The sequence below is a fragment of the Humulus lupulus genome, chromosome 1 (genome assembly GCF_963169125.1).
Source record: "Humulus lupulus chromosome 1, drHumLupu1.1, whole genome shotgun sequence".
NCBI lineage: Eukaryota > Viridiplantae > Streptophyta > Magnoliopsida > Rosales > Cannabaceae > Humulus > Humulus lupulus.
The window spans coordinates 308,411,613-308,481,697 of NC_084793.1; the positions used below are offsets into that span (position 1 = coordinate 308,411,613).

At 34.1% G+C, this 70,085-nt stretch overlaps 9 protein-coding genes and 1 non-coding gene across 12 annotated transcripts in view; 3 read left to right on the forward strand and 7 right to left on the reverse strand.

Annotated features, from left to right (window-relative positions):
* Positions 1-56, reverse strand: part of LOC133781782 (uncharacterized) — a 1,207-nt gene extending 1,151 nt beyond the window's left edge. Inside the window, exon 1 of the mRNA XM_062220865.1 lies at positions 1-56. This exon is cut by the window's left edge and continues 317 nt beyond it. Within this exon, the coding sequence (XP_062076849.1) occupies positions 1-56 (56 nt within the window).
* Positions 57-72: 16 nt separating this feature from the next.
* On the forward strand, positions 73-179 carry LOC133813187 (small nucleolar RNA R71). Its single transcript, XR_009884225.1, has one exon. It is a non-coding gene; the product is annotated as a small nucleolar RNA R71 (small nucleolar RNA).
* A 6,693-nt stretch (positions 180-6,872) lies between these two features.
* LOC133812781 (thaumatin-like protein 1) lies at positions 6,873-8,943 on the forward strand. Its single transcript, XM_062246600.1, has 3 exons — positions 6,873-7,211; positions 7,322-7,991; positions 8,443-8,943. The coding sequence occupies exons 1-3, from the start codon at positions 7,160-7,162 to the stop codon at positions 8,672-8,674; spliced, it is 954 nt and encodes a 317-aa protein (XP_062102584.1). The 5' UTR covers positions 6,873-7,159; the 3' UTR covers positions 8,675-8,943.
* An 8,694-nt stretch (positions 8,944-17,637) lies between these two features.
* LOC133812782 (calmodulin-lysine N-methyltransferase) lies at positions 17,638-20,972 on the reverse strand. Of its 3 annotated transcripts, none has more exons than XM_062246602.1 (8): positions 20,744-20,972; positions 20,468-20,648; positions 19,972-20,051; positions 19,440-19,500; positions 19,228-19,343; positions 18,882-19,014; positions 17,990-18,254; positions 17,638-17,810 (listed from the first exon to the last, which is right to left on the reverse strand). In XM_062246602.1, exons 1-8 carry the CDS (start codon positions 20,916-20,918, stop codon positions 17,709-17,711), a joined length of 1,113 nt encoding a protein of 370 aa, XP_062102586.1. In that variant the 5' UTR covers positions 20,919-20,972; the 3' UTR covers positions 17,638-17,708. The 3 variants fall into 3 exon arrangements, with proteins under 3 accessions (XP_062102586.1, XP_062102585.1, XP_062102587.1); XM_062246601.1 differs by having other exon boundaries at positions 19,440-19,524; XM_062246603.1 differs by having other exon boundaries at positions 17,638-18,254; positions 20,744-20,971.
* Positions 20,973-28,313: 7,341 nt separating this feature from the next.
* LOC133812788 (protein NUCLEAR FUSION DEFECTIVE 4-like) lies at positions 28,314-32,063 on the reverse strand. The gene is made up of 3 exons (XM_062246611.1): positions 31,471-32,063; positions 30,334-31,145; positions 28,314-28,851 (listed from the first exon to the last, which is right to left on the reverse strand). The coding sequence occupies exons 1-3, from the start codon at positions 31,798-31,800 to the stop codon at positions 28,362-28,364; spliced, it is 1,632 nt and encodes a 543-aa protein (XP_062102595.1). The 5' UTR covers positions 31,801-32,063; the 3' UTR covers positions 28,314-28,361.
* A 1,396-nt stretch (positions 32,064-33,459) lies between these two features.
* Positions 33,460-36,190, reverse strand: LOC133812794 (serine/arginine-rich splicing factor SR45a). Its single transcript, XM_062246615.1, has 8 exons — positions 36,056-36,190; positions 35,932-35,951; positions 35,320-35,460; positions 35,148-35,171; positions 34,929-35,028; positions 34,680-34,829; positions 34,057-34,126; positions 33,460-33,940 (listed from the first exon to the last, which is right to left on the reverse strand). Exons 1-8 carry the CDS (start codon positions 36,056-36,058, stop codon positions 33,687-33,689), a joined length of 762 nt encoding a protein of 253 aa, XP_062102599.1. The 5' UTR covers positions 36,059-36,190; the 3' UTR covers positions 33,460-33,686.
* A 67-nt stretch (positions 36,191-36,257) lies between these two features.
* On the forward strand, positions 36,258-38,429 carry LOC133812790 (pentatricopeptide repeat-containing protein CRR2, chloroplastic-like). The gene has a single exon (XM_062246612.1). It carries the CDS (start codon positions 36,824-36,826, stop codon positions 38,267-38,269), a length of 1,446 nt encoding a protein of 481 aa, XP_062102596.1. The 5' UTR covers positions 36,258-36,823; the 3' UTR covers positions 38,270-38,429.
* A 17-nt stretch (positions 38,430-38,446) lies between these two features.
* LOC133812785 (phospholipase D delta-like) lies at positions 38,447-43,694 on the reverse strand. Its single transcript, XM_062246605.1, has 10 exons — positions 42,590-43,694; positions 42,320-42,436; positions 41,928-42,122; positions 41,294-41,626; positions 41,068-41,136; positions 40,796-40,943; positions 40,307-40,455; positions 39,962-40,114; positions 39,371-39,571; positions 38,447-39,016 (listed from the first exon to the last, which is right to left on the reverse strand). Exons 1-10 carry the CDS (start codon positions 43,511-43,513, stop codon positions 38,720-38,722), a joined length of 2,586 nt encoding a protein of 861 aa, XP_062102589.1. The 5' UTR covers positions 43,514-43,694; the 3' UTR covers positions 38,447-38,719.
* Positions 43,695-48,346: 4,652 nt separating this feature from the next.
* Positions 48,347-49,196, reverse strand: LOC133812791 (uncharacterized protein At1g76070-like). The gene has a single exon (XM_062246613.1). It carries the CDS (start codon positions 49,128-49,130, stop codon positions 48,567-48,569), a length of 564 nt encoding a protein of 187 aa, XP_062102597.1. The 5' UTR covers positions 49,131-49,196; the 3' UTR covers positions 48,347-48,566.
* A 1,462-nt stretch (positions 49,197-50,658) lies between these two features.
* On the reverse strand, positions 50,659-58,625 carry LOC133812784 (DNA-directed RNA polymerase II subunit RPB1). The gene is made up of 15 exons (XM_062246604.1): positions 58,316-58,625; positions 57,896-58,159; positions 57,412-57,711; positions 57,173-57,331; positions 56,916-57,077; positions 56,582-56,802; positions 56,350-56,491; positions 55,933-56,268; positions 55,549-55,835; positions 54,937-55,195; positions 51,748-54,851; positions 51,468-51,539; positions 51,325-51,378; positions 51,066-51,224; positions 50,659-50,974 (listed from the first exon to the last, which is right to left on the reverse strand). Exons 1-14 carry the CDS (start codon positions 58,397-58,399, stop codon positions 51,113-51,115), a joined length of 5,556 nt encoding a protein of 1,851 aa, XP_062102588.1. The 5' UTR covers positions 58,400-58,625; the 3' UTR covers positions 50,659-50,974; positions 51,066-51,112.
* Between the last annotated feature and the right edge of the window lie 11,460 nt (positions 58,626-70,085).

Consider the following 70,085-nt stretch of genomic DNA (forward strand, 5'->3'; position numbering starts at 1 on the left):
GAGGCATCTAACACCATTCTAGAAGCTGCATTGAGGCCATTATAGAAGGTCTCCATCTGTATACAGTGCGGGATGCCGTGGTGTGGACACTTCCGCAAAAGCTCTTTAAATCTCTCCCACGCGTCACTGGTAGATTCATCTTCAAGCTACTGGAAAGACATAATTTCACTTCTGAATTTTGCATTTCTGGTGGGAGGGAAATATTTTCGTAGAAATTTCTCAGCTAGATCATTCAATTTGTGACGGAATCAGGAGGCAAAGTGTTGAGCCATGATCTAGCTCGGTCTCTTAACGAGAATGGAAATAGCTTCAACCTTAATGCTTCTTCACTCACTCCTTGAAGCTTAAAGGAATCGCTCACCTCCAAGAATGAACGGAGGTGGAGATGAGGATCCTCCGTTGGCATCCCGCTGAACTGCCCCACGGTTTGGAGCATTTGAAACATCACTGGCTTAAGCTCGAATTGAGGTGCTTGTATTTCTGGCCTCACAATGCCTGGATTTAGCTCATTAAACATGGGGGCAGCGTATTCCCGTATTGCTCTGGCTCTGTCACTTGCCAAAACAATGGGATTAATAACATGCTGGCCACCCCCCTCATCATCAACACGTTCAGCCATAGTGCCTCGACTTTTAGCCTTTTGAGCCTTTCTCCTTTTTCTGAAAGTACGTTCGATCTCGGGGTCAATAGGAGCAAGTTCAAAGTCGTCTTGTTTGTTCATGCACTAGATAGACCTGAAAGTATATAGCCAGAACAAACAGATTTAAAAACAACAGAAATAAATTGCAAATTAGTTGATAAAACAGAATTTAATTTTAAATCCCCTGCAACGGCGCCAAAAACTTGTTGTGAAAATTAATCTACGCAAGTATACGCAGTCACACAAGTGATATAATGATAAGTAAGATCGTCTCCACAGGGATTTTAAACTAAATAATTGCAAAATCAACTAAAGAACAATTTAAAAATAAGATAACAAAATTAAGAAAATGATTGGAATATGACTCTGAAATTTAAGGAGTATACGTAATTTCAATTAAAATAAAATAAAGAACTCAGAAAAAATTAATTCAGAGAAGATCTATGTGAACAATTAGATCTGGATGGCTATTTCCCCTATATAAATTGCCCAGCAATGGTTCAGCAATCAAGCACAGAGTTAACCGATTTCATAAGAGGCCAGTAAGATTTTTCCAAAACCCACTGATATACTTTCACAACTCAATTCAACATATTCCTATATTAAATTAGGTTGCAAAACAATCATTAAATCACCAAATCTCAGGTTATACAAGATAGCAAAACATTCCTATTTTACTACTAAGATTTACCTAAAATGGTATTTCTCTTGCATCATTTAAGTAGATTCAGCTAGATAAATTCTTTCCAAAATCATATCTAGCTAGTTAATTGTTAGTTATGGCCAGTAAACAACAATCATTGAGCATTAATTACACTTAAATGAACAATGGCAAAATTACTAAACTCGTGCATTGAATCAATACTTCATCATATAGGGTTCATAGCCACCCAAATCTTAAGGAAATTAGTTCATGTCTGAAATCAAGATTACAAAACCAGCTGAAATGAAATCATCCATAATACTCAGTTCACAAATTAGATAATAAGAAGATACACTACAGAATGAGGAGGGTAGAAGAAATAGTTAGAAGGATTTTTTGTTGTGCTAAATCCTCCTATTCGTGAGCCTTGTTGACCTTCCTCTTCTGTGTATTCTCTCTGTTTTTCCTCTTTTTTTTTTCTCTGTACTTTTTCTTTCTCTGATGGTAATGGTAATAAAAAATGGTTAGAATCCTCCAAAATGGTACTCCCCCCTCTATTTCGGCTGGGTCCTCCTCTTTAGGGTACTTTCTTTACCCTAATTAGAAAGCTCATTTCCTTCTTTGGTCCCTCTCTTGCCACCTCAGCCAGCTGACTTATTTCATTAAAACGAACGCCACATAGGCGCTGAGGTAATTACTTAAGTGCACCTGGCTTTTGTCCACGGCATCTGCCTTCTCCCCAGGATTGCTATGCGTTTGGCCTACAGCATCGAAACAACAATGCTCCCCTTTCAGTCCCCGTTTTCCTTCTGCTCCCTTTAATTCCCTTTGGCATTTTTAAGTTTCTGTTCCTAAACAACACAGAGCAGATATTTACATAAAATATTTACAAATAATACATCAAATTACCGACTCTTAATATGGACTCGCTACCTAGAACATAAGGGTAAAAATTAAACAAATTCACAGTAAACACACTTTCATTACTCTTTTCAACTTAAAAACAAGTTCAAAGATCATAAAAATAACTCTAAATCCTAGAGTTATCAGATGCGGAGTCTAAAAAACGACAGAAAAATAATAAAGAGCTTGAGAAAAAAATCTAATGGGAAATAAAGAACACAAAGAATTATAGTGGTTCGGCCCCAGTGATTGGTAATAACCTATATCCACTTGATATTATTATTAGTATTGAACTCCAAAGGTGTGATCAAAGAACTAGGGTTCCTGAGTTTCACAGACCTTAAAAGAAGAAAAACAATACAAACAATGAATAATAGTAATATTGTTCGGAAAAAGAGAAAAAGATTCCCTTCGTTGAGCATTTCTTGCATATTTATAGGCTCACGAAGGGTTACATGAGTCAAGTAATAATGTCTTAACTTAATAAACGGATCTTCAGGTCATAATGAAGAAATATTCTCAGATATCATTACAACTGTACAGATCTTTACATAAATGAACAGAGTATACGACCTGTCTGGCCGTATATAAAACTTGATCTCCGCATGTAGAAATGCTTCTGGTCGATAGGCGAGCAGTATCTCTGCCACGTGTCGAAAATTATTGCCACGTCATCAACAGCAGTTTTTTGGGTAAACAGTGTTTTTTTGGGTTTGTTAGAAAGATTTCGCAATCTGCGTTTTTCTGGGTTTTTTGCAATATTTTTGCTTGATAACAGCTCGATAGGGGCTCGATACTATGTAGAAGACGGTTAAGTTGTGAGCTCGATGTTGCTCGATAGTGGGTCGATGATAGCTTGACAGGTATAGCATTTATTTCTCGATGTTGCTCGCTAGTAACTCGATAGGGGTTTGATTAGACCCTTGACTATTTGATTTAGTTGTTTCTCGATACGTGCTCGATGGGAGCTCGATAGTGGCTCGATAATAGGCAGATGGTGTGGGTTTTGTTAAGATCTCGATTGTCGCTTGATTGTGGATCGATATGGGTTCTAAATGGAGCTCGTTTAGTGCTTGATAGTGGCTCGATGAAATGTTTGTAAAGGGTCATTTTCGGTGAAAAACTTGTTGCTCGATATAGGTTCGATTGAGGCTCGATAGATTTATTTTTGAAGCCTAAAACAATATATCAATCCCATCAAGAAATCCCAGACCCCATCGAGCCTAACCGATTACTATCGAGCTTATATAGAGCCCTCGAGTTCTAATGCCTCACTCATATCGATCCACTATCGAGCTTATGATTTTTAAAAAACTATCCTAATTGTCGAGCAACCATCGAGCACTCATCGAACCTATCGAGCCTATATCGGAAAACCCAGCAAAAAACACCCAGAACTTAGATCGACACCCACCCCACACATTCTCAGTTCTTCCCCAGAATATAAAGGAAAACATGCATTTAAGCTGAAAAGAAAATTTTGATTCAAGTTTTTACCTTTCAGAGATCTATGGTTTGGGAAACTCGAGTTACTTCGTCTCTTTCCAGTCGACCGACTCCATTGCTAAGGAGATGTTTCAGTGGTCGTCGATCTGGGTGGGCGTTGTCACTTCACGAGAGAGAGAGAGTCGGGGATTTAGGGGGTTTTCTTCTTCTGGTCCGAGAGAGAGATCGATAGAGAATGAGAGTGAGTGATTTTGGAGAAAAAGTTTTGGTATTTTTTGTACTTGCTGAAAGTTTAGCATCAAATTGAAAAGATGAATATGGCTAGTATTTTTTTTGTAAAATGAGACACTATTATGCATAGAGAGTGAAATTTTCTTTTGTTAATTCATGCATTTAACTGCTTACCTTTTGATCAATATGAAGATTTCTTGGTTATTTTGTGGGCAATATGGAACAATCGAAATTCCTTACTACATGGCAAGACTCACATTCCGTTTAGAGATATTGCTGCTTGGGAAATTTCTTTCTTGCAGGATAGTTCAACAGATACATAGTAGGAGACTTTCAGAAAAGATACAAAGATAGGGTATTAGTTTGTCTCCTCCTTAAGGAAAAATCAGAGATGATCAAGTAGCAGTCATAGCTGGGTTTTCTTGTCCGAAATCAGAGAGCTATGACTCACTAATGGCTGAAAGTCAAGCTCTGCTTCAGGCCCTTCAATGGTGTAGATCTATGTCTTTTTTCAATTTCTGTAATAGAGGTCGACTCAAAAGTAATTGTAGACAAAATTTTATCATGTAATGTTGACCTCTCATATTTATTCGATGCCATCATAAGAAGCGTCATTAACTCATTGTCTTCCTCCCCTTATACTACTCTTTCCTATGTACCTAGAGAAGCTAATGTTTTAGCTCATATCATAAGATTGCTAGGAAAGTTTTAGGGTTAGATAATGAGATGGTTCGAAACGGAAATATTCCTTCCAGATTTAATATTATGTGATAGGGGTGAATATTTGACTTAAAAATTTCGAAAAATCTGAAAAATTCGCAAACTCGTCCGACTCATAGCATAAGATTGCTAGGAAAGTTTTAGGGTTAGATAATGAGATAGTTCGAAACAATAATATTCCTTCCAGATTCAATATTATGTGATAGGGGTGAACATTTGAGCTAAAAATTTCGAAAAATTTGAAAAATCCGCAAACCCGTCCAACCCACAATCTGAATACCCGAATTTTTGCAAAACTCGTCGAATTTGGGTGAAATCCGGTCTGAACTCGACAAAACATGTAACTTTGTATCTACATATTTTTTTTTTAAATGAAGTTACATAATTGTCAACAAAAGAAAAAAGTATGGCGTTACAGAGTTAACAACAAAAATTAATTATTATATTCATTGATTTCAAGTCTTACCGTTTAAGAGTTTATTAAAAAAAAGTCTTGCCGTTAAGAGAGAAGAGTATTTGAGAGTCTTCGAGTGTTATTTTATATTATGTAGTCAAAATCTTATTGGATTCAGGAGAATCTTCTACTCAGTGCAACAGAAGCGCGCTCACAGTGAATGGACACGTGGTATATCCTTGTTATTCCCAGCCAATGATTCACTCCCACGTGGCATGACAAGGCCACGTATTGAGCTATGTCACAGTGCTGGCCAATAAGGTAGTGACACCTAGTGTCCATCTTTATAATAATAATAATATTTGTGTGGTGAAAATTTAGTGAAGAAGCAAAACGAGTCAACCGACTTTTTCGCTATAAAGCAAAAATATTTGATTAGTGGACGAGAGTAGCTGAGTTCTCTCTTAATTATTACATAATAATAATAATAATAAATATTATTATTATAATTAGTATTATTGGAATCTAGTGATCTACTAAATGGATAATTGAATGTAGTCTATAGAGGGAAAAAAAAGCAATAATAGAATATATGATGAAGACAACATAATTAAAAATAAAAATGAGCGAATAAATTGAAAAATCAGCAAAATAATTCACTTGATCTGATATAATAAATTAAGTGCTTGTTTTAAAATAACTACGTAATTATTAGGTCATAATTATGTATATGATTAATTATACTATATTTTAAAATATAAAATGAGTTTGGATATTAAGTGTTAATTATTTATGAATTTTTATTGTAATGTTTGACAAAACAATTAGTAAGTACATAGAAAAATAATATTATGTAATAAATACTATTTAAAATTGATAGTAATTACTAATTTTTATAAGGTTATGAGAATTGCAGAGTGTAATTTAGAACTATCAATCGCATCTAATTACATAATTACCGTGTAATTACATGATCAAATAAACACATAAAATCAAGTAATTACCCCGAATTGCACATAATTTCAATTACAACCACTATGATAATTTGTACAAATAATATCATATATATATATAGGGAAATTCTCTTATAGGGGCTTCACTTTAAGCCTACTGGTAGGACTCACAGTTTTCGGCGTGATTTTTTTTATGACCGTGTATATTGTAGCTATTTAGAGTATTCTGTAAATTTTCAGAAAATTCCGAATAGTTTACAGTACCGAAAACAAAGTTCAAACATGTTGTTGCACGCGTGACTGATTTTGTTTATGCGCGTGGAAAGTAACATGTTTGAATCTAGTTTTGAGTACTGTAAACTATTCAGAATTTTCTGAAAATTTGTAGGATGTTCTAAATAATTACAATATACACGAGCATAAAAAAAAATCGAGTCGAAAACTGTTCACAGGTTGAGAAATAAAGCCTCATATATATATATTTATATATACATATTTATAATATGTTAATTTACTATTCCATTTTAAAGTATATCCAAATACAATATATATATATATATAGTTTTAATTTGATAGGGAAACATCTTCTTGCAAAAGAAAAACATCATTTTCATTTTATTTTATTTTGAAAAGAAAAAAAGAAAACTTGACTTGTTACTGATATTGGAAGTAAACAAGTGTCAACTGTAATGGAAAACAAAATACAGCACGAAGATAAAATATGTAAAAGGAGAACGAGTAAAATGTTGCCACGTAACGAGTACAGCTACTCATGAGACAGCAGATCTTTTTTCCCCTTCTAAAGCTGAACCTGATTGGGTAGTTGAACAAGGACCATAGCAATTTTGAGAATATGCCTTTTTTTTTTTTTTTTTAAGAAAGTGGAGGAAGGAGAGTGAGATCGGAGTAAGGCGGTGGTAGCAGTAGTAATTGCTTTTTCTCTTTTGTTGGTTTGTTTATGAATTTTTTTTATAAATGGACATGTAGAACCGACGATTAAGATTCCCCCACCACCTCTCTCTCTCTCTCTCTCTCTTTCTCTCTCTCTCTCTCTCAATAAACTAGAAAGAGAGTATTGTTTGTGGGGTGAGAAAATCAGCTGAGACAATTCTGTCTCTTGGTTCGGTAGTGTCCTTAATTTTTTTGGGGTGGCAATCCTATTACGCCTTCCACATTCCGCCATTGATAAAATCTGTTGTTTTAACTTCATTCTCAGTACGAAATTTCACATGGGTTCCTTCTCAAATTACTTCCTCCTTCTTCTTCTGATCGTTTCCAGAGGTAAATTACAGTTTCCTGGAAAAATTTTGGTATCTGGGTTCTGATCATATAATCACGTCACGTAAAAAGCTTAATGATTTTACGGCTCTGTTTTTGTTTTTTTTTTTCAGGGGTTTCTGGGGCTACATTTACGTTTGTAAACAAGTGTGATTTCACAGTCTGGCCGGGGATTCTCGCCAGCGCCGGAAGTCCCAAACTCGACAGCACCGGCTTCGAGCTCGCGAAGGGTACATCTCGCCTGTTCCAAGCTCCGACCGGTTGGTCCGGCCGGTTCTGGGGCAGGACCGGCTGTAACTTCGACGGTTCAGGTCAAGGCTCGTGTGTCACCGGCGACTGTGGTTCGGGCCAGACGGAGTGCAACGGAGCCGGCGCCACTCCTCCGGCGACGCTAGCCGAGTTCACACTCGGCTCCGGGTCGCAAGACTTCTACGACGTGAGCTTAGTCGACGGCTACAACCTCCCTATGGTGGTCGAAGGGAATGGGGGATCAGGTACTTGCGCGTCCACGGGGTGCATCACGGACCTCAATCGTAGTTGCCCGACGGAGCTGAGGGTCGACGGTGGTGGGGCCTGTAAAAGCGCGTGTGAGGCGTTTGGGTCAGACGAGTACTGTTGTAGCGGCGCGTATAATACACCCGCCGTTTGTAAGCCGTCTATGTACTCGGAGATATTCAAGTCAGCTTGTCCCAGATCGTATAGCTACGCTTACGATGATGCCACGAGTACTTTTACGTGTACCGGAGCTGATTATACAATTACATTTTGCCCTAATCTTCCAAGGTAATATATCTGTAAATATATATAAATTATTAAGGAAATTTGTATTCTTCTTTCCGTTAATAGTTTTCGATTCGATTTTTTTTTTAACGTATACATTGTAATTATTTAGAGTATCGGCAAATTTTCAAAAAATTGAGAATAATTTATAGTGCCAAAAATTAGTTTAAAATTAGGTTGTTGTAGGTATGATTAATTTTTTTTATGCGCATAGAAAATAACATGTTTGAACGTAGTTTTTGGCACTGTAAATTATTTGAAATTTTATGAAAATTTACAAATGCTCTAATTAAGTACAATATATACGGTCATAAAAAAAATCGCACTAAAAACTGTTCACGGGTCGGAAATACAAATTCCTACCATAGAATACTCTAATTACTAATTCATTTAAACCAAGTTAAAGACTTGATTTATATACTGAAATGGTTTTTTTTTTGTTATTGAATTACAGCCTAAAATCATCAAGAGATTCTCCTCCAACGACGACCGGGACAACAATCTCCGGGTCAGAATCCGGGTCGGTAACCGAGTCGGACCCGGGAGCAATACAAGAGGCTTCATTGGCTAGTTCATGGCTAGCAGATTTGGCAACTGGAAATTCAATGAGGACCCAAAACGCTCTAGCCTTTGAATCAGCATTGGTTTTGGTCATGGGATTGATTCTCTCATTTTTGCACTTGTGATGATGATGAAGAATAATATGGTCTCTAAAAATGGCCTAAATTCCTCTCATAAATTTTTTGGGGCTACTTTCAGAGAAAGAAAAGAAGGAATCAAACATGAGTCTGAGCTGGGAATTTGACAGAATCCAGATTGGAAACCACCAATTTTCAAAGTCTACATATTTAATGATAAATCATTAGGTTAAGAAAGAAAATATGTGTTATTGTAAAGCATAATAATAAAAGCATATATTGTTTTAGAAATATAAAAAAAAAAATATTCTGGCTGCTTTTCTTTCTTAATATTTAATAATTTTTTTGACAAATAGTTATTTTGCCACTTTGCCTGTTAATAATTTAAGCAAAGAAAAATTGGGTTTATTTATTGTTTTTAGTAATCTTTTTTTTCTTTTGAGCTCTATTTACTAGGAAAGTGGAAAAATGAAGTAGGATGGTGGTCAGCCAAGTGGGAGTGGGACACATGTGAAATGAGATTTTGGTCTTTTAATTATTATTATTTTTTCCTTTTAAAAAAAAAAGAAATTATTATTATTTTTATTCTTCTAGGCAGATTGGGTAGAGGGAAACATACCTCTCATAATTCACTTCTAATTTGTTTGTCTATAACATTTTTTTTTTCTAGCAAATAAATATTAGAATATTTGATGATTGTGTGATGTATTCAAACTAATAATTAGTTTAGACATATAAAGGGACAACAAAATTGGATTGGCAATATTTTTTTAGAAAGGCAATAACATTGAATGAATCACACATTTATGTATACCTATTTGTTTGAAGAGTAATTAATTAAAATATACATCTTTTTCAGTGTCACAAAATATTCTTTTTATATATATATATATATTTCTTTTGTAAAATAATCTGGAGAGAGCATATATATGGAGAGTTTTCAAGAGTGTCAAAAGTGTTTTCAAAGGCATCAAATATATTTTTGAAATGCTATTTTACAAAAAAAAAAAAAAAAAAAAATCATCAAAACAAACTATTATGTAAAAATAACTATAAAAAATAAACACAAAACCATTATGCCAAACACTCCCATTAGTTTAAGTTGTCTCACTTTAGTGTCAATGCTTTGTTAAACTTCTTATTTGATTATGGTAAATTAGGAAAACCAAAAGTTCTCTTGCATGGATGGTTAACTTAAAGATCTTTTTCGAGTCCCATGCATTGAATCTGATTGTAAATTACTAGTACATAATCTTTATCGAACTAACCCCACTTCTCTAATCCCGAAAGAGTTTATTAGTGCAATTAAACAATCTCTGTCTTTTTTTTCTCAAGTTCAAGTTATTTTCGTCAACAGAAGAGAGGCAAAACTCACTAGCCCATGACAATGATCGTGTTGGGATTGGGGATGACCCTTTCCCTTTCTCTTGTATCCGAAGCTTTGTGGTTTAATTTTAACGGATACCCTCTTTTTACTCAAAAAAAAAAACCTTATAAGATTTTTTTATGACAACATTATGGTTAAAAAGTTAGAATAGTTAACTCAAATAAGATCTTTTTAATGAGATACTTATTATGGTTGAAGGTTAGAACAGTTAAAAGTTGGAAGATATTTCAATTAGTGAAATCATTATTGTGATAAATCTAGTTTAGTGCACCATGTAACATCTAATTAATAATTATCCATTGATAATAAAACATTTGGCTCCAAGCCAAAAAACCCATTAAATTATTCAAAACATAATCATGGACTCAATTCAGGACAAGGGAAGGTAAAAAGTAAAGTGATGAAAGTTTAAAAAAAAAATACCGTAAGATAACTCATATGTGGGACATAATACAATTAATTTTATTTCTTCTTCTAATCCAAAACATCACAACATTGTGCAACTTTAACACTTCTACTCTTCTATAAAAGTGCAGTTTTTATTTTATTTTATTTTTATTCCCAATTTTTTACTTTAAATATTACACTAAAAAAGAATATTCTAGTAAAAAAAATGCCTTTACCTTAATGCAAAGTTATTAAATAATAAAAAGGACACTAAGGATATTGATTGTATTCTAACGTAGTCTAATAATAAAGGGCAAAAAAATATGAGTAATGATATGTGCACACATAAATTACACACAAATATTATACATACTTATGTAGTAAATTATTTTTAATTAGTGGGACTCATTTTAAATAAATATGATTAGTTGAAGTGATTTGTCACATATATATGTGTAATGTTTGTGTATATTTTGTGTGTGTGCATGTCATTACTCAAAAAAAATATTAGTCAATTATGATGAGCTATGGAGTGACCGAACAACATAAAATTTTGCTTTTTCATGCTATAACACCAATGGCATATCCTAGAAAAACAAAAACGGAAACATCGTAAAATTTTGATAAAAAATAGGAAAAATGTCTTTTTTAATTCGTAATCAGCTTCTGTATTTTTTTAAATGATAATTTGGATTTTGTGTTTTACAAAATGGGTTAAAATAGTACAACAAACTCGATTTTAGTCGAAAAAAAAAAAATTAAAGTATAAGATCAATTCCTAGGTCATTAGCGATGCCATGAGTTCAAAGAAACAAATAAGGTAGTTGATGAACTGAGAATGAAATATTATATTTAAAAATATTTTGACCAAAATTGAGTATATGATACTATTTTGATTCATTTTGTAAAACATAAGATCCGAATTGTCATTTAACAAAACACTGGAACCAATTGTGTGTTCGGGAAAAATATAAAGGCAAAATTGATATTTTTTTCTTTAAAATATGTATAAGGGGTCAATTCTAACTATTTTGAAAAAATAAAAATCATTTTTAGTTTTTCTTTTAAACCTGAGCTAATCTTGATAATGAACTTACACCGAAATTGTTACATTAAGAATTTCCCTTATTTTATTTGTTATGATGTTACCGATCTCCTACCCCAAAACACCACAACATTGTTAACACTGCTATAACAGTGCAATTTTCATACTATTATTGTACTTTTATTCCCTATTTTTACTTTAAATATTACACTAATAAAGAAGATTCTAGTAGCATTTTTTTTTCTTTACCCTAAAGCAAAATTATTAAATAATAAAAAGGATATATTGGATATTAGTTGTATTCACTTGCAAGAGAAAAAAAGAGAGCAATGATACCAAAACATTACACGATGTAGCAGTTAGTGTAGTCAATCACATTTATTAAAATTGGGACTCACTGTTTTAAAAAGCAGTAACACGTCACTGTGTGTAATATTTAAGTACATATTTTGAGTACTAATATTATTACTCAAAAAAAATTATTAGTCAATTACATCAAGATGTGGAGTGGCCAAATAACATTGCTTTTTTGTCTTTTCTATGCTACTATATAGAGCCGGTTGGAGGGTTGGCCTTAAAACACCAATGAAATTCCATAAAAAAGATAATGATGAAAAAAATTATTCAAACTTCAAATTAATAAAATGATCCAAAAAATTACAATGGATCGAGCTAGTTGAGGTTGAGATCATGCCAACCATGAAATGATAAAGATATACAATTAGACCATTATGATGAAGTAAGAGTGACTTTTCAATTTATAATCATGATGAATTAGTATGTTGAAAAGGATAGTCACTCTTACTAATCACATTATTTCTCTTTAAACTTTACAACGATCTATACAATAGGACATTAATTAATTTCAATTGTGTCATAATAATAAGTGATTATTGTTATAATACTTATTTTTAAGGGCTACAAATTAATGATTGTGACTAGAGAAGTGGAGAGGGGAGCAGTTCTCTCCCAAATTGTCTAGCTTTTCTTATATATATATATATATTTGAAGAGACACATAAACACATAATTATATATGTATAATATATGGTTCAAAATGAGAGTATATTATTAGGGTTTTTAGAGAAGCACATAAAGAAAAGGTTGGAAAGTAAAGTGAGTCCCAAGTTGATGAAAATGGTCCAAAATGAATGAGGTTGTAGTTTTTGTGTTTTTGAGATTCTTGGTAAGAGGATGTAAGAGATTATTCCTTCACCACCAACAATAAAAAAAAAAAAAAAAAAAAAGAGAGAGAGAAAGAAAGCTTCTACTTTCTCGAGAAGATAAGAAGACAAAGATGGTAGCTTTATCAACTCACCTTTTCATTTGTCTCTAATTCACTTAGCAAATGTGTAAAATCTATTTATTCGATCATCAATATTATTATGATTTTTAGTTATATAGTATTGAAAGAGATCGACGGTCGAAATTATCAACTTTACAAACATGAAACACGAGTAATAAAAATGAAAATGGCACATATTGCCTCTCCTTGGATAGTAAGTTTGTCATGTATACTATATTTCTAATTAGGGTAGGTAAGTATATGGTACTTTTTGTTTTTGTAAAGTATTATTTTGGTACTCTCTATTTTCAATAATGCTCATTTGGTACCCTGTATTTTAAAATCGTACATATTTGGTACTCTAAACTCAAATTTAATTAATAAAATTTTACTAATTTAATCAAACTGCTGTCAATTATGCAAGTTCCAAATTTAAATTTAATTACTTAATTACATATAACTGATGACAGTTTGATCATATTGACAAAATTTTATCTATCAAATTTGAGTCTAGGGTATCAAATATGTATGATTTTAAAATACAGGGTACCATATGAGCATTATTGAAAACAGATGGTACCAAAATGATACTTTGCAAAAATATAGGGTACCAAATGAGTTAATTCCCTTCTAACTAATAGTAAAGTGGAGAGGGTTGGGTTATTGTGTGGGCTAACAAATTAAGACAATTATATTTGAGTTAATATTTTAAGTTGGGTTAACTAAAGTGATCTGATTAAATGAGTCCAATTAAACATCTTATACGGTATAGGTTTTGTAATGTGTAATACCCAATAGTAAACCTAATTAGGGTTATTGGAGTTTTAATTAAATTACTATATAAAGAATGCTACAGAATTTGGTCCCCAAGGCTAATCTATCATCACCTCTCCTCCTCTATATATTAGTATGTGGAAGACCATAACCTCGTAATCATTCTCATATCTAATATCATGGAATCAAGTATGTCTTATGAAATCGTTTTGTAATCTTGATAATCTGACATAAGTTTAGATCTGTGTATATTCAGATTTAGTTCCAACAGACATAAAAAGAAGAACACAAATCTCTTGTGATGTATATTATCTTATTTCTTCTTATCATATCATGTCATTAGTTTATGTGAACATGGCTCATAAAAATTCAGCTATTGTTTGGGCACGGTAGACCGGTTGCTGGGGCCAGTTCTAGGCTTAGGTGGGTTAGGTCCATGCTTAGGGTCCTATGATACAAAATCGAATTATAAAAATAACAATTTTTTTAAAGAATTATATTGAAAAAAATCATGATTTTTTATGAGTTTATACTTTTTTGGACCATATATTTTGTCCATCATCTGTTTGGATCCTGTGTTTTAACAAATTATTTTTTGGACTCTGTGGTTTGTAAAATGGTTCAAATAGACCCCTAAACTCGATTTTGATAAACAAAAAAGTTAATATAACAATACAGTTGTTCAGCAGAATGATTGTGTTTTTGTTTTGAATTGTTAATTTGGTGAATTATTTGTGATTTCAGTTCAATTTTTTTTTTTATCAAAATCAGGTTTAGGGGTCTATGAACCATTTTACAAAATACAAGATCCAAAAAATAACTTATCAAAATACAGTGTCCAAACAAGTAATAGAAAAAAATACGTAATCTAAAATGGTATAATCCTTTTATTTATTTTATTTTTTTGTAAAATAAACCCCATAATTTGATTTTGTCTTAAGCTCATTTTTACATGGGCCGATTTTGCCAGTTGGGTGACCAATAGTTGCCCAACATCTCCCAAGTTTCTCGACTGATAAAGACATCATATCAATCGACTCTTTACATTGGTTCATTGAAAACGTTCAAACTAGTAGATTATCTAGGTTTAAAAATAATTTTATTTGTAATACTTTACGAGTCTAAGATTTATCTAGGCTTATTTGCAAACATTTTTTTTGGCAAATTGGTCCCCAACCGTTAATAATTAACCGTGAATGACTAATGGTGCCAAAAAATCAAAGTTAGGGATCAATTTACCAAACTATTTATAGTTAAAGGACCTAACACACAAATAAATTTTTTATCTAATATAAAGCAATTTAAGCCAATTAGTGAATGAAGCCAATTTTTTATCTAATATCTATATCGATACTAATGAATTAGAATCTTTTATGATCCGAACAAATCATGTGTTGATTATTGCAGTGTTCTTACTTCTTTGTGCTTTGTTTCTCTTTTAATAATTATGATATCATTAATATATGAATGATAGCATATCTTTATGGATGATAATGATATGGTTACTCTTTATATAAATGAATATGATATAGAAAAATCATTCATCGATCAGAATTAATGCTTTTAAACTTTGTAGCATCTTTTATATAAATCAATTAAGGGATCTTTTATACATTTATTTGTGCTCTTTGACGGTCATTTTTTAAAGCTCTAGAAAGCAAGACTCTTTATGTTTTTTCAGAGATAAGGAATTTTATGTCAAATTATTTCCTTTGCTTCTAAAATCTTATGAGAAACTCACCCTTTTTCATTTACTGTTCTTATTTTTCTCTTTGGGTTTTTAAAATAAATAGTACAAAATTTACTATATTTTAACTAAATATCATTTTGACACTTTTTCTTTTTCTTTTCCATTCACTAAAAGTATATATGATTTATATTCTAAACATATCTTCTTTTAGGTTAAACTTTTAGCATGAAATATCTAAATTGCCTTTGATTTTATTCTGAATTATTCATGCCAAATAATCTTATATATATTAAAGTAAAAATTTAAGTATTTTAGTAAACAAGTAGTTATCAAGTCAAGTCTAGTATAACAATTCTCCGATACGCTGCTGCAACAGTAAATTACTATCTAAAGGGTGAGCTAATAGGACTGTGTAGAAGGACATACAAGCCAAAACTATAGTTGGTTTTAAAAAAAAAATCAAATTATCCAAAATAGTAGGTTATGACAAACAATAAAAGTAATTACTTACAAAATCCCACATGGGGAAAACCCAAAAAGGAAATAGAAAATTCTAACTTAATAGCCACACCAATCAACTTAGAATATTAAGTTTAAAGACGGAACTAAAAATATTAAAAAAATTCAAAAAAGCGTAGAATAACCTATAAGTAAGGATCAAACCACATCTCAATCATACAAATGAAGCCATAAACTACTGAACTACGCAATTGGAAAAAAAAGTTTATGGTCGAACCTGACCTAGTTGTTAATGGAGAGAAAACACACTATTGGAGCTTAATACAAGCTTTAAAAGCTAAGAAGCAGAGTAGCCTAATACAAGCTTTAAAAGCTGAGAACAAAACCCTCTTAATCAGACTATAATTAACTACTATTTGTAACATGATCGTCTAAAGCATTTTGTAGAAGAAGAAAATTATGAAAACCCTGCTAAAGCAATAGCAGATGAATCACTATGAAATTTCAGAGATAACTATTAAGATTTTCATTGTTCATATTTATTTATTTGCTTGAAATTAATGGAATTTAAGATATTTAACAACTAATTTATTTAGTGATAGTTTTAAAAAAATTTATCTTTCAAGTTATTTAGATATTTTGGAGAATATAAGTGCAAGAAATGGTAAATTTAGTGAGTTTGGTTTCGGTGCAAATATCTATTGTTATAATATTCTTTTAATTGATTTTTATATCATGATAAAATAGTATGATATTAACCCATGTTAAAAGTATTCTCTAAAAACAAACCAAAAGTAGCTTCAGAGTATAATACTAAAATGAATTAGTCTATGTTTGGTATGCGAGACTGGACTGTATTGGACAGAAGTATGAGATTAGACTAAATTATATTAGTATTATACTATGTTTGGTGCATTAAAAAACTAAATAAAGTGTAATATATATTTTTTAATAAATTAATATTTTTATAAAATTATTTTTTACTAATAAAAATAATATTTAATGTAAGATATTTAATAGAAACAAATATTTAAAATAACAAGTATTAATTGAGAAAAAAATATTATTTAAATTTTCACAAATATATATATAACATTAAAAAAATACAATACATGTCATTTAAAAAAAATAGAATATAATATACTTAATCTATATGTAAAAAAAAACAAAAAAACAGAAAAACAGAAATGGAAGGGAACAAATATAACACATCTTCTTGATGGGTTATGATAGTCCCTAGAGATTGGGACAAAAATTGTGTGCTGCTAAAATTGTCCTGTCCTAAAGTGTGATAAACATTGGACTGTGTAAATTTATCTAGTCCATTAAGCTTGTCTAGCATAAGAAACAATGCCTTAAGATTTATACTACTTTGGATCAATTTGTTTTTTTTTTTGTTTTTTTTTTAAATACCTGTTTGTAAAAAGTGGTACTTAAATAGGAGAAAGAGAAAAAGTGAGAAGGAATGAGTCCGAACTTAAGTTGAGCGTACCATTTTTTTTACTAATTTACAAAACAAATAGTCTTGTTTATAATTATTTAAAATGAATGGTATGTCTTTTTAAACATTATGTTTTGCCTTATTAGCTTATTGAACCCTATAAATTATTTTTTAGATCATGTGTTTTATAAAATGGTTCAAACAAGCTCCTAAACCTGATTTTGATGAACAAAAAATTAAATATAACAATACAGTTCTTATGCAAAATGACTGTATTTTTGTGCTAAGTTGTTAGTTTAATGATTTATTTGTGATTTTAGTTCAAAAAACTTTCATAAAAATCGGGTTTATGGGTCTATTTGAAATATTTAAAAAAATACAAAGTCCAAAAAATAATTTATCAAAACAAATGGTCTAAATAAGTAATGAGCTAAAACTCAAGATCTAAAAAAGCATAAACCCTGTATTTAGTGCAATAAGAAAAACAAAACTTTTTCAACAATCCAAACTAATAAAACAATCAATCCATAAAAAAACAAGACAAAACAATCAACCCATTCATTCTTTTCATTTAATTAATTTGGTAAAACCAAGTCCATATAGTGACCAGGACCCTACTTACTTACATTACTAGACTTGGACGATAGTGCAGTGCATTTTAAAGTATGGGATCCACCAAACACAAGGACAAGAATGGAGTCTGTACAATGAAGTTCCTGTACGTAGATTTCTCTAGTAAAAATTACAAGTACACTCAATAATGCATGCTATTCAATGGGGCAGGATGGCATATAATTTTCCCACAATGGCATTACTTAACTCAAAGAATATCAAATTATGTGCAGGGAAATACAATAAGAAACTAGTAACCAAAAGTTCATGGTGTGATTCTGACCAGTAATGGGTAGCAGTGATCCTTTTCATAGCTGGGCCAGGTGTCGTGATCTTCGTTCATAAAGCTCTGATGACGCTTCCAAATTTCTGCGTCATAGTCCTCTGTTATGCTGAAATGCAAGCCATTTTCTTTAATTTCATCTAGGAACTTGTCCAATGAATCACCTCTTTTTGGGCTGAAAAATATGGCTTCACACGGTCCCACTTTTCTCAACAAGTTTTTGACCACTTGAGCAAGCCCTTTGTGGCATTCCTTGAAGAATGTACTGCCAAATCATATATCAAGTTATAAAGAAAAGAAAAAAATGGCCCAGCAAGGGTCGCCATTAAAAGCTCTTCCCTTTTGGATTTTCCAATATATATCAAGTTATAAAGCATATAAAGAAGATAAACACAGCCATAAAGATTAAAGATTTGTTTGACATTCTACGTCATTATATATTGTTGAGTGTGTGTGTGTTTATTCATGCATTACGTAAAAGATTTAAGTGTTGTTTTTTGTCAAGTGGAAATATCTAGCTATCTCCAGGTCACTAAAAATAGCATTAGCAAAATAAGTTTTTTTCAGCCAATGGAATAAGATATTTAATGATTAATTATACAAGAAAGTGGCATAGAGTGCTGTGTACACATGAAAGTTGGGCCCATGTCAACTCTCAGCACTAAATATACAATTTTACAGGTATCTTTTTGGTGAAGAAATAAATAATTGAATTAGTACTAGTGTTGTTTACTACAGAAATTTGATGTACTTTTATAACTACCATATACACCACCACAAGTGATTGAGTTTCACAATATAATATTCTCTTCCCTTTATTTTGGAATGAAAACAGTAGGAGTCTATGCACTAGGCTGTAGCAGTGAAAGGAAATTCCAGCAGAGGAACTTACCAGTCACTTGCAACAATGAGATCGAAAGAGTAAGAAATATTTGAAATTTCATCCTGATTCCAGTGCAACGCCATGGACTTCACTTTCGTAGCACCAAATGCTCTAGAATTGGCATCAATATTATGCTCAATATCTGAACGTTTAGGAACCTCCACAAAGACACTGATAATAAACATTCAGAACAATAGATGAAAACAATCTAAACATAGTACATGTGTGACATCAATATTTATTTTCATGCGACTCCATTACTCATTGTGTTAATGTAGACTTGATGAGAAATCCAACCTAGAATTCCCATTTCAAATTTAAAGTAACTGATAGCCTGGTCAAGAGGAAAGGATACAATTAACAACTTGAGGATTTCCATCTGTGATTATGATTTCTGAAGCCTCGGTAACTGCTGCAATAACTAAACCAGCCAAACCATAGCCTGATCCAAGTTCAATAACTCTTTTGGACCTGAATAATGTAAGAAATCAAAAGTGAATGCTGTTCCCAAAAACACACGATCAAAACACTTTAAGCTATTACAAAACAGCAATCATATGTAAAAACCTGAACAAGTCAGCGTGAGACAAGCAAAAGTATGCAAGAACATCTTCTGATGGCCACTGACCTGTAGAACATTTCAAGTTATAGGCTGGTACAAACAGAGGACCCTATTATAACTTGACTTAGAAAATACTTAAGATTATGATCAATTATTTCAGCACAAGTAATTTTGTAATAAGCACTATAAGTCTGAATTCATGAAATTACATAAGGATGACATTAGCTCTGATGTTCCAACTACATTTGAGCATAAACTATCATCACACAATATCTGAACAATAGTACAGAGTTTACTGAACTCGACAAGGAGACACAACGAGCATGAAAATTTACATTAGAACTTAAGGATCAGCACGAAATTTTCAATTGTTTCTTAACTTACAAACCTAATAAAAACGAAAATGCAGTAGAATAAAAGCAGGAATGCCAAACACTGTCCAGCAAACATTCATTTTAAAATTCAGCATATCAGTGGATCTACAAGTTCAATTGAACCAAGTTTGTATAGCTCCAAAAGTGTACTATGGAAACTTACATACAAGGCCAGTATTATCGATGTCGTGTTTATTACAAAACTCAAGATCACTGATGTCAGCAACGTTGTTCACTCTTTGGCTGCACAAAAAAATCCACATCTAATCACCATGAAGCTATAAACAAGCTCACCTTGCGTTGCAATCAAGCAAAATGCTTCCCAAGTAGCTCTTTTTAAATATAATGTGTAATCTAGATAATAAAAAAAGAACCTATCTTTATGAGCCAAAATTTTCTTAACAAAACTCAAACACAGTATCTTCAATATGGTAAATTACAAATAGGGAAAAGCAAGATCATTTCCCAGCTACAAAACAGGACATTCAAACTACATAAATGTATCTGAGTCTATTACCCCATAACAAAATTCAACTTCCATTAACTATATAGCATAAGAAAAAGCTAAGCTGAACAAGTTCAAAGAACACAAAGTGTTCGATAAAATGTCTGATAGACAAGAATAGAAACACAATAAAGACAAGAGCTTCAGAACCCACGTCAAGAAAAGCTTGGGAGCGCCATCAATGGGTAAAGTGTAACATAAAGTAGCATCCCTGGAGTTGTTCTGACGATTCAAGATGGCATCGGAATCGTTATTCACCAACTGATATGGTATCAGGTTGAATCCATGCATGGCCTTCCTAGAAATTCTCTTTATAGTACTCTCAGATTGCCCCTCTGCTTCCATAGCCCACAAGGATCAAAATCAATGACATATATAGTATACATATACACATACATATATATATATAGAGAGAGAGAGAGAGAAGTACCAGCTGCAGAGGGTTGGGGAGGAGTACGACGGAGAAGGGCTTGACGGAGGAGGGTCCACCGGAGAGAGGAAGTCTTGTTGTTGTTGTTGATGTGAGATGCGTTTTCCATAGTTTGGGTCTGAACGATCTCTCTCCGACTTGCCTGATCTGAGGGGACATAGCTGGGCATCGCCATTTTCAGCGATCGCAATAACCTTGTACTAATTTTATTATTTTTGTTAAATGTATGTATAATATTTTCTAAATTATTAATTATAGATATATTTGTGTCTAAATTAGGTTTGAAGTAATTAAGTACCAATTTATTTTTTAGTGTCTTAATTAATTATTGTCTCAGTTTTGGTGTACTTTGGTGTTTGTTCCCACCTTATGTCTATATATAACACCTTGGTATAAAAGTATCTAATTTAATAGGGTTGTACAATTTTTTTTTCAAACCACACACCAAATCGAAAAAAACGCAACTAGAATAACACGACAAAAATTTAAATCACTTAATTATTATATTGGGCGGCTTGGAAATTATACCAACCGCTTAATATAACTTGAATAAACTGATTAATATTTTTGTTTTTTTTTTCACACTACTAGAAATATAGGCTTTTACTTCGATTTTTATAGTGAGCATACAAAAAAACGAAGTAAAAACCTATTCAAACTCTTTTACTTCGCTTTTGAAAATGGAGCCCTGAAAAAAATTACATACTACTTCACTTTTTTAAAAAAACGAAGTGAAAAATTCATAGTGAAGAGGGCCGTGTTTGGTTGCACAAGCCCGTGACTTATGTTTAGAGATAATAAAAATGCAAAAAAATGATCGAGCCAAACGCGGCCCTTATGTACATTTCAACGGTTATCTCCCTTAAGCCCTACTCTCTCCTCTGTGCAAAAAAACCCCAAAAACCTCCATTAACAACCGTGAGCCAAGACCCATTTTCATTCTCCACACCTTTTTTTTTTTTTTTCTTTATTTCTTGCGGCTTTTCTACACTATAAACCGAAATATAGTCCAAAAATCTGTTTTTTTTTGTTTTTTAGAGAAAAAAAAAAGCATTTGGCCGTGGGTATTTTCTCTATTGTTTCTTGGTGTTTCTTGCCGGATTTTGACCGGGGTTTTGTCATTGCAAGGGGATTTTGAGCTTCAAAACAGGTATAGATTACTAAAATATGGTTTTGATGATAATTTTTTATTTTTCTATGTTTTTTTTATTTTTTTTATTATTCCGAATTTTATAATTAATATAATTAATATTTTGTTAACTTTTATAATTATTTGTTTATTTTGTTAGGTTAAATAATGTGATAAAAATTAGGTTTATTATAAATATATATATATGTATATTAGTGAATTTTAGAAATTAGATAAATTTATTTTTTAAATATTTGAAAAAAAATAAATAGCTTGAAGATGATCAAAGTGTTGTTCATTAGTTTCATTAACTAGTTTGGATTTTTTTTTTATTATTTGGTTTGATAATTAATTATGTAGTTTACTAATTATGTAATATTTTAGTAGGGTCGTTGATTGAGTGGTGAACTTTGTTGTTCATTTCGGGTGCATTGAAGAGTAATATTGAAGGTTAGTTATTTTTTTTATTTATATTACTACAAGATTTATGTATAAAGATAAGGCAAATGTAATCATGCATATTAGATTTAGTGAAAGTTATGTTTGAAAATTAGTGAAGTAGGCTCTGGGAAATTTGCATGCTGTGGTGATATAAGGATGGATTGATTTATGCTTGATTATTGTGTTTGTTTGTGTTGTTGCTATAGGAAATTTTAAAAAGCACAAGAAAATAAGAAGGTTCTTGTCACAGATTTGTATGAGAAAATTCTATAATATTTTAGTTTAGATATTAAATATATAAATAATACATGCTTTTATATTTTAAGAAATACCTTGTATATATAAATATATATCCATTAATATGCTTTAACATTAAAGGCTAAACCTAGATAATGCATGCTTGCTTAATTAAACATGATGTTTATTTTTTAGGGTAATTAACGGCTATATATATATATTTATTTGGCAAAAGTCTCCAACTTTACGTAATTTGTGCATATTTTCTCAAACCCGTTATTCGTGCGTTAAAATAGGGACTAAACATGAATGTTAGGGATTATTACCGCTAAAAAATAAAAGATTGGTGACTTAAGTTAAACTAAAATATTTTATATATTGTACGGGCATCAAATGCAATAGAAACCCTAAAAGAAAAAGTAAGTTCATTTTTTATAACTTATTTTGGTATCGATAATCTATAAAAAAAATTTATATTTATTAATTTTACAGTTTGGTGGGAAGACGCAATATTGTGAGATTGCAGACCTCTTGCCAATCCAACACGAATGGTTAGGTCAATTGATGACATACATTTATGAGTAAGCCTATTTTGTTTATAAGTTCGTTTAGTTGTAAGTATAGTTTTTTGTAAATGTATTAATGTTAAGGATAGTTATCTTACTTAAGTACTTGTGTTTTATATGCTCATGTATAACATTTTTAATTAATAAAAGTTATCATTTTTTCATTAAAAAAAAATTCTTAACCAATTTCAATTGTAAAAATATATATAATTGTAAATTCATATAATTAAATTGCTGAAAAAGAATTAGGCCAAAAAAATATATATATATATTAATTAGACCATTTAAATAAAATTAGGCCAAAATATATATATATAAATAGAAATCGTCCATTTAAAATTAATCAGAAATATATATTAAATAAAAAGGTGGGCACATTCTACTTCGGTTTTTACTAAGAACCGAAGTAGAAAGGGGACTTTCAACTTCGGTTTTTACTAAGAACCGAAGTAGAATGTCCCATTTCTACTTCGGTTCTTAGTAAAAACCGAAGTTGGAAGTCTCCTTTCTACTTCGGTTCTTAGTAAAAACCGAAGTTGAAAGTAGCCCTTTTACTTCGGTTTTACCTAAGAACCGAAGTAGAAAGTGCTAAGGATGGTCGCGTATATTCACTTTCTACTCCGGTTATTATGTAAAAACCGAAGTAGAAAGTGGAGATTCTACTTCGGTTTTTAACTAGTTTTTACTTCGCTCCGAACTACTGCGGTTGCGAATTTTAGCGAAAACCAAAGTAAATCAAGTTTGAAAACCGAAGTAAAAGCCCATTTTCCTTGTTGTGTCATTCGTACATATATTATTACATAAATTATATGTAATTTTAAATATAATTTTCAATCTTTTAACAATAAATTTAAAATACTGTTTCAAAGATTGAATTTTGAATGATGTTTTTAAGTTTGAAATATATATTATAATTTTAGTTTATTGAATCTAATTATTTGAATAATTACAAAAAAATATTTAAGATTGGTTTGAGTGAGTTCACCCGACCAAACCGCTTAAAACATTGGATATGTTAAACTTTTTTTTTCTTTAGTTGGACGGATTAGAGTTAAATTTTTGCAACCCGATTTTTACATTGGATTGATTAAAATATGTTATAACTAGACCAAATCGACCGATATACACTTGCAGCAAAAGTACCCAATTTAAGATATATTTGCGGCGAAAGTACGCAAAGTATAAGCAAAATTAACGAGATGTAGCAGACTTAACGACAAAATAAACAGTTGTATAAAACTGTATTAAAACATGGACGAAATGTACTTTTGCTGCTACATAAATAACTTATGTACTTAGTGCTACAAACGTAATAATTTGAGTAGTATCCCTTAATTATATTTTCTATAAAATGTTATTCATCCCGATTGAAGCAGCCTCACGATTCACGTGACACTGCAGGTTTGATCGGCATCCTAATCCTGCAACCCCATATGCATTGTGAGACCCATGTAAATTGTGAGGCTGCTCGATCTCTGGTTGAATAGCAAACAAATATTTTCTAATTTTATTAATTTTTCAATTTGGCGTGCCTTCTATTTCTTATTATTATTAAAATAGTACTTTCCATCCAATTTTTGTGTCAAATATTACTTAATTTATTTTTTATTTCTTTAAACAATACTAACACTATCACTAACTTTAGATGATAATTCTATTGCATCCTAACTTTCCCAAAGTTAAGATAATAAAAGAAAATTAAAATACCATCATTAAAAAAATACACGATAACTTCTAAAAAAAACCATACATGCATTAATTTTAATAAATTATTCAGCTCATTAATTAGTAAATTCCTTTCCTTCAAAATTCATGCTTTAATTTTTCTTATCAGTGTTTTCTATAATTTGTAAAAAAAAAAAAATTAAATATGCATATATTTAATTTTAATTAAATTTTGTAACTTAGGGAGCCTTAAATTTTGGGACCCTAGATTTGACATTGACCAGACAGTTCTCACAATAATAACCAACCAGAAATCTTTGTTTCAACACATGACTTTGATGTTACACCAATATGTACAGGACTAGGCAAAAAGAATTGTAAAATTTATACTATTTTATGGTACAATGGTTGGCCATGATGAAAAGTTTTTCTTAAGAGGGTTGAAACTATTTAAGAATGATAAATAAGGGTTTTTTCTTTTGTAAATTGGGAAAAAAAAATAGTATTATTAGCTCAAATTGAGTTTGTGGGACGAAAACAAAAAAAGTTGAAAATAAGAGTCCAAACTATTAAATTGAGAGAATCATATTTTTTTTAAGAGAACTTTACAAAAATATGGGAAAAAATAATTTACTTTATATATTTATGGGTATTAAAGTTATACAACAAAATATGATAATTCCAACAAAAAATAATTTAAAATACGAGAATCATACAAAATACTATGAACAAAATACTATGAACAAAATACCATAAAAATATACACACACTCTCTCTCTCTTACTTTCCTATTTCTCTCAATCCCTCATGTATTCTTCACTTGCTCTCTCCATTTTTCTCACAATAATGGCAATCAACCATTTTCTCTCACAACAATAGGAGCTCTCTCGCACTGGCAAATGGACGACGTATCTCCGGTCACCGCTGACGCCATCTCCGATTCGTATTCTTCTTCGCATTCTTCTTCGTTTCCGCATTCTTCTTCTTCTTCTTTTTTACGTTCTTCTGCGTCTTCTTTATTGTTTCATATTTGTATTTTCTTTTCTTTTCAGATCTGGTTTTATTTTACAAATCTGGTTTTTTTTTTCTAAATCTGTTTAAGTAACCAGTTATTGTCTTGATTCTGTTTTGTTTTCAGATCTGAGTTTTTTGTAGACTTAGCTGTAACCAGTTACCTTATTTAATTTCTTTCTTTATGGTTGTTTTTAAATCTGATTTTGTTTTTTAGATCTGGTTTAAGTAACCAGTTACTGTCACGATTTTATTTTATTTTATTTTTCAGATCTGAGTTTTTGTGTGGACCTAGTTGTAACCATTACCTTATTTAATCTCCTTCTTCATGTGTTATTTTTAAATCTTATTTTATTTTTCAGATTTGGTTTTCTTTATAAAACTACCTAAGTAACCAGTTATTTTCATATCTGATTTTGTTTTTCAGATGCAGTTTTTTTTTTTTTTTAAATATTTGGCTGAGTAACTAGTTACTAATTAATTGTTATTTTGATAGGGGTAACCAGTTACCACATTCTTCTACTACTACTACTACTACTACTACTACTACTTCTCAGATTAATTTTGTATTTTCTGAGTTTTTTTTTTCTCTAGGTTTGGCTCAGTAACTAGTTATCAATCAGTTATTAACTGGTTACCTTCTTCTTCTTCTTTACTTGATGTATTCTGATCTGTTTTTTTTTCTTCCAAATCTGTCAATAACCAGTTACAATTCACTCGAGTATTTGCCATGACAGTTAAAATTGATAGTAGTAACCGGTTACTGGCACATTACTAAAAAATCTAAATTTATTTTTATAGTGGTGATCAGTTATTATTTAAAATAAAATTAAATGACATATATACATCTCCAACAATAATCCAAAACATACATGTGCATAATGACATAACCCAGACATCATCATCATCACCACAATTAGTGAAAGTCATTCACCTCATATTTGAATGTATATATAAAATTAATATAATAACAATAATAATACATCCATATATATATAAATGTGTACTATTTTATAATCTTATATATATGTATATACATATAAAAATAATAATAGCAATAATATATGTATATATATAATGGAAAAAATTATATGGTTTAATGTATACGATTAATTGTATATATATATATGTATATATATTATTAACTTAAATATGATTAAAAAAATATAGTAATAAAAATATCCCGTAATTAAAAAAAATAAATATTGAAATTATATGGTATATTTTAATAAAATTACAAAAATATGGGAAAAAAATCCCATAAAAATGTAAATAAATAAATTATGCCATACAAAACTTAAGGAAAAAAATGTCATATTTATCAAAGTTTTTAAAAAAATCTCATATTTCATGTAATTCCACTATTTTTTAATCAATTTACAAAAATAATTTTTTTATTTTCAATTTTTTAAAATCAAGTGTACAAATTAGTATTAAACAAAGGGTAAATAATCATTTGATACCATGTGTGTTTTATCGAAATATATATTTGATAATATTCATTTGGTGTCCAGTATTAAACAAAGGGTAAATAATCATTTGATACCATGTGTGTTTTATCGAAATATATATTTGATAATATTCATTTGGTGTCCAGTAATTTAAAATCGCACATATTTGGTACATTTAGACTTAAATTTTATCAATAAAATTTAGGGATGTTTTCATAAATATGGGTTTTTAGCCATTAATATGCAAAAATATGGTAATTAAACTTTTCTTGGTTTGTATGGACAAATTTAATTAAAAAAAATCAGATTATGGGAAAAAAAATATGGCATAATAATGATTTTTTTACAAAAATATGGGAAAAAAATCCCATAAAAGGGAATACAAGTTTTAAAAAACCATAAAATAATATTTGTAAAAAAAAAACCATATTTTTTAAAACTTTATTGAAAAATCCATATAAAATATAATTTTCACTAAAATTTATCATTATGACAAAACTGTCATCAATTATATGAGTTTCAAATTTAAATTTAATTATATATAATTGATGACAGTTTTGTCAAATTGATAAAATTTTATTGTTTAAATTTGAGATTAGGTATCAAATATGTACAATTTTAAATTACAGTGTATCAGATAAATATTATTATGATAGTCAGAATCCCGTGATCCGTTAGGAGAAAGACCGGGTAAAGCTGTGCAATCCCACACCGCCTGGGGAAGGTCAAGTGTGAAGATACTAAGACTCTGTAGGTATGAGACTACACAGTTGAAGATGACTTAAATGGATTGATGGGTATTACTTATATTAACAAGATGCATATTCTTTTCGGTAGCCTATCACTTGAGAACTCCAAAGTTAAGCGTGTTTGACCTGGAGTAATCTCAAGATGGGTGACCACTTGGAAAGTTTTCACAGGAAGCGTGCGAGTGAGGACAAAGCACGCTGGAAAGACTCATGTTGGTTTGTAAGGCCAGTCGTCATTCCAGGAAGCAGCCATACTAACATGGGGCGTTACAATTATTAAAAACATAAGGTATCAAGTATGCATTTCGATAAATCACATAGTAACAAATGTTATATTCTCTTTAAAAAAAACATAAAGAATAAAAAATTTTATGCTTTAGCATTGGGAGATGGTGATGGTGGTGAAGAAGTAACACTATTCTTGTCTGCACAAATATTGGAATAGAGATTCCTTGTTCTAAAAGCAAGCAACAGGTCAAGCCCAAGCCCAATAATGGAAACAAGGGCCATGATAACGAACACAAGCATGTAACACTGAGGCCCAATACAAGTGTTGCCACCTCCAGCAGTGGTTTGGGCCTGAGCATCGTATAGAAACCCGGCAAGCAGGCCCGAGAAGAGGAATGAGCCCAATGGAAGGTTGAGGATGAGAATGTTGTAGAGAAGCCCATAATATTTGAGCCCAAATAGCTCAGAGGCAACTGGGACTGTTATAGTGAGACGAATACCATAGCATATGCCCACCAAAATCGAGCCCACATAAAGTGATCCAGGCAAAGCTAATGCCATAAAAATGTACCCAAATGCCATTATCACTTGAGAAATTGCATTCCATATTGGCCTTGGGGTCCCAAATTTCCTGCATATTATGACATTTATCAACATTTCACATTATGTTTGGTAAAAAGAAAAAAGGGAAGAAAAAAAAAAGCTTAGAAGAGAAAATTGGAAAGAAAAAACGGTAGGTAATCATTTGGTATTCTGTGTTTTTGCAAAGTATCATCTTGGTACTTTGTGTTTACAAATAATACTCATTTGATATACCATGTATTTTGAAATCGTACATATTTGATACCCTGGATTTTAAAATCGTACATATTTAGTATCATAAACTCAAATTTAATTAATAAAATTTTATCAATTTAATCAAATTACTCTCAATTATACGAGTTACAAATTATCTATAACTATGGATAGTTTGGTCATATTGACAAAATTTTATCAATTATGATATGAAATATCTATGTTTTCAAAATACGGGTAACATATGAGTATTATTAAAAACAGAGAGTATAATTTGAAAAAACAAAGTATACCAAATGAGTAAATTCCTAAAAAAGAAAAGAAAATGAGTTGTCTAATAGGAAAGAAAGATAATGAGAATAAATAGAAAATTATGAAATGAGACTTATGAGAGTGTGGGAACCTAGTAATTTTTTTTTTCTTATCAATAAAATTGAGTGAAATTGTTAATTAAATATTATTACTCTCTAGCTCATACTAACTTGATTCTCACAAACCTATAAAACTAATAAGTTTTTGTATTTCTAATTTACAAGAAATTAAGAACTTGTTAAGGAGTTGAAATATTTTTTAATAGAAAAACATGAATTATATGCTTTTATTTGAATGTTTTTGGATTTTTTTTTTAATTTTTGAGCTAAAAGTTTAACTCCCTTAACAAACGTATATCTAATGTTTTTTTTAAGGAAAAGGTATATGAAAAACACTTAATAAATTTATATCACAGTGTAAAATGATATTCTTTATAAAATAATTTTCAAATAAACTACTATACATAATTATTAAAAAACAATATTTTCCAAAGTAATGCTAGAAAAATATATTTTTTTTGTGGGGAATAAAAATTTTCTTGTCCTCAAATTACATATTTTCTATCTCCGTTTTACTATTTAAAGTTTTATAAATTAGCTATTTATGTAAATTTATTTGGAATTTACTTATTTGGTATTTTATATTTTTACACTTTTTTTTTCAATAATATTCATATAATATAATACTCATATATATTTGATATTCTAGATTCAGATTTGATAAATTAAATTTTATTAATATAAACAAAATACCATCAATTATATATAATTAAATTTAAAATTTAAATTTATATAATTCAGAATAATTTGATTAAATTATTATCAATTAAATTTAAATTTGTAACCATCGTACTATTAAATAAACAGTATTGTAAACATAATTAAAAATATATATATATTTTACAAAAACACATACTTAACCAAATTTATTTGCAAAATATTTTTATTCTAAAGCAAAAAATATATATATATTAATTAATGGAAAAGTGTGAGAGAGGAAAAGTTACCCAATATAGTATTCGGAGACTAAGCCAGAGCCAATTCGACCCAAGAATCCCCAGATACTTGTGAACGACACAAAAATGGAGACGTCGGAGTAGCCCAGAGCCGCCCCCATTTGCCCCATGTTGTTCATCACGCACAGCCCAGTTCCCACTCCACACAAAAACGACACGAACAATACCCAAAATTCCAAAGTTCCAATCATCTCAACCACGCTGTGCTCTTCTCCGATCAATGGCCGCCGCTGTGACAGCTCTACTTCAACTCCACTCTCCTCCTTCTCTGCCTCTTTCGGCTCTTCTAGCAATGGCTTCTGAATTTGTCGTTCTACGTCGGAACTGGGTCTGGGTTTTGACAGAAGCGAGTAAAGAGGGACACCCAATGGCAAGGCTAGGAGAACGAGGAGTCCAGCTGCGAATCCCAGAGAGAGAAGTCGACTGTGACTTCCGGTGACGTCGAAGACCAGGAGGTAGAGAGCGACGAGAATGGCTATAGCGTTGAAGACGTTGAAGTATTGGGTTTGTCGTTTTTCGTCTGTTGGGCTGGTGGGAAACGACGTCGTTTCGCGGAGGAATATGACGGCGGTTAGGCAGACGACGGCGGGGACGACGGCGAGGGTGAGGAGGAGAGTGGATGGGTCGGAGGAGAAGAGAGCTGTGGAAACGTCTGTGAAGATTGCTGTGCTTAGTCCGACGTAGCCTTTGAGAATCCCGGAAACTGGGCCTCTGTTTTTGGGGAAATTTCTCATGCATGTCACTAAAACTGCTGTGTTCATCCATGTTGTGCTGTTTCCTCCGAAGCAAAGAAAGATGCACATCTGCAATATGAGCCACAAAGTATTGCATGTTCGTTGTTTGATGAAATGACTCAACGAAACAAAGCTCAAAAACAAAAGGCTATTCTTCAACTCAAGCTTTGATACTTTTTTGGTGACCCCACATTGGAGAAAGGAAGATATCAACGTGTTCTTTTAGATGGTAAACATGTCCTTAATATAAGATTTATGCAAAAAGATTTAGGAGTTGCAATGTTGAATTTTGATAAAGGTGTGAGTTACCACGTACAAATTTCATAGTGGGGTCTATAGATGAAAGTTAAGACTTTTGTTTTGTAACTGATAGAATGTATGGAAGAATATGTACCTGCCAATATGGAAGGGGGCTGATTCTCTGACTGACAACAAGCCATTGAACTCCATATCCTATGAGTCCTTCAACTGAGCCGATAATGAGTATGGTGGAAGTGGACCAACGATCTGAAGCCAGGCCGGAGAGCAGCCCAAAGGCCTTGCCAACATCTTTAGCGACTGAGAGATTATTTAGCTGGAGCTGGGTCAGTGCCATGAGAGATTTCAGAGCATCAGAGTAGTTGGCAAAGGTGTAATTGTTACCACAGATTGCTTGGACCCATATGGCTGTCACAAAGCCCAACCATTTTGAAGCAGGAGATACGGGAGATAGCAGAGGAAACATAAGTAAAAAGGGGTCAGAAGAAAGGTAATAACAGTACTTGAAAAAGTTTTGGTCTTTTTTTTTTTTGTCTGATATATAACCTTGTTGTGGTAGAGGATATATAACCTTGTTATTTATATTGTTTGTTTTGCAATCATTAATGATTTAATAAGATTGTTGAGTTTATAGTTTGAAACGTGGTTTTCCAGTTCTGTTTCTGGTTTTTGAATAAATTATGATCTTGGTAGGGACCATGACAAGGATTAAAAAAACTAGGGAGTGTTGTTGTTGAGCTTGCTTAGAAGAAGCAAATACCAAACCCAAATTGCTTGGAATTTTGACCTGTGATGTTTATTATTATGGACCAGGCTGTTTTGGGTTTAGCCAATAGATAATGACCCAAGTTGTAATAAAGAAAAGATTTTAAAAATAAAAATTTGAAACAATAAACAGGGTACACGTCAAGTTTTAAAAGCAGATGAAAACTAAAATACAAACACTGAGCAAAACCATTTTCTAAACCAGTTAGGGGTAGCCACTGACTATAGGCGCCAACCTTTAAATTTTAGTTATGCAACTTGCTTGGATAATGCTTATCAGCTACCTATAAGAGAGGAAGATTATCCTTCATTTTTTTTTCTTGGTAAATTATCAGAAACTGGGAGTAAAAGTGACTGTTAAGCAGTCAATTCTATGCAACTAAATAAAACCCTTTTTAGCTGAAGCAATTTCAAAAGTAAAAGCAGGCCTTACACAAACGAATATTACCTCTTGTCTTGTGAAGAACTCAAAAAACAATTAGACTAAACTGTTATAGTTTAGACTCCCTGCACTTTTTTTTACATAGTTAATTTTTTTTTATCATCTTTGCATTTTTTATTTCAAAAATATAATTTATATTTATTACATATATAACAAACGTACACCAAATACATATATATCTACAAAACCCAAAATTCAACGCCTTGCCGTTTGAATGCCATATAAATAATGCAAAACTATATGTTTTGAAAAGCTGCCCAATGTAATCTTTTTGGGTCTCACAAAGTCGCTTAATGTAATTGAAAATTGCACCAACGTAGTCTCTTAGTATATAATATAAAAATTATATCGAACATATACCAACTATTAAAAAAAAAAAAAAACCGTACACATACCAAATATACATATATCAAACGGGCACCAAATACATAAATTTGCAAAACCCAAAAACTTAAAATAAAAAATGATATAATAATAATAATAATAAACCTTTTTACAAAAATTGTTATAAATAATATATATGAACTTATTTTTTTGGAGTCATACTTTTACCTAGTTTTTATAATTTTTTTTTTAAATAGTCTTTGTCTAGAATTTTGAACAGCTACTTAAAAATTCTGACTGTTTCAACCTCCAATCTCCAACACAAAAAATTATTAGAACTTGGACAAAGTATAAAATAACTTAAAAAAAAATGATAATTTTACCAAGCGTGCATATATATATATATATCTACATATATGTTTTTCATATATAGAATATGAAGTCAATTTCTTCCTTTTATTTCCAGCCTTATTCTCTTAGACATGATTTGTTTGTATATTGCTACATTTAAATGGTTGTGTATTGTTTGAGTTGCACAGCAGATATAGTGACCATTTTCCAACCCTCAATCATTAGAGTTGGGAAACCAAAACGAGAAAGAAAATCCATGCTATTTCAACGAGAGAAAGAGAGAAGCATCCTTAACATAAATCAATTCAAACGTATTACAGAACCCAAAACGAGATATTCCACCTTGATACAAGTGAACAAACGATGAAAACAAATTACGACAAACTAAAGAGTATTTAACCGGGTAAGGGTAACAAACTCCAAATCCACATGTCATTACATTGCAATAGTTCCCTAAACGTTGGAGCCATTCAACCTCTAACATATTTCCTTTCTGGGCTGCCATAAGGTGACCTTGACCGGTCCCTCCTTGATCTTCCGCCGTAAGGAGAAGAATGCCTGGGAGAATAATCACGACCCCCTCGATATGGTGAGCGTCTTGGGGACCTACGATATCCATAGTCATCACGACCCCCGCCTCCACCACGATACCTACTGCGATCACGATCACGATCACCACCACCACGATCCCTGTCACGATCACCACCGCCACCACCACGGTAGCCTGTTCAAAAATCCAAAAGGATGAATGGTAAATATAGGATCAAATAAAAATGAAAATAACAAAACCCCAGTGTACGTCGATCAATTGTTAAAAACGAAATAGCATGTTAAACTTGCCGTGGTCTCTGGTGCTTTTCAACCCAAGATAGTGGCCAGGCGTTGGAGTCCTTGCTCGCTTCCTTCGAGACTGAAATTGAAGAAAAAAACTATCAGCTGAAAACTCGCAAGTGGATCAAATAGAAAGAACCGAGGGAACCAGGAAACATGCAGACTATTCGGGTGCAAAATAATGTCTTGTGAGATCATTTAACTATAGGAACAATTTCCATAAATCATCAAAAGATTTTGGGGCTAACTGGCATCGAACACAAGTAAAAACATCCTGGCACATATGACTAGTGTCCATGAAATAAATTCCAGGTACAAGATACCACAAGGCTGATTAGAAAGTTGTTGCTAATGTCCGTTGATTAGTTGAGTTGAAAGTTGAAAGTGAATGCTGAGGTTGTATAGTTGTTGGGCAATATAGTTGATATGTTTAGTTGATCACACGCATTTAAGCTTGCCATTGATCAAGCTGTTTCACTAAAGTTGACATGGATGAACTCATCATCTTTGATTGCTGCCAACATAGCTGACGCAATGTGTTCTGAATATAACCAGAAAACCTTCAAGTCAAGAAGAAAGAAAACTACTTGATATGTTGAACCCTTTTGCCACTAAAGGTAAAATCACATTACCCTCTCCACAGTTATGTATCGGCCTTCTAGAACTGATTGATTGAGATACTTGATGCACCGCTCAGCATCATCGACATTGTCCATTGTAACAAAGGCAAAACCACGGGAAACACGCGAACGAGGCTCCACCACCAGAAAACATGAAGCAACCTGAAAATGAAGCATAAGTTGATGTATGTCAAACCAATTGTGATCCAGTGTATCATGAAGAAAAGATGACCTAAATAAATTGAAGACATAGAAACCAACCTTTCCTTCTCTCGAGAAGTGGTCTTCGAGTTCCCTTTCTGTAACCCTTGTTGAAAGACCAGTCACATATAGTGTATTTCCAGGATTTACAGCTTCAGGTCTGAAACATGAAGATGACCACAAAAAGTTGTCAAACACCAGCACTATAGTATCCAGAATTACATTACACAATAAAGTTGTACAAGACCCTCAGCAAGAAAACAAAGTGTTAAAATTTACCTGCCATGACTTCTGGACCTTGATCTGCAGCGTAAGGCACCAACAAATACATTAAAAATAAGCATCATGAGAAAATATGATACAAAAGATTACTAAAATAGTTACATCATCCCTTCATGATAAACAGACATAATAAGATTATAAATATTAAAAAGAAGGCGCGGAAACCAACCTGCCACGGCTTCGAGATCGGGACCTAGGCCTCGGCCTTGACCAGGATCGAGATCTTGACCTAGATACTGGTCTTGACCAAGACCTAGACCTTGATCTGGACCTGGATGGAGCTCTCCGTGGGGAAGGAGAATGTGAGACCCTGCTTTATCAAAAAGAGTAGAAGATATAACATACAAATTACGAAGGTACAATATAAACAATGTAAATCAAGCCACAAAAGAGAATTCAAGCAAAATAAACTTTTAAGACACCATTTCCTTTTAACAAGTTTCATTTATGGCCTTATAACTAATACCCAGTAAACCAAATGACCAAAAACTTTAAAATTTTCCTTGGTTCAGCGAGATAATCTTCCAGAAATATAAACTGTCGATATCTCTGTTACGGTGGTGAAACAACGATATGTATAAATATTTATAAATTCCACGCTTCAAACTTTCAATTGTTGTCATTGTATTAATAAATTTGTTCAAAACAACATCTCCTTAAAGAAAATTACTGAACTGTTTTCCATATTACTAGTTCAATAAAATGCACGATCTAATACTCTATAGCACACCTAATTTCCCAAAACTGAAGAAATTTCAAATAAAAATGGTTCAAATATTACCTTTTGCGAGGAGAGTCGGCCTGCAAGAAATCAAGGATCGCATTGAATAGTTAGTTATGCCATAATTACATTATAAGAAAGCCAAAAAAAAATTGTCAAAGAGCGACGAAAGGTTCGAGCTTACCATTTTCTGAAAGTTGAGAAACAACAATGGAATAATTAGGGTTTTGGATGAAGGGGCTTCGAAAGAGTCGCACCCTCGCAGACTCCGGAGAGAGAAAACGAAAGGCTTTCGAAGCGGAAACGTGTATTTATAGGGTCAGACATTAGCTCCGTTGTTTACTAAAAATAGGCTCAAACGACAATTAAAAGAATGTCGTTTATTGTCTGAGATACACAAAACGACGTGTAGTTTTTATAAAAAGGATATGGTTATTTTTTACTCGACTATGATTTTCCACATAAGTTGTACACAATATTCAAAGCAAAATCATTGCTTGTGTTAAAAAAAATATGCATTTTAATCATTACTTGTTTGATTTTTAACTCTTGAATTTTGTATTATAAAGTCAAACATTTTAAATGCACAATCTAAGTTTTGATTTCACTTCACTTTTGCATAATATTCCACCCTACTTTTTAGTGATTGGATGGAATTTAATTGCTTGTTGAGTCCAACTAATAACCCATTTAGAGCATGGGATGACCAAAAGGGGCAAATAAATAGAGACAAATCTAAATGTTGAGTTGGCAAGATAACACATTTTAAGGGTCTAAGGTTCTAATGAATGAGTTATAAAAAGCTTCATGAGTTTGATTTGGAGTAATGAAAGTACTTTTATGTTGTGTGAATAGATGAGCATGTTTATTATTCTACCAAAGAACATGTCTTTTACTGTTTTGTAGTCATTGATTGTTGTAGTATTATCGTTATGGTTTTCTGTTGCTGATAATGCAAACTCAACTAGGTGCATTTCAGGTATCAAGAAGAAGGGATTCCTTGAGATTGTTACAATTTTATTTACTCATTAGCCTTAGGGATTCACATTATTTTACTTTCTCCTTGGAACATTGTAAAAACACCAAATCAATCAAAATAATGCATGCCCACATAATTGTTTGTGGTCATAACCAAAACCCATTTACTGCTTCTAAGCTGGCTGGCAAGTACATTGAGCACTCCAGTAATGACTCAATTATGGATGATGCACGGAAGGTGTTTGATAGTTTGCTTAAGAGAGATGTTTTCTTGTGGAATGTTGTAATTCAAGGTTATGCCAAAAAGGGTCCTTTTGTAGAAGCCATTGATATGTATTGTAGAATGCGGCGAAGTGGTATATTACCGAATAATTACACGTACCCTTATGTGTTGAAGGCCTGTGGTGCCATGAAAGATTGGAAGAACGGTCAAGTTGTGCATGGACATGCTGTTTTATCTGGTCTTCACTCAGATTTGTTTGTTGGGAATGCTCTTGTTGCTTTTTATTCCAAGTGTCAGGAAGTTGAAGTGTCCAGAAAAGTGTTTGATGGTATTGCTCAGAAAGACATTATAAGTTGGAATTCCCTGATTTCAGGGTACGCTGCAAATGGGTACGTGGATGAAGCCCTCATGGCTTTCTGCACCCTGCTGCGAGATCGAACAACATGCTCTCTGAACCACTCCACTCTCGTTAGCACTCTTCCTGCTTGTGTCCAAGCATCGGCAATTCAAGTTGGCTTGTGGATTCATTCTTACATTATAAAGACAGGCATGGAGGTAGATGTGACTTTAAGCAGTGGCCTTATCTCAATGTATGCAAACTGCGGCCAAGTAAGCATTGCCAGAGAAGTGTTTGTTCAAACCAGAGATAAGAGCTTAGAAGTGTGGAGTGCAATGATAAGGTGTTATGGAATGCATGGACATGCAGATGAGGCAGTCCAGATGTTTTCGCAGTTTTTAGATTTCGGATTATACCCGGATGGTGTTATGTTTTTGTGTTTGTTGTGCGCATGTAGTCATGCAGGTATGGTGGAAAAAGGCTGCCAAATTTTTGAAAAAATGGAGGAATATGGAGTGGTGAAAAGCCAAAAGCATTATGCTTGTATGGTAGATCTCTTCGGTCGAGCAGGGTTTATAGACCAGGCTATTGAGTTTATCAGGAACATGCCATTGCAGCCAGGGAAAGATGTTTATGGTGCTCTGCTTGGTGCTTGTAGAATGCAAAACGATACAAAACTTGCCGAAGAACTTGCGAAAAGATTGCTGGTGGTAGACCCTGACAATGCTCAGCAGTACATAACTATGGCGAGTTTGTATGAAGAGAAAGGGCGATGGGAGGAGGCGGCTAGATTAAGAGAGGAGCTGAGAGAGAAGAATATAAGGAAGTTGACTGGCACTAGCTTAATTCACCGGATTTGAAATTCATTGGAGAGGTTAGAGGTCTAATCTCTAAGATTCTTTTCTTCTTTCTAATGCAAATGATGAATTTAGTACATAAATGGATATTTTCCTCTTAACCCCACAGCTGTAAAAGATTGCAATGTGACTAGAGCCTTACAAGTTCCTGGCAAGTTTGCATACAAATAATTGTTCAAGTAACACTGAAATTATTGTTGTGATTCCTCTCCAATTCACAATAATACAAATACATGAAACATGTTTGAAGATGCATTCATTCGCCAAGTACCATCATTTCACTATGTTTTACACAAATTTACAATCTGAAAGCAATAGAGGGAGGTGGCCGAAAAAATAGAAAAGAATGAATCAAGAAACAAACTCAACTGCTTTGATGTTTAACAACCTAAACCAATTACCACCATTTTGGCTATTTTTAACAGTCATTTATGAACATCAAGTAGGGACGGGTTACGTGGTTAGCACATCTGGAAGAGTCGCAGAATGAACTCCGATTATTTTACCACCAACATCTGGGAATGTGTCACAATCAGGCAGGGGAACAACCTTACCATCTTCATTTACGAGTAGAGGATACTTCAGAAGGTGGCCCTGTAATGGTGTGAACTCGTCAGTCATGAAATTTTTCCAGTTTTTTTGGGCAATGTCATTCACCATCTTCACGCAGTCTAAACTTTCTGCCTCTTCAAAGCAGTGATCTAGCTTCCCAAGATGTTCAGCCCAAAGGGACATCCTATACCCATATATCTGCAAACATTGGAGGTGCAGTTAGATTATTGAAAGTGATAAAGCTTTACACTACTAACTTTAACATTAAAAAGTTATGAGGAGAGAAATTAAAGAGAGAAGTATTTATGATTTTCTCTTATTTTAAAGTCTTGACAGTATCACTGTAATGGGCCAAGCTCTATCACAGAACTCAACAATAATGAGCTTCTGTGAGCTTTCCCAAGATGCATTAACCTGTTCAGGTTCACACTAGAAAAAGGAAAAATGATCTCTTAAACACATACAGCAGCTAGTCCTGTTATTCTCTAGTGAAGGTAAGTAGGAATCTAAGGTGGAAAATCCAGAAAAAGGAGATGAAAAGTAGAAACTAACCTGACCGCGTGGATGCTTTTTCCTTCTTGCCCAAGTATGGTAGGGTTGATATGAACCCATGGCTATCTCAGTGTCTTTTGTACCAGCCATAGATCTTTGGTTGATATTGGCAGATCCAATTATAACATACTCATCATCTACTATCATACCCTTAGCATGAACATAGATCATAAATCGTCGATGTTTTTGTGCATCACTGACCTGGATGAAGTGTTTCACATTAATTAACATATTATTAGTTTCTTGCAGCTCAAAAAGGAAAAGAAAGAAGAAAAATTCATCTTATTGAACTGAAATGTAAACCTTATTTTTCTAGGAACTGCTAATAGTATTGTCTACACGAGAAAATAAGGGAGGTTTCATATAAGAAGTATGAAGCTCATAGCATTGAATTAGCAACATAAAGGTAAAAAGAAAAAACTTCCTAATAAAAATGGCTAAAATACTTCAGCAGCTCAGCTGTGAGAAGTATCAACAATATTATTAATTGGAAAGTAGTTGTAATACGTCGTTCATAGGTAAACTTCTTTGACAAGAAGCCTTCCATTATTTGGGGCATGAAAATTTAAAGCAAAGGGCCATTTAAATTACCACGGTAGTAGTATCTGTAGTTGACTGTTCCTCATTAAAATCTTCCCTGTTACCAAGGCAATAGAAATTGAGGTAATCTTCAGGTTTTAAGTCTGACTTCACTGATTTCAGTGCCTGTGCAATAACTTCATACATCATTTGCATTGTCTGGCTCTGCATAAAAGCACACAACAGCAAGTAAGAAAAATAGATCAACTGCATAAAAAATAATTGTTCAGAAGAAGGAGATTTGCAATTCAACGGGTTGTACAAACGTGCAAATGTAAAGCATCTTATTTGTCTCCAAGAAAAGAAAAAAAGAATGGTTTATGGCTTAAAGGCATTCAAAAATTAGATGATATAAACCTGCCAATAGAGGATTTCTTGCACAGGACCGGATTTTGGATCACCTTCAGGCCACAATGGTATAACACAATACACCGCAAATCTCTCATTAGCTTTAATTTTGCTAGCAATCTTTAAGGCCAATTCCATTGGAATAAGATGATCAGCTCCTGCCCAAATTACAAAAGCTTAAGTTAAGATGCCAGTGAATGAGCAAAAGTAGTCCGTGGAACTACAGTTCAAAATCATCTGTTAAGGTATAACCCAAATATCCAACAACAAATAAAAGATAAGTGAACCCGAATGCATCTTTCAACAGCGCAGGTTGTAAGTTGCAGAAGTACTTTCGCATATTTATTCAATTATGGTTCATCTAGAAACTGAATTTGAGTTAAATTAATCTATTCCTTCCCAAGAACATTGAAACCAAACATCTTCAGCCAGATGTGTGTATTATAAGTACAAGTTAATTTATAAAAAAGCAGTGTGATAAATATTTGTCAGCTTCACCTGCATTCTTGTAATCTGGCCACCCATATGATGACCCAAGAAAATATTGATTTTCAATATATATGAAATGCTGAGCTGATCTGATAGCTTGGATGTATCCTGATTGAATGCTTCTATCGATTACTTGATTCTTTGCGCATATAAGGTTCTGTGATCACCTCAATACATCGACAACTTTAGTCTTTGTGTTCGTGTGTCCAGTCTTCAAATTAAAAATAAACAAGAAAAAAGAAAGGAAGAAGAAGAGCAATAGGGGACATGTGATATATAACCTTGGCCACGGCATCTTCAACTATTTTGGGAAATCCTTTTACTGATCCTTGATCAATTGACCGCAAAATCTGCATGATGAAGATGCATCCTAATTAGATTTGATCAAAGTACAAAAGTATAAGGGAACTCTCACTCTCTCTTCAAAAGAGTGCCAATATATAATAATATATATATATATAGACAAAAATAAAAGAACACTAAAAAGATAAACTTCCATTATCCTACCTGAACATGCCAACTTTCATTATCAGTGCAAACCCATAATTTCTTATCATCTTCGGGAACAATTGTAACAGCGGTCTTATCTTTCAAAGCTTTTGATTTATCCTTCGAAGATTTTGATTCAGGCATGGAAGGACTAAGTATCCATGAGATACGTCCTATTTTTATCATAGAATCATCATGCCAATGGGCAACTTTTTTACAAAACACTGTCCCTGTCCATTTTGTTGATTTCCTCCAACGCTGCTCAAAATTTATAAGAACATCATATGCTGCAGGCCCATCAATTCTACAGTGCAAGTCATGCCATGGTTGCCTTGGAGCCTTGACTCCAGCCTAGCAACAGAGAAAGGAACAAAGGGAAAATTAGAATAGAAAAGGGAAAAGTTCTGAAGCATATAATAAAACATCAAACTAGGTAATTCAATAAGCAGGATCTATGTTCACTCGTATGCATATATTATGAAATTGAAGTCAACATGTGACAGCAATTAGGTAAATTTATCCACTCACGTTCATGATTATCAGATATAAGCTAACAATAGCAGCAAATGCCTAGAGATTTTAGCACTACTTAAATCAAGTTTATAAAAAATGCAGACAACAACTTGAATAATTCAACTCGCCAACTACTTACAGCAAAAGTAGGATTATGGAAATCGTCCTTGAATACAGTGTCAAGATCGTGAAACAGTCTGTGCTGTGGCGTGTCATAGCGACCATCACAAAGGTCAATGCCTCCTAGAAATGCAGTTATCTTACGGTTATTTCTATCTGCCTGTGTGTCCACAAGAACACACTTCTGATGGTGTGTAAATACGGTTCCAACAACCTGTAAGAGGACCATAAAGAAAGTGGCTTCAGCAAGTATATCAGGTTCATGGGAAGATTGTTGTAAGAATGTCCGAAGACTAGAGAACATGTTCCACCAAAACCAATGCAACAACTTTGTTTGCATAAAGCAAAACTCAATCATTGATCACTACAACGAACCAAATTGCTGGATAATGATCGAAATAAGAAGCTTACCTGTTGTTTGATATAACTCATCTTACTGCTGCCATAGCGAGGCGCAAGCACACAAATGACCGAAGAATGCTTGAAAAACTTCTTTGTTTCTTCATCATGTGTCTGCATTACTCCTACCTGCACCACTCACTCAAACCCCATTTCACCATTATTAATCAATTTCCATATCTTGGAAACAAAACAAACATCTCGATAATACTACAGAGCACCAAATCATTAAAAAATCTATTACAATTCACAAAATGCAGGAGGGCAAAACAAAACTCTCACCGTATTAATCAAGAAGGCGTCGTGTGATGTCTTATCATCCCACACCAACAACAAGACTCTCACCCCTTCTTCCGACTTGTACTTGAGCAATTCACCGAGTGTCAAGTCCCCACCACGCGGCAATGGCCTAGTGGGCTCTCTGACCAGCCTCACCTTATGGTAAATCGACCAGCCAACGAGGTAAATCATATGATGGGCCTCACAAATAGCATAACAGATATCTTCCCAGCACTTCTCCTGCGTGAAAACCTTCCCATCGTCAAGCTTAATCTTCGGAAGCATATCATCAATCACATGGGCGTCTTGGTACAACTTCACAGAGTGCCCTTTCCTCACCGGAAAGTAAGTCTGCCTCACGCCCTTCTGCTCCGGATCTCCGGCCACACCGTGCTGGTACAAAGGGTTTTTCTCACAAGGCGTGAATGTCATCTTCAAATGAATCGCAGTGTCCGGCTTCGGCGGCTTCCCGTTGGAACCACAAATCTGGAACCAGTCATCAATGGTCTTACCGGTGGCAATTTCGGCAGCGGAGATTTTGGCCGTGCCGATCAAATCAGCGCCAAAGAGATCGTTGTCCTTAACCAAAAACTCGAGGTTAACAACGGGATGAGCCAATGCGATAACGAAGTGCTCGTTCCAGGAAGGATCTCGAGCGTTCTTCAACACACGCGTTCGAGCCACAGTAGCTTGGGGGACGTTAACGGTGACGTAAGGGTCGCTGGTGACGATCCTGCGGTGGCGGTGACCGTCGGAGTCGGTGGGATCTGCGGGCTTCCTACGACCGTAGCTGATGGTTCCACAACCGGTGACACAACGACGAAAATGATCGGAAACGACATCCATGTTGGGCAAGCTACGAGCTTCGATGATGTGAAGGTCGAGGTCGCCATGGAGGTAAATCGTATCCGGACCAGCTTCCGCCATGGAAAAACTTACAACAAAACAAACAAAACTGTTTCTTTAACTGGTCACTGTACAAACTCTAATTTATACATCAAAGAAAACCAAAACCAAACCAAAACCAAAACCAAAAAACTCAAGCTTTGATTTTGAGTTTGCTTGAAGAGGAGGAGTTTCGAATGAATCAGTTTAACGTTAGCCGTTTCTTGTTTTCAATTTTTTTTTTTTCTGAGAAAAAAATTATATCTATTTTCTATTTTTTTAGTAAACTATTTTTTTTTTTTTTGAGTAAAAAAAATTATATCTATTTTAAACGTTTAACAAAATAGTAAAAATGTGATCTTTAAATTATCTTTTGACAGAGTACACATAAAAATGACCAATATAAAAAGCAAATTATCTTTTTTTAGTTTTCAATAAGGAGGAAATGTTTATTTTTAATAATTTATGGACTGTTTGGTAATACTTGAACAAATAGTTTTTTATTTAATTAATTAAAAAATTGATAATTATATATAAAATGAGTTTGTTAATTTTATTTTTATTTATTATTTTTTAAAAATTTATTAAATTTTAAAAATAGAATTTATTCAATTTTCAACTTTTTTTTTTCTATCCTTCAAAGCAACATTTGATATTGTTAAACAAAAAATAAAAATAAAAATTATCACAAGTATTTATTATATTTTAAAAATAAAAAATAAAAAATATTTTTATTTTTGTGTTTAAAAAATTCAAAAATAAAAATTTTTCCAAACAGAATCTTAGTATGTTAAAACAAAATAGTTGATAATACTAACTATCATGAACAAAAAAATATATTTTTAGCATACTAAGTATCCAAACAAATTCGAAAACTTAAAAGAGGATTGCCGTAACTACAATGAACACAATTATGTAAAATAATTCTTATTGTTTATAAATTCAGAAACTTTATTCTAAATAAATAAACTAAAATAAATTATATTTATTTAAAATTTATAAAATTAAAAAAGTGGTTTTTAAATTATTTTTTGAGGGAGACCAATTTAAAATGTAAAAAATTAGTTATAAATTAAAAGAAAAATACGAAATTAATTGTTATCATTTATAAATTTAGGGACTTTGTGGTTAAGAAAAAGAAATAAAAGACTGTTTTGCTAATTCTGATCAATTGAACATGATTAAAATCCAAAAAGTGATTAAAACTTTGAGTAGAGAGGAATGGGGGACACGTACACAAAAAAGAAAAAGTATAAAATAAGAAAGATTTGATGAGATATGATATTCAAGTAAGAAATCTCAATTATCTTATGACTTATTTCACTATGAGAAAAAGACAATAATAAAATTAAGTAAGAAGAAACTATGGTCCCAATGTCATAATAAGAAAAGAATTATTGGGGTCCATGGATAGTAGTCGTTGGGATCATATAATTGCCAGACTGGAAGTTGAAATTATATAAATTTTTTTTTTTATATTTATATATATATATAGAGGGAGCGATTACAAGGCATCTTTTTTTTACAACATCGGTTTATCATTTTTCTATGTCGGCATCTGAATAGTTATAATCCAAAAAAAAATTATATGATGGTGTACATTATAGCTATTTAGAACATCCTACAAATTTTTAAGAAATTCAGAATAAATTATGGTACCGAAACAGAGTCTAAACTGTCTGTTGCACGCATGCCTGTTTTTTTGTGTATGCGTGTAAAATTTGACAATTTGAACTCTGTTTTCGGCTTCGTAAACTATTCAGAATTTCTTGAAAATTTGCAGGATATTCTAAATACCTACAATGTACACTATCATATAAAAAAAATTGGGATTATATCTATCCAAATGCCGAAAATAGAAAATGATGCACTGGTGTTGCAAAAAAAAAAAATGCGTTGTAGTCGTTCCCTATATATATATATATATACTCACACGTGATAATTCTCATATAGGCTGTTTGTTTCAAATAGTTGAGTTGTTTTAGAAAGTGTAGATGGACTTAGGATGAAAGTAATATTAAACTATTGTGTACAAAATGATTTACTTTACCCTTAAAATATATGTGGGACCCACACAAATTATTAATTTTACTCCTTAAAATTGGAACCAAACATGGGTTGGGATTTAGATTACTATTCCCTCATTTACTTTAAGCCCTACCAGTTGGCTCTTAATGTTTTCGACCTGTGAACGGTTTTCGACGCAATTTTTTTTTTATGAACGTGTATATTGTAGCTATTTAGAAGTTCAAATATGTTGTTGCACGCGTGACTAATTTTTTTTATGCACGTGGAAAACAACTACAATATTGTGTACAAAATGATTTACTTTACCCTTAAAATATATGTGGGACCCACACAAATTATTAATTTTACTCCTTAAAATTGGAACCAAACATGGGTTGGGATTTAGATTACAATTCCCTCATTTACTTTAAGCCTTACCAGTTGGCTCTTAATGTTTTCGACCTGTGAACGGTTTTCGACGCAATTTTTTTTTTATAAACGTGTATATTGTAGCTATTTAGAAGTTCAAATATGTTGTTGCACGCGTGACTAATTTTTTTTATGCACGTGGAAAACAACATATTTGAACCTAGTTTTTGGTATTATAAACTATTCAGAATTTTCTGAAAATTTGCAGGATGCTCTAAACAACTACAATATACACGGTCATAAAAAAATCGTGTCAAAAACTATTTACGAATCGAGAACATTGAATAGCTTTACCATTAGGACTTAAAGTAAAGACCTTATATAAAAGTTGTCATATATATATATATCTATATATAGATGAGAGAGACTCTTTACTAAAGATATTTTTGTGAATTTGGATCACATTGTTTTGTTTTCTTCCTACTTTGGAGTTAACAAGGTGAACTTTGTTGAAAAAACTTACTAAGGTTGAACAAGTTGATATGTTTTTCTTTTTTACTACTATAAAACTTTATTTCAAAGTTACTATCTTTATTCATAAAAAAACTTCTCCTTTTTATCCAAAGCTCACAATAACCATTAGGTTTTTGATACCATTCCAATCAAACAACTTTTAAGAGTAAAAAAAATGATTCTTTGAATATTAAGCATTATGATTAGTGTAATCTCAAAAGTTGCAAAGCCTCATAAAGAAACTATTTGACACTTTTAGGCTCTAATTAGCAATAGTTTATGCACGACTATTTTTGTCATCAATCATTATAACCGACAAATATAGCTCTCAATGTGTTTAGTGAGCAATATTTAATTTTAAGAAGTCTCTTTCGAATTATGAATTGAAAGCTATATTTCAATAGTATTGTTTTTTTTTTTTAATGAGTAATGATATGTGCACCCAAATATTACACACAGTGATGTGGCAGTTTGGCCTAACCAATCACATTTATTAAAATTGGGATCTACTGTTTTAAAAAGCAGTGACACGTCACTATGTGTAATATTTAGGTGCATATTTTTTGTGCACATATCATTACTCTTTTTTTATATTCAAAATGTTTCACATTCTGGAGAAGAATAAAAACAAGTAAGGAATACTTGGTTTGTGCTTCTCTTTTGAGATTGGTCATTGTGATTCAAAACTGTGTTTGGCTAATTCAAGATTCTTTCTTTTTTTGATTGGTTAACTTTACATAAAAGGGTTTTTTTTTCCTATTCTCCTTTTTCTCAAATATAAATATATTAATAAAGGAAAGACATGTATAAATACAAGCTAGGCTAAGAATCCAAAGACCAAACATGACAAATGACAAATCTAGAGACACAAGGATCAATAGTGGTATATAGAGAGACTAAGAATAAAAGTTGTACTGGTTTCTTGTTCTTGTTATGATGCAAAAGTTATCACAAAAAGACCAAAAAGAACAAAGAACAAAGAAAAATAGAGGTTTTGAGAGATACCCTTTTATGTCTTTTTGAAATTTACAATTTCCTTTGTTTGTCTTGTTGTCTATATATAATATAGGTTGCTTCCTCTCTCAATTGTGTCATAAAGGTTAAGAAGTCCTTTTCTAATATTTGAAAGAAACCCTTCTCTCAATTGCTACCATTTTTCAAAACCTTATGGTTATGCATCTCAATCATCAAAGAGCAAAATATCTAGAGTTTGAGTTTGAGATTAGTGGTTGTTATCTCTTCTCTCAATGTAATCATGTTTTGAAATGAAGACACATTGAGATTGAGTCACTTTCATTATCCACAATACTTATCTACTGGGTGGGAGCCATGTTTTACACCTGTTTATATATTATACTATAAGAAACGTGCAATGTATATTTATTTTATATAATTATATTTATTAAATTTGTATTATTACCCTATAGATTTCAAATAAATAACTAATTATATATAAAAAAATAACATAAACATATTAAATAAAAATTTAAATTAAAACATTGGTTATATTTTTTTAAATATATATAATATGATAACTTTTTTAAAGATAAATGATAATTTTTTCTAATAAAAAATAAGATTATGTATTATATATTATTATAATAATATTTTAAAATATTTAAATTTATATTAATATAAGTATTAAATATCTAGTCTTATATTAAATATTATAATAATAATATTTGAATTCATATTAATATAATTAGTAAAAAATTATGATTATATTATTATCATAATAATATTTTATAACATATAGTTATTTAATATCTAGTTTTGTATTATATATTATTCTAATAATGATATTTTATAGCATTTGAATTTGAATTTGAATTTGAATTTATATTAATATAATTAATAAATATCTATTTTTAAGTTACTTTTAAAGGTATACTCCGTTAAATATTTAGAATATTCTGTTAAAGAAAATCAAACAAACAATCAAAACCAAAAATCTATATTATTTACACACTTATTATATAGAAGAGATATAATAAATCTACCATTCAATTCAGCTAAAATTCAATTCCTTCTCATACAATAATAAAGTTAAGTAAGAAAAACACATTCAGATCATGAAAATTAAATTTTACAAAATCATGAGCTTTATTTCTTTTCTGCCTTGAATTAAATGGTGAGAAGAAGAAAAAAATAGCAAATTTAACTATTTAATAGTAAAGACACAGTAAAGAAAGCTTAATAATAAGGTTTACATTTTAAGAAACAAAGGAGGAGGAGGACCTGGCTTATTCCTTCTTTCCCAAAGATTGACTTCTTTCTTTGACTCAACCTCAATATGGCATTTTTCAGAATCTGGGCCCAAAACATCTACATGGGCCGTCCAATCAAAGTCCGATAACATACCACCACGGCCACTCTCAAACTTGTTCATAAGGCCCAATTGAGGAACCTTCTTCACAACAGAGCCATCCTTAGAACCACCACCACCAACACTACAACGCTTACCTCCTTTTCTTCTGTGTCCCTTGAAAATCTTGATGATCAAACTCTCCTTATGCTGTTTGGGCTTGTGCTTGGGCTTGGGCTTGGGCTTGGACTTGGGCTTAGTGACATGGCCCAAACAAGAGACCTTGGGAGAAGAAGGCTCCTTTGTGTCAAAACTGGTACCGTAATTGGGCCTAAGTCTAGCCTCGGCAGGAACAAGAGAGACGAGTAGTACAGCAGTGGGAGCCTTGCGTGGGCTAGGAGGAGGGCTTGTGAAAGTCACTGCTTGAGGAAGAAGCTTTGCTATCTTCTTCTTCAGTTTCTCCATTTTGAGTTTTCAAATTTTCAGATACAAATATACCTTTGTGTATCTAATATCTATGTATGTATATATATATAGATGTGTGTGTGAGTGTGAACAAAACAATAGTTGACTTTTTCATTAGAAGAGCTCAATAATGCCGGCCCAAAATTAATATATACATATATATATATAACACCAAGCCTGAGTTTGGAGCCAGCAAATTAACTTTGTAGGACTTGGTTTTATCATTTTTTAGTTGAATGAAACTATCAATATCTCATTGTCATATTATATATAGTTGTTATAGATGTTGTCAAACATATAACCTTATCTTTGTAGTGATTTGGTCAAAATTAGGAATGCATTAGTGTAAAGCTGAAATAGCCTACGATGAATATATCAAAAGTCAACTAGATTTGAGTTGATTAGAAAGATCATACATCATCTATTCTAGTTATTACAATTGATAACGAGTTTATTAACAATGGTGGGTATATATTTGTACATATATATATATATATATCACATAGTAGCTAATAAGTATACCTACTGCAACTACAATCAACTCACTTTATTGATTAAACTACTCAATGTTTGAATCCCAAACACATGTTTCGTTATTAATGAAATGGATATTTGTGGTGAAATTAGTCAAATTATTATTTCGAAGCACCTAAACACTCAAATTATTTTTTTTACGACGAAAATGCGTTCTATTCATATTTTGTTGTAGTTGTTTATTTTATTGCTAAGTCTACCACGTAATGTTAAATTTGCTTATAATCTAGATATTTTTGCAGCAACTATCATAATTTGAGTATTTTTGTCGCACATATGTATTAAATTATGTATTCTTACCACAAATATGCATTTAATTTGGTACTTTCAGCAACATATCACCAACATATTTAACGATTGGAACTGACGGCTGCAACAAAACATAAATAGAAAGTACTTTTGCTGGCAAAAAAATAACTTCGGTACTTAAGTATTGCAAATGTAATCAATTGAGTATTTTTTCTGCAAATAATAACTTAATGTCATAGCTCACTAAAGATTTTGGCATGTGTAAATGGAAGAACATAAACAAAGTGAATTTAAATTTGTGATTCTATTGAGTTCAATTTATTTTTCATTATGGAGTAAAACCGAAATATATCATTTTTCGTAATTATCCATGACACAATGAAAATAAAGTATGTAACATGGATGTATACTGTTATGAATTCCTGGTGATTTTAATTTGTTTTAAGTGGTCTGATTTACTGAAGTTTGTTGCTCTTTATGCATTGAACAGATACTTAGTAAAAGAAAACTCAGAATATCCTTTTGATCAATGGGCAAATGAAATGTCATTTGGGTCATAAGATGTCATAAGATAAAAAGCAGAAAAATAACCTAACAATAATAAAATACTTAGCCCAGTTTAAGACAACCAACCAACTACCAAACTTTAGCAAAATAATAATAACAGAAATGTTCAAGTACAATATTAGAAATGCTAAGAAATGAATCAATCAATCACTTGTTGTACCATAAAAAAATATGGGGGTGCTAATGCAAATTTCTAAAGTCCATTCTTATAATAAATTTCTTACAAATACAAGTTTACATATATAGACCCTCCTCATCTCAATCAATATTTTTTACTATAGTTGTAGAATACCAAAAACGATATCGCATTTAACAGAAAATTAATAAACAGTGGTTATGTCTTTTCGAATTAGTCTGGTCTAAATTGTTCTTAATGACACATATCAAGTATAGTACAAAGAACTCTCGCAGACAAAGCTGGGGCCTGAGGTCTGTAGTGGAGTGGTCCATTTTGGCCAAAGTTCAACAGATCACAAGTTCACTAACCCATAAAGCTGCTGAGTATAACAAATTCAAACATCAGTTTAAACCCATTACAAGTCCAGAGACAGTTCAGTTGGAATATAAATCAATAGAGAAACTGACCTTTGAATAATCCCCAATCCATTTAAACAACCAATAAAAAATGGGGGTCAACGAGTGCTCTGATCATCCTTATCGCCTTTATCACTTGTTTGTGGGGTGTATTGACTCGTAGAAGTTGGAGAGTACCCAGGTTGACTGGGTGAATACCCGGCACTTGGACTGCAAGGAAAGAAAAAAGTTCAAGATACAAATTAGAACTCTGTTTAAAACGAGTTCCAAAAATGGTTTAAAGAAAATAATGCTCTGTCTTAGCTTTTACCTGTATTGTGGGGAACTTGGGCTATAGTCCGGATTAACACCAGAGTTATATGGGCTGATTATATATATATAAAAAAAGAATTAGAACATAAGCTATTAAAACATTCTCAATCTAAAGTTGAGAAAATTATTAAAGCCCCTTACCTGCTGGGATTATATGTGGGGCTAGAAGGAGAATAAGATGGAGATGTAGGTGAATATGATGGTGATGTTGGGCTGCAGCAAAAGAGAAAAGGTCAACCATAAGATGCTATGTTAATGCATAAGTTTTGTAATTTGAAATCGATAAGTACTGGACAAATCAGCCAAGCAACTGACTAAAAACATTTGTCACCATCACAGTTAAGTACCAAAATCTTATGCAAGAGATAAAATACTACAGATTTCACAATAGAACTTTGGCAATATTTCTAACACAACTTACCTGTAATTTGGAGATGTAGGACTATAAGGACTGGCTGGTGGCAACCTCGGACTGCTTGGAGAATATGCCACTGATGGACTGTATTTTGCCGACTGAGGATTGTAACTTGGAGATGTTGGACTATAACTGGGTGAGGTTGGGCTGTAGCTTGGCGAGGTTGGACTATAACCAGGAGAAGTTGGGCTATAGGCTGGTGAAGTTGGACTGTAGGACGGTGATGTAGGGCTGTAGGATGGTGAAGTTGGGCTGTAGGAAGGTGATGTAGGGCTGTAGGAAGGTGAGGTCGGGCTGTAAGAAGGGGATGTGGGGCTGTAAGATGGGGATGTGGGGCTGTATGCTGGGGAGGTGGGACTGTAAGCAGGGGAAGTGGGGCTGTAAGCAGGTGAGGTTGGACTGTAACTTGGTGAGGTTGGACTGTAGCTTGGAGAAGTTGGACTGTAACTGGGTGAAGTTGGACTGTAACTTGGAGAAGTTGGGCTATAGCTGGGTGATGTGGGGGAATAAGATGGACTTGTAGGAGAATAGGCAGGACTTGTCGGACTATAACCTGGGGAGCTAGGACTATAGGTGGGAGAGGTGGGGCTATACCCAGGAGAGGTGGGGCTATATCCAGGTGAAGTTGGGCTATAACCAGGGGAAGTTGGACTATATCCAGGGGATGATGGGCTATAGCCTGGAGAAGATGGGCTGTAACCAGGGGATGAAGTAGGAGAAAATGCCATTGTTCCAACATAGGGCGAGAATTGAGCATCAGTAATGGGGGACAGGCGGAGATTTGGGCTCAGCAGATAGTTCGGCGACATCAAGCCCTCATGATAAGGAGTGCCTGAGACCGGAGAACGTGAAGGTGTCATACCAAAATCAAGACCATCCATATAACTAGGTAGCTGCAGTTCAATAGCATTTTTCAGCATCTCATCGTTGAGATACAAGGAACAGCCTCCTGTACCAATTGGAGCCAGCTGACCTAACATTATATTTTCCGTCACACCCCTTAAATAATCTGTTTCTGCGTACACTGCAGCATCTAGAAGAATATCCACAGTTTCCTCAAAAGAGCATCGCATCATTGGACCAGTGTCATTCCTATTGATTCCATGTCGAGTAATAGCCATCAAGTGTCCACGATAGGTCATGGTATCACAAAGAATAGCGAGATGCCGATAGTTCACATAAGATCCATCAAAAGAAATAACAACACGCAATTCATCTAGCAGTGACCTACGAACAGCCTCAATACCAAGAACTTCAATAACCTCAATCAAGTGATTACTTGTTGTTCTTTTGGCATCAACATCTTCATGGCACATAACAGCTAATAGATTAACACCTTCTGTATCCAGCATCCACTCATTCTCTGGTTTAAATCCATCAGTCTCTTCAAACTTGTTTACTTTACCATGTTTGATAAAAACTTTGTTAATATCTGGGATACCACGAAGAGCCATTTCTGTCAGCATGTTACTTTCAATTTTCTTTAAGAAAACATCATCCTCGGCAGACTCATCAGTTAATTCCCCTTTCGGAGCTTCATCATTCATGATACGAATCCGAAGGATCAGTTTTTCAGCATTGTCATCGTTAAAAATACAAGTCAAGTCATCATCAAATTCAAGGTTGATCTTCTCAGCAATATCAGCCATGCTTAATTTCTTGTCCACCATCATTTCACGATTCAACTCTATACGAAGCAACCAAGGAGATATTTTATCAGGGTTGATCTCTTCATCGGGCATTTCATAATATGACCTGACAAAATCAACATCTTCCTCAATTATTGTGCTCATGGGATCCGGATCATACCACACTTCTGTGGCTTGAGTTACACTCCGGAGAGTGGTGTACTCCAAAGCACACTGAACTGTTTTGGCCCTCTCCTTGGTTTTGTTTGCTTCAGGTTTCAAGTAGACAGAAAGAGATGGAGTTTTGATTCTCTTGGCCACATTTATAATTTCTCTCAACCTGGGAACACCAAGAGTGACATTCTTTGCACTCACACCAGCATAATGGAAGGTATTGAGAGTCATCTGAGTTGCAGGCTCACCAATAGATTGTGCAGCCACACAACCAATCATTTCTCCAGGTGCTACAAGTGATTGCAGGAAGCGAGATTCTATTTCTCCAGTAACCCATTCAAATGCTTCCCGAGTAAGCCTATACTCCTCCAGTACCCTTTTGCTAGCAAAAGTGCTTCGGAGCAAAATGTTGAAAAGCAATGTAGCGTTCTTTTGAGCCTCAACACTCAACAAGTCATCCCCAGGAACAACCTTCAGCCTCTCTTGAAGCTTATCAATAGCTTCCACAATTTCCATGGGATGCATATCTGAAGTCCTTCTGAAGTCAATCTTAAAGGTCTTCTGTGCATTCTGAATAAGTCTCTTCAAGTTCACAGGCAATGGCCAAGAATTATCACCTGTGGTTGTAATCTCAGTTCCAAGTTGTAATCTGTCTGTTTCTAGTTTCTGTACTTCAGCATCAAATACATTGCGGAACTCTCTGATGGTTTTAAGATCCTCAATATGTTCAGGCAACATGTAATTTGGATTCCAATTTTCATCATCAAACTCATATCTGAAAACCCTCTCAAATTCTGCTTTTTTCATCTTTAATGAATCCAGCTTCTGCGATTCTATCCAAACAGCATCCATACCATCTTCCCCGTAGAGAAATTGAATAACATCTCCTAATGAGTTCCTAACAGTCCCATCGTATTTGACCATAATATCTTCCATGGCCTTAACTAGTCTCCTCTGGATGTACCCAGTCTCAGAAGTCTTCACTGCAGTATCTATAAGACCTTCTCTACCACCCATAGCATGGAAAAAGAACTCCTGTGGTGTCAGTCCTCGTAAATATGAATTTTCAACAAAGCCACGACTTTCTGGCCCGTAATCATCTTTAGTGAAGTGCGGCAATGTCCGATCTATAAACCCATAAGGTATTCGCTTGCCCTCAACATTTTGCTGCCCCACACAAGCAGTCATCTGTGAGATGTTAATAAAACTTCCTTTAGACCCTGCAGTAACCATAGCTTTAAGATTGTTGCTTTCAGATAAACTCTTTTGGGCACTATTTCCAGCGTCATCTCGAGCCTTATTCAAGACCTAAAGGCACCAAACATATTAGTTCTCAGCAGAAGGCAGAGACAAGCTAATAAAATAATGTCAAAACCAAGTAAACTCTAGGCACCTGGTTCACTTTGTTTTCAAACGAATCCATCATTGTTCGCCCGGGTTCAGGCTCTAGCTTTTTCTCCTGGGCTTTTCTGATAAGTTCTTTCACATCATTTTTTGCCGTCGAAATGGTCTCATTAATTTTTTCCATAGTTGATGCATCAGCAATGGTATCTCCGATACCAATGCTAAAAGCATTCTGCAAAAGCCAATAGTTCACAAGCCACTGTGTATGACCCAGAAACTTGCGAGCAGCATCCGGACCAACCTCTTCCCTGTGCAAAGCAGTATCATCCAAGCATAGCAAATAATCAAATAGGTTTCAAGTAGAATAGCTGAAGCTCAGGAAAACTAAAAATAAATAACAGTTTAAGACTGATATGACACCCTTGACTATGATTTCCTATCCAAGAAAAAATATATGATCATCATATTAGATGAGTTAACTATAATGTATTTATGAAAATAAAGTTTCTTTCCAAACTTTCATTGATGACCACCCTTTAATAAACAGAACAGTACAGTTGCACAATTCCAATTTAATTAAAAATGTAAGAGTTTGAAATGCTGCATATTCAGAAAACCCTTAACCCCCTTTCAACTAAAATGCAAAAAGATAATTGCATACCATATAACATGTATAAGACTTCCTGAAGATGTCCCAAGAGCCTTTTTGCAAAGGGTACCAGAGAGTAGCTCTCCCTTTTCTATTCTAACAAATGTATCCCCTGGAGTTATATTTCCAGTTTCCGTGTCAGAGTGCCAAGCAGAAGTTCTGTTAAGATTTATCTGTTTTGGAATAATAAGATTAAAAACTTGTTTTCCAGTCCAAAGAGGCCGTGGCTTTAAAATTGTAGGAGCGGGAACCTTTCCATCAAAATCCTCCCACCACATCAAAATGTTCATGAAAACATCCTGCAACAAATTAGAAGGGATTAGACTCCACGTCGATTACTGGAAATACAATATACTAAGAACATGTAATTGCGACCCTATCCTCTCAATCACTAACCTTCTCTATAAATGTATCCCTCTTTGTGATTTTACGACAACCTAAGAGTGTATCCTGGACAATTCCCATTACTGGCCGATTTGACTGAGGGGACACAATGCATTTGGGTACCATCATAAGCTCCAGTACTTCTGCTCTAGTTTCAAATGACTGAGGAACGTGCATATTCATTTCATCACCGTCGAAATCAGCATTGTATGGAGAGGTAACGGATAAATTCAACCTGAACGTTGAATATGGCATGATCTTTATTCTGTGCCCCATAATAGACATTTTGTGGAGACTAGGTTGACGATTGAAGAGAACAAAATCTCCATCATTCAAATGGCGCTCCACCTGCAACCACAATAAGTATAAATTGGAAAACAGTCCTAAAGATGAAAATACAAATTAGAACCTAGGAAATGTAAACCATGCCTTGTATCCAAGCTCTAAATGATGATCACTACTTTTCTTCAAGTAACGAAGATCAAGCCTTTGTCCGTCATCCCTAATAATATACTTGGCACCAGTTTTACCAGGGGGAGGATGGGGCCCATACTCAACAAGCTCCTTTAACCTGAAGCTCCAGAAAGAGGCACCCTCAATTAGTACCTAAAAGGGAAAACTACGTAAGGAGTGGAAGTGAAACCTGCAAAAGAAGACTAACCGCTCAATATTATATGGAGTCACAGTCTCTGGATACGTAAGGTTCAAAGCAATACTCCATGGTACTCCTAATTGATCGATGTTAATGGTTGGGTCCGGCGTGATAACTGTTCGTGCAGAAAAGTCAACTCGTTTCCCCATCAAATTCCCTCTAATCCGACCTTCCTTTGCCTTAAGCCTACTGCAAATTGATTTAATTGGCCTCCCTGATCTCTGTGTAGCCTGAAAAGCGAGGAAAGCTTCAGTGAATGCACATAATACAAATTCATATGACACCAACATACATATAAATATGCTTCATGAATCATTATATAAATGATTTCAAGCAGGCATACCCTTGGCAATCCAGGCAACTCATTGTCAAAGTATGTGGCAATATGAAACTGCAATAGCTGAGCAAACTCTGAAATAATGTGAGCTGGGGACCCATTTCTCTCCTGTCTTCTAAGGTTCTCATTGTGCCTTATAATCATGGCCAACTGATGAGTCAAATCATCCTGAACTCAGCAAAGACAAAAGAGTTAAAACAATGTTTTTTAAGAACTGGAGTTCTTAAGAATACAAAGCAATACAGTAGCAAAAGAAAACTTGCCTCGCTCCTAGAGGATGTGTCCATCATCACAGAAGGCCGCACCGGAGGTGGAGGAATAGGAAGAACTTGTAAAATCATCCAATCTGGACGAGCATACTTCGGATTCAAGCCTAAAAGCTGACAATCCTCGTCACTTATCCTCTTCAAAACACTGAGAACCTGCAAACGTTTTCAATAAAGTATAAGTGTCACGAGTACTAAGACTCAAACAAAAGCTTGCAGAATCAGATATCCATTACCCTTTCTGCAGTAAGGGTCTGTTTTCTTTCCACAGGTTCAGGAAGCTGCTCTTGATCATCACTTTTCTTCCTAGCAGTTTTGTACTCTGCAATAATTTTCATTCCATCTATTGAGAGCTTCGGCTGCTGAGCACCACAGCCACCCCTACTTTTTTTCACAGGTTCTTCAGTTTCTTGACCTTGGACATCAATTTCATCACCACCATCACACTTTCCCTTGTTTTTGCAGGCGTCCAGAATCTTTCTAAGCCTATTTTTTGGGTTCCTTATTTTCATAGCTTGCTTAAACTTGTGGTCATCCTACAAGAAGGAGTCCAGATAAAAAGTGAAGCTTAAAATCTAATTATGTATGTACTTAATAACCCTCTTCATTAATTCAACCAATAATTGAATATGCACCGAAGGTAAGTGAAATCATCACCTTAAATAGCTAAAACAACTAACCAACAAAAGCAAAAACAGGTGAAGCTTATAGTATTAGTACCTCGTCAACCATTATCTTAGAGCAATTGAAGCAAACACAACGCATTATACTAAGCACAGTCTTCAAAAACCCGATGTGAAACATGGGCTTAGCGAGCTCAAGATGTCCAAAATGACCTGGACACTCAGCCATATTCGCTGTACAAGTTTCACACTTCATCTTCCTATCAATTGTACCAAGTCGAGGGTCACTCAACCCAGCTATCTTCGGCTTACCCCCCATCATTGTCTCACCATGCTCAATCTGTACAACCGACATTTGCCTCTGCAAATCAAACCAAACAAACAATACCTAACATCAAAAAGAGCTCTAATTTCCCAAATAAAAGAATCAAAAAACCGTTCTTCAACTCTTCCCTTACATGTTTGCCAATACATATACTAAAAAGAAAAATGAAAGAGTTGTAATATGAAGAATTACGATCTCATCGGGGCTGAGTATTCCGAACTGGACAGTACGGACTTTGGCGACCTCAGCCGGAGAGTAGGGGAATCGGATATCCATGGCGATCGACTAAGAACAAAAAAGATTAGGGTTTGAGAGAGTGAAGCTGAAATTTGAGTTGGAGAAAGCAAAGAGTGTAGTTTCTTTTGGCGGCTACAATTAATTTCGTTCCTTTTTTTGAAAATTTGGTTAATTTTTGTTTTCTGATAATTTTTTTTTTTTTTTCTTGAGAGATCCGACTGCGAAAACAGAGAGAGCTCTCTCTCGCAGAGCCTCAAAACAATGGGAATCGAGAGCCCTAGCCCCCTATTTATAGACGAAGGACAAGATCGGCTGCGGCACTATGTTCTGCAATTACGAAATTGCCCCCACCACGCCAAATTTGCCTGCCCCTTCTGATTTATTTTTTTTCATTAATTTTTGGGTATATAGTAATTTGCGTTACCAAATTTAACCACTTGTATTATTTAGCTCCTTATCTTATTTTTATAGCAATTAGATGTCCAATCGTCCAATCTTATATTTTATTAAATAAACTTAATTTATAAAGTTAAAATGAGATTTTTAATCCAAAAATATATAGCACCCTCTTTTTCTTTTCTTTTCTTTTTAACCCATTTAATTAATTAATTAATTAATACTAAATATATTTGTTATACTCATTTTTTTTTGGGTATTTATAACATTTAAAAGATAGCAAATATAAATGAAGGATAAACAAAACACATAACATTCATATTCTTACGAAGCACAAAAAGTCTGTATTCTCACAAAGTACAAAATACTTCCTATTTAAAAAAAATAGCAAATATAAAGGGATGAAGAACAGAACACATAGCTTTCCTGTTCTCATGAAGCACAAATGAGTTCTTGTTCTCACAAAGCACAAAGTACTTTTTGTTCTCACGAAGTACAAAACAAACTATCAAGCACTAACAGAAGGGATTGGGTTGCATAGCTCCATTCTTCAATCTCTGTTTGCACAAGGCAAACCATTACACGCTAACAGGATTATTATATTCGTTCAACCCACAACATCTGCGCTAACAGACTTAGTGTAGGAATATAGGGTCGTTATTTATCAAAATATAACTGTATTTGTGTTGTAATGTATTGTTTGCGGGCCAAGCCCAATAACTTAGGCCCATGATTTAATTGTAACCCTAAACTCCTCACTATAAATAAGAGGAACGTGATAGAAATAGGGGAGGCAATTCATAATGTCGAAACTCCATGATGATAGAAACAAGTACTTATGTAATGTAAAAGCGAATGAGGACTATAGAACATCCGGGCAATGTAAGTGCTTAAATATTAATAAAAGTGACTAAGTGAACGTAAGTCATCTTTTTGGGGCCAAACCATTATAAAAATATGGTGTTATTTATTTGATTATATCTCTATACTTGAATTCATGCTCTTATGCTCTCAAGTTGAGTAAAAATGGTGTCAGCAATATTATTTTGGTAAATTAACCTAAATATTCTTATCATAATATTAAAAAAATATTTTCTATTATACTTCTAAAATTTTTAATATATTAATTACTTTATCACTTTTAATAAACACAATTTACATACTATAAATTTTAGAAGCATTAAATTTATTAAAAGTGCTTCTATCTATAACATTATTTTTTCTCACTATAGTCATTTATGTTTAAACTGTTCATAAATTGTTAAAAATTATTTCCACCTTTATAATTTATTGATTTTTTTTTTTTTTAAATGTGTGGAAAGTTTGTTAACAATTTATGAGGAGTTTAAATATAAATGCGTGTAGTGAGAAAAAAAATTAGGATATAGAGAGAAGCACCTGTAACGCCCCAAACTCCAGGGATCGTTACGGTGTGCCTTGTAAACAGTGCTAAACTCGCTAATCGAGTCATTTGGCCAAAATCGTGAACTAAGTGTAATTAGCGGTTTAGGGATTAAAAACTTTGGTTAGGATGTAACGTTTCACTAGAACGTTTAATTTAAACTTTGGGATCCCGAAAATATAATTTCAGAGTTTATTACAGAAAATATTTACAACAGGCCGTTCTAAGCGGCAAAACAGGGTTCAACCCTAGTTCCACTTTAAACCTCGGCCGTGGCGGACGAGCAGCTGCATATGTACACGTCATCACCTAAGCTCTCCAACTCAAGGACGGTCCAGCTTCCTCTTGCCTTTACCTGCACCACGTAGCACTCGTGAGCCGAAACCCAGCAAGAAAACATAATATATCATGATATAATATCAACAATAACCAAAATAACCAATCAGAACCAACAGTCCATACAGATGGGTGACAATAGCCAAAAGTCACAATAATGAGCATCGCTCCTTCTAGCCATGTGACGATAGGGTCACCAGGGCTTAACCGACAAGGGATTCTTTCATATGCTTGGTTAGGACAGGTGCAAGGTGATTAGTCACCAACATAACCTTCCTCACGACTCTAGAGTCGAAACTATGGACAACGTCCCTTAGCCATGTGACAAACGGTCACCGGGGTCATATACCTTGGCTATAGTCATCTGGTCGTAGACCAGGCAAGCGCTTATAAGTTCTTCGACCTTAGGGTCGGTCCCGCATTAATGCCATGGAGCTATTCAATACGTGATCATCGACTTTAGGGTCGGTCTGGCATTAGTGCCTTAGAGCCACTCAATGCACAATTCTCGACTTTAGAGTCGGTCCAGCATTAATGCCATAGAGCCATTCAATGCATGATTCATCGACCTTAGAGTCGGTCTAGCATTAATGTCATAGAGCCATTCAATGCGTGATTCTCGACTTTAGAGTCGATCCCTGACTAGTCAGTGTCATACACAAGTAAGTCATGCCGCCAATCATATATCACATGTTCCATATCCATAAACAAGGTACTCAGCATGCTTACTAAACAGGTATTAGTACAATTAGGACCATGCATAAACACAGAGACTCAAGCTCTGAACGATATCATACTCAGTATACAAGCATGTCCTAATCACATGTTTCTCGTGCACCATATACAACATATCCAGCAATCCAACATGCACCAATAACAACCATGCATGTCACGTTTAATAATCAACCAACATGCATCAAGAATAGCCATGCATGTCACACATAATAATCAACCAACATGCATCAATAATAACCACGCATGTCATACATAATAATCAACCGACATGCATCAATAATAACCATGCATGTCACATATACACAGGGTGCAATTTTCTTACCTCAGATTCGAGCTAGAACGATTTAAAGAACGACCCTTGAGAACGATCAACCTTTAAGCCTTTAGCGGTCACCTAGTCATAACCAAATATAAAACCTCATCAAAATGAGTAATTAAATACTTCCAAACCCAACCCAAGCCTCCGGAACATCGAATCCCACTCAATTAAGTAGTAGGATCGATCCTAGGCCCTTAGAGTTAAGTTTCCATCACAAAAACACACTTTTGGGCAATTTTTCCCTTAAGGGCCGCGGCCCTACATGGACCATGCCGCGGCCCGCCCCCCCTGACAGAGCCTTCACCACCTTCTTCAAGCTAGGGCCGCGGCGCCCAAGAACAAGGCCGCGGCCCAACTTCGCACCAGCCATTTTTCTTCGTTTTTGCACTTCTAAAACCTTCCAAAAACCCATCCAAACATCTCCAAATCATCAAACCAAAGTTCTCAAACTTCCCAATGGTCCAAAACCACCAAAACCTGAAGCTCAAACCAACCAAAAACTCAACAATTGCCAAAGTCCAATTCTAAGTGTAAAAACTTAAGAAACTCAAAACTTAACTCAAAAAAACAGAGCACACCTTAAGTTCATAACTGGAACTCACCTCAAACACGGTTTTGAATCCCCTTTAATGGCTGTGACAAGTTCCCTAGCTTCCCCCTTTGATCTCCAAGCTTAACTCCTCAAGGTGGCTCTCAAAATTCAAAGAAAAGGATGAAGGAAAGTTTGTACGGGAGAGAAAGGAAGAAAGGATGAGGTTAGGCTCTGTTTTGCTCTGTTTCTACAGCCTTCCAAACCCCCAAAAACTGATATAAATCCTTAAGGTCAAAAGACCATAATGCCCCTAGGCCAATTTAAAAGCTTCTAAACACTCCCAAGGGTAAATTCGTCATTTCCAACCTATGCCGTTAATTATAATTAACGCTCTCCAATTCCCGCTAATCTCAACATTCCTAAATACCAATAAATCATATCCCATTACCCTTTAATTCCCGGTAGTGCTCTAATCATTAAATTCACCCCGAGACTCACCCCGAGCCCCGAACTTAAACCCGTTATGACTAGACCGAACACTTACATCTCATGATCGTCTCATGTCGATAGCTCGAGCCAATCCACCTTATAGTGTGGCTATATTAATTAATCACAATCATGCACCCAAAATATACAATTGCGCCCACAGTGGCCAAATTACCAAAATACCCTCACAATAATAAATCCTCCCATATGCATGCATCCACCATCATATAATAACATAATTCACATAAACATGCATATAATCATCAAATACTATAATAAATCAATTATGGCCCTCCCGGCCTCCTAATCAAGGTCCTAAACCTTATTAGGAAATTTGGACCATTACAGCACCCTTACTAAATTTCATTCTTTTAAAATTTAAAGTATATAAACGTTTTTATTAAAAATAATAAATTAATTAATATATAAGTAATATATTGAATATTTTAAAAGTATAATAGAAAATATGAGAATTAAAATATTTAAGTCAATTACCAAAATAATATATTTAGTAATAATTAATTAATTAAGAATGATTTAAAGATAAAAAAAAATGGGTGTTGCGTTTTTTTTATTGTTAAAATCCTATTTTATCATTATAAATTAATATTTATTTAATAAAAGATAACATTGGGGACCTATGTGAGCTAATATAACACTTGGGCTCACATATGATTTATTTTATTTTGTACTCAGATAAATATATACGTGCCTTAGAAAACCTTAATTGAAGTTTGCCTTCTCAAGCTTCAAGAATACTAAAACTAAAGCCTTGTGGGTTAGGATTGTTTTATAACTTGAACCACGTAAAATATGTGTCTTCCATCTGCATTTCTTTAAGTTATTGTTTAATTAGTTGATAGTGGAAAATGCAGTCAACAATTGGGTACTTTTGCTGCATTTACTCCTTTATCTTTAGATATTTATTAATTTGAATAATTTCCATGTGACGCCTTACCGCCACCTCGTGTGTTTAAAATAGTGTATCTTGTTAAGCAATATATTTTGAATTAAAAGTGTTATTTAAAATAAAAAAATAAACTAATACGCCAAAATTCGATAAAAAGGTATAAACCAATTTCATTACATTCGTAAAAGTTTACATGAGATCCCATTTAGTTTAAACAAAACATATTTACAACACTGTCCTCAAAAGAGGTCGACCTAAGTGAAAAAAAATCAGACTTTTTGACTCAAATCCCTCATATGGCTCAACCCTATAGGTTAAGCAGGTCAAACATGTACACATCCTCTGCCAAGCTCTCCAAATCATGGCTGATCTACTTTTCTCTTGCCCTTACCTACAACATATAGCAATCATGAGCCAAGGCCCAACAAGAATATCCCAACAAGGCATAATAATAATAATCACAATATGCATATATAACAATTCACACGATTCATCAACCATAAATACATATATCTCAACCATATAACATTTAACACGACGTATGCCAAGTAAGGTGCATCACTAAGCACCATGATTAGGACCTATGCCGATTGATTATATACTTCACTCCAATATTGGCTATGTCATCATAGCCTGCATTTCACATGATCGTAGCTGAATATGGTCCATACCGATCAATCACAATCAATTTAATACAATTAAGCATAATAAACAAATATATACAATAAAGGTACACAACCCTAGTTCAATTTTCAATCATACAGTCATAATTGTTTACAGATATAATAGGGACATGTTCTATGTGCAAATGCCAACTTTTCTTACCTGGAGTCCAGTAACAGAGATAAGACGACCTCAAGTGCAATCCCCTTTCAAGCCTTTTGGAAACCCTAGTCACAACAAGTATTGTACGCCCAATTAGAAACCAAATCTATTTACGTACTCAATAGTCAAACTCTAACTTTTGGGACCTCTAAACCAATTTACCATACTAGTGGAATCGTCCCACGAACTCTTGAATGGGTCCTCGAACATATAACAAAAATCCAGTACAAAACAAAACAAAAATTGAAAAACAACATTTTGGAGCACCCATCGTAGTCGCACCATCCCTGGGCACGGCCGCACTACCCGTGAGTTTTGAAAAACTAGGGCACTAGCACGATCGCGCCTGTGCCCCAAAAACCGAAACTAGAGCCCAGAATTCAGATTTTTTCCCCAAAAAAAACTTGTTTCTTCTCAATTTTGTGCACAAAATGCAGTCTCAAACAAGTATGCAAGCTAACAAACATCAATAACAATAACCTAGCTCCCAATTTCAGTTCCTAAATCACAAATTCAAGAATTAGGGCTAAAATCCCAAATTTTCCCCAACTCTAAAATTCAACAATTTTTTTGATTTTTTGCATGATTATACCAACAATATACTCATTCAAATAGCCCAAGGTCCCCCCCCCCCCCCCCCCCCCCCCCCCCTTTCAAAGAACTCAATCCTAACTTGTTAAGAGCTTGGTGGTGAAGAAGAGGAGGAGAACAAATAACGTGAAATGAAAGACTAAGGAAGCTAATGGTCATCTTTTGTTAACTATACCACCAAATGGCTAAAATTGTAATGCCCCAAAATTCCTAATAAGGTTTAGGATCTTGATTAGGAGGTCGGGAGGGTCATAATTGATTTATTATGTCATTAAATGATTATATACATGTGTTATGCGAATTATATTATAATATGATGATAAATGCATGCATATGAGTCCATTTTTAATTATAAGGGCATTTTGGCAATTTGGCCCGTTGAGGGCGTAATTGTGTATTTTCATGCATGTTGGTGAATTAGGAATAATACCACATTATGTGTGGATTTTTTCGAGCCATTCGGCATGACGACGATCATGGAATGCAAGTTTTCGGTCTGGTCATAACAGGATAATTTCGGGGCTCGGGGTGATTTGAGGATTAGATCATTACCGGGAATTAAAGGGTAATGGTATATGATTTATAAGCATTTGAAAATATTGAGAATAACAGGAATTTGAGGGTGTTAATTATGATTAACGAGATAGGCAAGGAATGACAGTTTTTCCCTTGGTGTTTGTTAAGGGTTTTAATTAGGCATGAGGGCATTTTAGTCTTTTGACCCTAAAGGATATACAACCATTAAAGCTTAGAAGGCTGTAGAAAACAAAGTCTCCTTATTCACCTTCTCCCGATCATCATTTCCTCTCCATTTCTCTTTGGATTTTGAAGCTTCTTTTGAGGAACCAAGCTTTGCTAATCTAAGGTTGTGTTCCACCATTGAAGAGGGTGCTAAGTTGAGATTGAGGTGAGTTTCTGGCCATTAAAACCTTAGTTCTCGCTCTATTTTCATTTGAGTTTCAGTTGGGTTTTTGAGTTGGAAAGTTGAGAATTTTATGGGAGTTTTGGCTAGGGTTACTTGGGTTGTGATGCCTAGAACATATGTATATGGTTTTTGGGTTCAATTGGGACTTAAAATGAGGGTTTGAAGCTTTTGGTTCAGGTTGGAAATGGTGGAGTCGAAGGGGAAAAGCTTTAGGGCAAGTCTGGCAGGGTGTAGCACTACAACGCTACTCAGGGTGGTTTCTTGTCTGTCTTGGGCGTTGGGGCGCTAGGGGGTAGCACTACAGCGCTAGCGCTACCCTGCTTCTTCATATTTCTATTTTGGCTGTTTTTAAGGATTTTTGGCTCGGGGTTTCAATTCCTAAGGCTTGGGATTGAATCTACTCACCGTTTGGGTACAATTCGGGGTCCCGGAGTGAGGTTTAAGTCAAGGCCCTTTTTATGGTTGTTTTTCCTTAATGGAGGTTGTATTTGGTTATGACTAGGTGACCGCTAAGGAATTAAAGGATTGATCGCTCTCAAGGGTCGTTCAATTGTTATTTCTCAATTGAACCAGAGGTAAGAAAACTGCACCCAGTATGTGATGCATGTAATGCACGAGAAACATGTGGTTAGGGCATGTCATGAATGTTGAATATGAGATTGATTAGAGCTTGAGTCTCTGTGTTTGTGCATAGTCCTAATTATGTTAGCAATTGTTAAGTAAGCATGTTGAATGCCCTACATTTTGATATTTGACATATGATATATGTTTGGAAGCATTGCTTACTTGTGGTGGCACTGACTTACTAGTCAGAATCGACAATGGTGTCAGTACTGACTGTGAAGCTGTGATTTACTAGTCAAGTTCGATAGTAGTACTTAGCACTGGTCGTGTGTTATTGACCTATGAGTCAGGATTGGCATAAGCGTCATGAACGCAAAGCCGAAAAGATTAGGTCTAATCGACATCTGCATTGAATGACTCATCATGAGCATTAATGCCGGACCGACCTCAAGTTCGATGAAAACCATAAGCGCTTGTCTAGTCTATGGCTAGTTACTCAGAGCCAGGGCCAGAAGGCCCAGGTGACTATATAGTCACATGGAGAAGGGTACGAAACCTACACTAGTGACTCCTTAGTCACTCATCTAAGGGTGCAGATCCCACGTTAGTGACTTGCTCATTAGTCACTCATCTAAGGGTACAGATCCCATGCTAGTGACTTGTTCATCAGTCACTCATCTAAGGGTGCAGATCCCATTTAATTAGGGATATAAGCCCCATCATGGTTATCAGAACGTCAAGTGTAAATCATTCATCTGTTTAGGATTGACTTGATAGTCATCCATACAGGAGGGCAGGGCCCACAACCATCATTATTTGAACTTATTTGCATGCGTGATTAATGTTATTATTGCTAGGCATGCACATTATGATTTGATGACATGTTATTACTGTTCATGAGCATATTGAGTTTTCTTGCTGGGCTTCGGCTCATTGGTGCTATGTGGTTCAGGTAAAGGCAAAAGAAAGCTGGATCATCCTTGATTTGAAGAGCTTAGGTGATGATGTGTACATATGCGGCTGCTCGACTGTGACAGTTAGAATTCCGTGATCTGCAGAGAGAAAGACTGGGTAAAAAGCTGTACAATCCCACGTCGCCTGGGGAAGGTCAAGTGTGGTGATTCTAAGAGTGTGTAGGTATGGGACTACACAGTTGAAGATGGCTTAAATTGATTGATGGGTACTACCTATGACAACAAGATGCATCTTCTTTTCGGTAGCCCATCACTTGAGAACTTCAAAGTTAAGCGTGCTTGACTTGGAGCAATCTTATGATGGGTGACATTTTGGGAAGTTTTCCTAGGAAGCGTGTGAGTGAGGACATAGCACGCTGGAAAGACTCGTGTTGGTTTGTAGGGTCAGTCGTTGTAACGCCCTGGATAGCCAAGACCGCTATACTGTGTACTTATAAAAGTGCAGGACTTGCTAATCAAGTCATTAGTTTGAAAACGTGTCACTAAACATGTAGGAGCTAAGGTTAAAAAGGTTTTAGTCTCAAAAACTCATTTCTTATATTTATACTGTAGTAAACATGGGATCCCATACAAAACGAAGTTAGAATAAGTTTACAGACTCCTAAAAGTACAAGTGTATCCATTAGCCATACTAAGACAAAACAGACAATCTCCAGGTTCCATGTCCTTGCCTAGACCTCAACCGTGGCGGCCGAGCACCTGGCTATGTACATTCCGCTCGCTGAGCTCTCCAGTCAGGGCTGATCTAACTTGCCCTTGCCTTTACCTGCACCACGTAGCACCCGTGAGCCAAGGCCGAGCAAGAAAACATCATAGATAACTCAAATAATAGCAACAGACAAATAGCTCAGTAAGCATGTATACTCATCAGATAATCCACAACAGATATTCAGCATATACAATCCAATACAAGATACATTCTATCACATATAATATTCATATCACATAATATTCAGGGCCGACGACTTAGGCCGCACCCTCTGTTTAACCCACTGACTCTGGCCCGCTTAAACCAAGCTCAGTGCATAATAAGCTGTCCTCGGCTACCAGTAGCCGAGCTGCGCCCTGTGCGCTAGTGAGACCCTTGGCACCCTTAGGCCGTTGGTTCACTAAATGGCTTGCATGGCATAATACCATATTTTCAAGCTTCTACAATAGGGAGCCCTTAGTCCCATCACATATATTCAACCAGGTGCAGTTTTCTTACCTTTAGTCTGTGCGATTATTGAATTACGAGCAACACCTCTCAAGCACGATCCGTTCCCGATCCTAAGCTTTTATCACCTAGCCACAACCAAAGTATAGGGTTTCATAAATATTCAAATATAGGTTTCCAGTTACAAAACTAACTCCCGGGACTCCTAATTCCACCAAGCACGGTGGTGAAACCAAACCCGAGCACACTAGACCACTTTCCCATGCTTAAAACCCTCAAAATCTCAAGTGTGCAACCAAGGGCTGCGGCCCCCAAAGCCTAGCTGCGACCCTTCCCCAAAATAGAACCTACTCCCACACTGAACCACACACGCGCCGCGACCCTTGCTTTGGGCGCTGCGGCGCGCCCCCTTGGCTTCTTTGCATGCTAGGGCCGCATCGCTCTAGAACAGAGCCACGGCCCTCCCCTTCGAACCCAGATTTTACACCATTTCAAAGTTCAAAACCTTACCTTAAACCATCCCAAAACTTCCCAACTCTCAACCAATTAATTCCCAACTTCTTTAGCATGATCTAAACAACATAATTCCCAATAAAACACAGCCTAACACACTCTAATCTCCTCCTTTCAATTTCTGAAACCCAAGTGCTACAAACACTCAAACCAGCCACTCAAACTCAATTTAAAACCTCTAAACTTGGAGTTGAAACTTACCTTTGCTGTAGAGTCACTTCACCAAGCTATAACCAAGCTAAGCTCCCAAGTTTTTCCCTCTTAATTCTGCCTTAGAAAATCAAAACTTTACTTGTTTCAGTACTTAACTAAAACCCAGCTAGAACTCAGAATTCAACCACAGAAAATAGAGTTAGATGCTTACCTTAATCCCTGCTTCAGTTCCTTGATTTCCCCTGAGCTAAACCTCCAAATTCTCACCACCAAACTCATAAATCCCAACTTGTTTCCCCTGTTTTCTGTGTTCTTTTTCCTTCCCTTTGTTTTCCTTAAGCGTGAGAGAGGGCTGAGGCTAAGTTGAAGTCGGTTTGTGTTTTTCTTCCAAAGGCTTCCTTAAGTCTATCTCACACATTAAGTTAATCCCGAGGCTCGGGGTGCCGGAATCGTCCCCGAGGCCAAAATGGTAAAATCCCCCAATATTCCCGCCTAGACATTCTAACCTCAAATATATCTCCATATATTTATTTTCATGATCCGATAATCCAAATTGCTACCCACTATCTAAAGTTATCCCCGACTTCTCCAAAGTCATATCTTAAACCCCATTGTGACTTTTCCCGCTATCTGACCCTAGAATCGTCTTGAGTCGTGCTCAGCGAACCTGTCCACATAATAATGTGGTTCTCACATATATCACATAATATAATCAATTATCATATAAACATTATTAAACATATAATTACTCATTTAATCTCAATTATTCCATTAATGCCCTCCTGACACACTAATCAAGGCTCTTAAGCCTTATTAGCGAATTTGGGTCGTTACAGTCGTCATTCCAATAAGCAACCATAGTGACATGGGGTGTTACATCGCCCGCCACGACTGAGTGTTGAAAGAGG

What these genes read in the sequence shown, in the direction of transcription:
- LOC133812781 (XM_062246600.1), top strand. Translation starts at nt 7,160, where the DNA reads ATGGGTTCCTTCTCAAATTACTTCCTCCTTCTTCTTCTGATCGTTTCC. An exon ending in TCTTCTGATCGTTTCCAGAG is followed by an intron (nt 7,212 to 7,321) that starts GTAAATTACAGT and finishes TTTTTTTTTCAG; the next exon opens with GGGTTTCTGGGGCTACATTT. An exon ending in TTTTGCCCTAATCTTCCAAG is followed by an intron (nt 7,992 to 8,442) that starts GTAATATATCTG and finishes ATTGAATTACAG; the next exon opens with CCTAAAATCATCAAGAGATT.
- LOC133812782 (XM_062246601.1), bottom strand. Translation starts at nt 20,918, where the DNA reads ATGGCGATGCCCAGCTATGTCCCCTCAGATCAGGCAAGTCGGAGAGAG. An exon ending in CGATAATACTGGCCTTGTAT is followed by an intron (nt 19,525 to 19,971) that starts GTAAGTTTCCAT and finishes TGTTTGTACCAG; the next exon opens with CCTATAACTTGAAATGTTCT. An exon ending in ATCACTGCTACCCATTACTG is followed by an intron (nt 17,811 to 17,989) that starts GTCAGAATCACA and finishes ATCTACGTACAG; the next exon opens with GAACTTCATTGTACAGACTC.
- LOC133812788 (XM_062246611.1), bottom strand. Translation starts at nt 31,800, where the DNA reads ATGTTTCCTCTGCTATCTCCCGTATCTCCTGCTTCAAAATGGTTGGGC. An exon ending in GCCCCCTTCCATATTGGCAG is followed by an intron (nt 31,146 to 31,470) that starts GTACATATTCTT and finishes CTCATATTGCAG; the next exon opens with ATGTGCATCTTTCTTTGCTT. An exon ending in GTCTCCGAATACTATATTGG is followed by an intron (nt 28,852 to 30,333) that starts GTAACTTTTCCT and finishes CATAATATGCAG; the next exon opens with GAAATTTGGGACCCCAAGGC.
- LOC133812794 (XM_062246615.1), bottom strand. An exon ending in GCCGACTCTCCTCGCAAAAG is followed by an intron (nt 35,461 to 35,931) that starts GTAATATTTGAA and finishes TTGATAAAGCAG; the next exon opens with GGTCTCACATTCTCCTTCCC. An exon ending in GAAAAGCACCAGAGACCACG is followed by an intron (nt 33,941 to 34,056) that starts GCAAGTTTAACA and finishes ATTTTTGAACAG; the next exon opens with GCTACCGTGGTGGTGGCGGT.
- LOC133812790 (XM_062246612.1), top strand. Translation starts at nt 36,824, where the DNA reads ATGCAAACTCAACTAGGTGCATTTCAGGTATCAAGAAGAAGGGATTCC.
- LOC133812785 (XM_062246605.1), bottom strand. Translation starts at nt 43,513, where the DNA reads ATGGCGGAAGCTGGTCCGGATACGATTTACCTCCATGGCGACCTCGAC. An exon ending in GCCAGATTACAAGAATGCAG is followed by an intron (nt 40,456 to 40,795) that starts GTGAAGCTGACA and finishes TAATTTGGGCAG; the next exon opens with GAGCTGATCATCTTATTCCA. An exon ending in CTACAGATACTACTACCGTG is followed by an intron (nt 39,572 to 39,961) that starts GTAATTTAAATG and finishes CACTTCATCCAG; the next exon opens with GTCAGTGATGCACAAAAACA.
- LOC133812791 (XM_062246613.1), bottom strand. Translation starts at nt 49,130, where the DNA reads ATGGAGAAACTGAAGAAGAAGATAGCAAAGCTTCTTCCTCAAGCAGTG.
- LOC133812784 (XM_062246604.1), bottom strand. Translation starts at nt 58,399, where the DNA reads ATGGATATCCGATTCCCCTACTCTCCGGCTGAGGTCGCCAAAGTCCGT. An exon ending in AGTTGCCTGGATTGCCAAGG is followed by an intron (nt 56,803 to 56,915) that starts GTATGCCTGCTT and finishes CTCGCTTTTCAG; the next exon opens with GCTACACAGAGATCAGGGAG. An exon ending in ACTCCATATAATATTGAGCG is followed by an intron (nt 56,492 to 56,581) that starts GTTAGTCTTCTT and finishes CTGGAGCTTCAG; the next exon opens with GTTAAAGGAGCTTGTTGAGT.